The sequence below is a fragment of the Aulonocara stuartgranti genome (assembly GCF_965226115.1).
Source record: "Aulonocara stuartgranti genome assembly, chromosome: 15".
NCBI classification, from domain to species: Eukaryota; Metazoa; Chordata; class Actinopteri; order Cichliformes; family Cichlidae; genus Aulonocara; species Aulonocara stuartgranti.
Window position 1 is genome coordinate 42,662,321 of NC_138951.1, and position 70,225 is coordinate 42,732,545.

At 44.8% G+C, this 70,225-nt stretch overlaps 2 protein-coding genes across 9 annotated transcripts; both read right to left on the bottom strand.

The window, feature by feature from the left end:
• Positions 1-12,347: 12,347 nt before the first annotated feature.
• mlpha (melanophilin a) lies at positions 12,348-27,480 on the bottom strand. 5 transcript variants are annotated; one of them, XM_082506433.1, is made up of 16 exons: positions 27,283-27,480; positions 25,760-25,873; positions 23,279-23,500; positions 23,043-23,155; positions 22,891-22,935; positions 19,498-19,556; positions 19,321-19,410; positions 19,147-19,249; positions 18,434-18,627; positions 18,098-18,181; positions 17,777-18,013; positions 16,559-16,729; positions 15,840-16,001; positions 15,615-15,671; positions 15,192-15,234; positions 12,348-15,042 (listed from the first exon to the last, which is right to left on the bottom strand). In XM_082506433.1, the coding sequence occupies exons 2-16, from the start codon at positions 25,867-25,869 to the stop codon at positions 15,002-15,004; spliced, it is 1,731 nt and encodes a 576-aa protein (XP_082362559.1). In that variant the 5' UTR covers positions 25,870-25,873; positions 27,283-27,480; the 3' UTR covers positions 12,348-15,001. The 5 variants fall into 5 exon arrangements, with proteins under 5 accessions (XP_082362559.1, XP_082362560.1, XP_082362561.1 ...); XM_082506434.1 differs by having other exon boundaries at positions 25,760-25,885; XM_082506435.1 differs by lacking the exon at positions 27,283-27,480 and having other exon boundaries at positions 17,777-18,010; positions 25,760-26,201.
• Positions 27,481-57,019: 29,539 nt separating this feature from the next.
• On the bottom strand, positions 57,020-62,645 carry LOC309689454 (atypical chemokine receptor 3-like). 4 transcript variants are annotated; one of them, XM_082505864.1, is made up of 2 exons: positions 62,305-62,645; positions 57,020-59,563 (listed from the first exon to the last, which is right to left on the bottom strand). In XM_082505864.1, exons 1-2 carry the CDS (start codon positions 62,580-62,582, stop codon positions 58,450-58,452), a joined length of 1,392 nt encoding a protein of 463 aa, XP_082361990.1. In that variant the 5' UTR covers positions 62,583-62,645; the 3' UTR covers positions 57,020-58,449. The 4 variants fall into 4 exon arrangements, with proteins under 4 accessions (XP_082361990.1, XP_082361992.1, XP_082361993.1 ...); XM_082505866.1 differs by having other exon boundaries at positions 62,225-62,310; XM_082505867.1 differs by lacking the exon at positions 62,305-62,645 and adding an exon at positions 62,238-62,294.
• Positions 62,646-70,225: the final 7,580 nt, after the last annotated feature.

Sequence of the window (70,225 nt, forward strand, 5' to 3'; positions counted from 1 at the left end):
ATAGTAATTACATAAATTGCAAAAAAGTGCAATAAACTACAAAAAAATTGAAAATCGTTTTTGCTTTTTTAACATATATTTGTAGCTAGAGAAATTTAAGAGGCGTATCCCTCAAAACTGTAAATACAAAAAAGTTGCACAAAATAGTTTCCCACCACAGGAAATTTATTTTGAGTGTCTTCATAGTTTTATTTTTGAAATGCACCAATTTTTATACACTGCAGGAAAAACGAAAATAAATATTATACTGCAAATTTGCAAAAAAGCAGCATATGCATCAAAATAAACTATTTCCAGCAGTGCAATATGAGTCCTCAGCATCCCAGAAACGACACAGAAAGTCATAAAGTCAAAGATAACTTTTAAAAAGACGAGTATAGGCCCTGAGGCCCTGATAGTAAAAAAAGACTACATTTCCACGAAAATGACGTCACTTCTGGTTTCGGGCAGGTAATGGCAGAAATGCAAAAGTTCGCGCTGATGTCTATTCCAACGTAGGAAGTGTTATGACCAGCTGATTGGATCGGTAAAGCCTGTTTCTGGAATATTATGTTTTTGTTGCTGCAAGCGCTTTTTATGCAGTTTTTGCAAAGCTTTATGTGGAAGGAAACCGTGACCGAGGACAAGCTGATGGCATAAGTTGTAAGTACAACTCCTCCGGTTTCATATGCAAAAAAATTTTTTGCGCTAGCTTACGTGGTTGCAGTGCTACTGGGATTTAAAAATAGTTTGTCAGGGTTCCTGGGTCGTTGACCCAGTGATTTCAGTTTGTTCATGTTCAGTTTAGTTCGCCACATTAATATTCTCACTTCCTGTTTTTCCCCGCGTCAGCTTGTCTTCCATGTCATTAGTCAGATTATGTTCAGCTCTGTACTCACCTGTTTCCAATCATTGTCATCATTCAACCTGTGTATTTAAGTTCCTCGGTTTCACCAGTTCTCTGTCGTGTCATTGATGTTATGTCGTCGTCTCCGTCTGTATGTTCAGCTAGTCAGCCAGCCATCCTTCCAGTCTTTCAGCCAGCCAGTCACTCCATCGTTCCTGCTTTGTTCATTCACCCTCCAATAAATCCTCTTCATTTCTGCACCGTGAGTCCAGCGTTTGGGTCATCTCTTCCACGCCTCCACACACAACCTCTGACAGAATGACACGACCCGTGCCAAGAAGACACGCTTTTGACCCAGCGGACTCGGACCTTTACGAGCGGCAGGACGCAGCGCTCTCCATTTGGGCGGAGAAGCTCAGGTGGAAACAGCGGCTCTTCTCAGAGAGGGAGCACGTCTTTGAGGGGACTCGTCTGGCTCTGGGCGGACCTCGGAGACGCCGCGGTCCTCCACCTGCTGCCTCACCTGCATCGGAGCATTCGCCGCGGAGAGTGGGCGTCGCAGGCCAAGCTTCGGCCGCTCGCTCTCCCGCTGCTCCGCTCCTCGCTCGCCCGCCAGCCGTTTTACTCACCGGACCTTCAACTTCGCCATGGCACAGCGGCTCCGCCTACCACCTCGGCTCAATGGAGGCTCCCGTGCCAGAGGCTCGGCTGTGTACCCCGCCTGCTGCCTCTTCCCGGAGAAAGCGGCGCACACGTCGCCATAAAACGGACCTCTTTCAGCCACTCCCGATGGTGAGCTCCAGTGACTGTTTTTCGCACTCACCATCTGACTACTCACTTGAAACGCACCATAGACTCACCTCTGATTCATGGGGAGTCTCCCTCCTAGACGAGGACGTGGACTGGGAAGAGTTTTTCTGCTCTTCTCCAAAGACTGTAAATAGTGGTGGCAGGAAAACCAGAACAATCGCCAATAAACCTGCCAGTAACACACACACCATCACTATTTCCACACCCAGTGTTCAGCCACTTCCCACCAGCACGGGGGCCCAGTCTACGCCCACACCAGTGCCAGCTCCCAGGAGGAGGGCAGCTGCGACCCGGTCTACCTCCACACCTGCTTCTGTTTCTCAGGTGGGGGTGACTGGTGTCCAGCCACCTTCCGTGCCCGTCCCAGCGCCCAGCTTGAGGGCAACCCGAACCCAGCTTGACCTTCCTGGAGGCCTGGAAGAGCTAACCGGTCCACCGGCTACCTCACCACTTCATCCACCTCCTGACCCAGCCTTTCACGCCCTCGCACTATCCCTAGTTAGATTAGCTGAACTGTCCCCTGCTCAGGCCCCAGCTTTATTAGCCCAGGCTGCAGTTTTGTCCCCTTCGGTAACCCAGTCATCAGCTCAGCCACCAACCTCAGCTCCGTCGTCAGCCTCGCCTACCTCTGTTCCTCCTTTAGCATCTCCACTCCCGCCAGTTCCCTCACCTGCTGTTCAGCTTTCAATTCAGTCAGTTCCCTCACCTGCTGTTCAGCTTTCACTCCAGTCAGTTCCCTCACCTGCTGCTCAGCTTCCAGCCCCGTCAGTCCAGTCACCTGTAGCTCAGTCTGCTCCTGTCCTCCAGTCACCTGTAGCTCAGTCTGCTCCTGTCCTCCAGTCTCCTGTAGCTCAGTCTGTTCCTGTCCCCCAGTCGCCCGTCCTCCAGCCTGTCCAGTCTGTCGTTCACTCTTCTGTAGTCCAGTCTGCCGCCCAGTGCCCTGTAGTCCAGTCGCCTCCTGTTTCCCAGTCGCCTGTCCACCATCCCATTCAGTTCCCGGACCTGCAGCCACAGCACCCAGAGCCAGCTGTGAGCCTTCCTGCTTCTCAGCCAGGGGTTTCTGCTCCCGCTGGCCCGGCCACTCCTCGGCCAGAGGCCTCCGCGCCTACTGGCCCGGCCGCTCTCCAGCCAGAGGCCTCCACGCCTACTGGCCCTGCCTGTCTCCGGCCAGAGGCCTCCGCGCCTACTGGCCCTGCCTGTCTCCGGCCAGAGGCCTCCGCGCCTGCATCGCCTGGTCAGGCCTCTGCATCAGCTGCGCCCACGCCCGGTCAGGCCTCTGCATCAGCTGCGCCCACGCCCGGTCAGGCCTCTGCATCAGCTGCACCCACGCCCGGCCCGGCCTCTGCCTCAGCTGCACCCACGCCCGGCCCGGCCTCTGCCTCAGCTGCACCCACGCCCGGCCCGGCCTCTGCCTCAGCTGCACCCACGCCCGGCCCGGCCTCTGCCTCAGCTGCACCCACGCCCGGCCCGGCCTCTGCCTCAGCTCCGCCTGGTCCGGCTTCAGCCTCCTCAGAGCCTTCGTCGGCTTCAGCCTCCTCAGAGCCTTCGTCGGCTGCAGCCTCCTCAGAGCCTTCGTCTGCTGCAGCCTCAGCCTGTGCTTCGCCTGGTCCCGCCTTGACTGGTCCCGTCTCGACTGGTCCTGTGCCCACCGGGCCTCGGCCAGTACACCTGACACTGGAGAGCCGCCGCCGCTGCCTTCCGCGCGGCCGGCCCCCTGAACTGCACCGTCATCGCCTGAGTGGCCGCCGTCGCCTTCCGCACGGCCGGCCCCCGGACCGCCATCGCCTGAGTGGCCGCCGTCGCCTTCCGCACGGCCGGCCCCCGGACCCTCTTCTTCTGGGTGGCCGCCGTCGCCTTCCGCACGGCCGGCCCCCCGAACTGCGTCCACGTCGCCGCCGTCGCCTTCCGCACGGTCGGCCCCCGGACCAGCGCTGTCATCGTCGCCGTCGCCTTCCGCACGGTCGGCCCCCGGACCAGCGCTGTCATCGTCGCCGTCGCCGTCCGCACGGTCGGCCCCCTGAACTGTCTCTGTGTGGACTCCGTCCCTCCGTCCTGGGCCCCCTCCGCCCGCCCTGTCCTGGTTTTTCGTTCTTTTGGCCGTCGGGTGCCGGCCTTTGCGGGGGGGGGGGTACTGTCAGGGTTCCTGGGTCGTTGACCCAGTGATTTCAGTTTGTTCATGTTCAGTTTAGTTCGCCACATTAATATTCTCACTTCCTGTTTTTCCCCGCGTCAGCTTGTCTTCCATGTCATTAGTCAGATTATGTTCAGCTCTGTACTCACCTGTTTCCAATCATTGTCATCATTCAACCTGTGTATTTAAGTTCCTCGGTTTCACCAGTTCTCTGTCGTGTCATTGATGTTATGTCGTCGTCTCCGTCTGTATGTTCAGCTAGTCAGCCAGCCATCCTTCCAGTCTTTCAGCCAGCCAGTCACTCCATCGTTCCTGCTTTGTTCATTCACCCTCCAATAAATCCTCTTCATTTCTGCACCGTGAGTCCAGCGTTTGGGTCATCTCTTCCACGCCTCCACACACAACCTCTGACATAGTTACGCAAAACAGAGCGTGCCCGCTCCGATCGGCTGTAAAGGGTTAATGGTTAAGCCACTGCAGTTACCACCACTTAGTACAGACACTGATGCAACTTTGTAATACTCAGTAAATTTAGACTGAAAAAATATATAAATCTTATTTCCCATTATATTTGATTATTACTAATTTATTAATCACATTTATCACACATTTATCACATAATTTCGGTTACCATTAGCTAACTGGAGCCTTACGTTGGCCTTTCATGGTTTTTGATAAACAACCCACATACCAGAAAAATAACATTACACCAGTAAAAGTCCACATAACTAAAGGGTCTACACTCTTTCTCACTGGTGTTTTAGCTTTAAATTCTTATTTACCTTCAATAAAAGAACTCCAGACGGTTTCCAGTTTCCAAAGCGAGAGAAAAAATGGCGGACGGTGCAGGCAATTTTTCCTCCTGAACATTTCCAGGGGGTGGAGCTTCAGGAGAAAATATCACTGCTTTGTTTCTTTCCAACATGATTTAGTCTAATACACTCAACATCCTTAAAGAATATGTGAAAATGAAAAGACTAAATTATGTTGAGATGAGAAATTGAAATTACTCAAGCTGGATATATGAAATCCTTATATGCAAATTCAACAACCAGCCTATTGCATTTTTTTCAGTGTAGGAGCATGAGAGAGGTCGTACCTTGTCTTATTGTTTTACGGTAGGATTAACGTAGTTATGTCAGTTTTAGTCTAAGTGCCTTTTGTTTAGATGAACTACTGGACTTCTTCACTGTGTTATCTAGGGCGAACCATCTAGGGTGAGGGGGAGACTACCCTCTTCCTGACCAAGGATGTACCTTTTGTGCTTTCATGTTATATGACCCTTTGATCAGCAGGAACACATACACACACATACACACACACGCACCCACTGAAGTATAAATAAAGACTGGGGCAGTTTCTCAGCGCGAGTCTCTCAGTCTGGAGGCTGCCCTTGCTAGCAAGAAGTTCTGTGTGTTTCTCTTCTCTGAGTCTTTACTGAAGAAGTGTTTAGAGTATATTTCTTAACAGCACCCCACCTCCGAAGTGGCCCGAGCGAGCCCCAGGCTCCAGGCCCCGACAAGCAGCCACCAAGGAGTGAGCCAGTTTGTACCTGGACGCCCATCCCCAGACACAAAGAACCACCAACGCACCGATGTCTGAGGGAGTCTGCCACTGGCAGGGGAAGTGGTGGGGGGAGATAGGCCTCCATACCTTAGAGGGCCCGAGATGTCCCCAGAGAGGTGGCGTCTGATACCCAACCTGACATATAGACACAGACATACAGGAACACACAGATACAAACATCCATTCCCACCCTCATGCTCTCATATGCACTTACTCCACACTCAACCAACGTGGAGACAGACATAAAGAGACGCTGTACACACAATCACACTCCCCAAGCGTACTCTAAGAACCGGGTCTAGGTACCTTTGCCCCTGGAGGGGGAACTGCACCCAGACCCAGGTGGTGTTACCCTTTTCCCTGCGGTGGGGGGAGGAAGACCGCCCCGACTCCGCAGCAGCAGGGAGGCCCCACACTCCAGACCCCAGTCGGACGGCCAACTCCTCCTCCTAGCCCCCCCCCCCCCCCCCCGCTCCAGCAGGCTGCAGAGAACAGGGGTGAGAGAAGACTCCAAACTTCCCTCCACCCGCTCATATGTAGTGTTGATGCATGTATGTTCTAAGGTGCATTTAAAACCCAGGAGGGCATGGAGCTACCTGCCAGAGAGCAGCAGGTAAGCGCATAGCCCCTCCTGCTAGCCCTCAATGTCTACGTGTAAATTAATTAATTAATTAAAATTCTTCATTGTTGTCAGAAAGTCATTGGAAAGAAATACACATCATCGCTTACATTTAAAATACGTCAAATGCCTGTGCAACACTGTGCTTTGTTGAAGACACTGTGGCAATATACTGCAGGCAGTCCCAGTGCTGTCAGCAGCACTCTCCTTATTCCATCAGAGCAGAATACTGAGGCATCTGTGAGTGTCACTCAAGCAGTCTGATCACACAGTGTGTGGCATCTGTCATCAGCAGCCCTGCTCATACACATTGACATACATTGTCTTACTTTTCTCTGTCTATTTAAGACACCAAATGTTTGTTTGTTTGTTTGTTTGTTTGTTTGTTTGTTTGTTTGTTTGTTTGTTTGTTTGTTTGTTTGTTTGTTTGTATGGGGATCTTTTGGGGGGACACTGATTGACAACAGCTGCACTCAGTGCTTAACACCAGCCTTAACCCAAATTAAACCTCAACACTAAAACCAAAAATGCCTTTAAAGGTTTGTGAAACGACCAGACACTATATCAAACTGGTTTCTATAAAGATAAACACACTTAAACACAATTTGAAAGCATTGCATTTGGAGAAGCACAGCATGCTTTGTGTGAAGCTCTCTTTGTTTGTCTCACTCTGACAAGCCTTAGTGCCTTAAAATAAGCAACCACTCTGTACTTGAAAACTTCTCCATCTCCCACCACTTTATTTATTTATGCATATATTCCTTTGTGAAATATGTTAAAACATGACAGTAAAGTTTTTTCTTAGATAGTCTGTTCAGAACCACATCTGTCTTCAGCAAAGCCTTCTAACTGAAAGACATGGATGACAAACCAAATGCCTACAGACAGTGTCACGCATTATATGACAAGTGTTAGTGAGCACAAATGTAAAGGCATCTCTGTATTGTCTATTCAGCCCTCCACCAGACTTTTGTTATATTCCACTGTGACACTAATCGAGTTAAACAAAGAATAGAGTTGTTGGCATTGTGGAAAAGTGTTTCAAAGAAGCATTTTTGGGAAACAAAAGCTGTTTTAATAATCATTGTTTGAATAGAAAAGTGGAAAAAAAACCTCTCAGTTAGTGTTTTGACCATTACCTGTAGCTCACAACACAGTTGTACAATGCATTATGCAATCCTAATATTAGCATCAAGAACAAAGTGTAACTGAGGGCATTTTAAAGTATGTAACTATGCAGGTAACTGAGCATAAATGCAACAAGTCTAGGGTTGTGACTTCTGAGTCTATCTTGAAGTTTGCACAGTGTCTGAGGTGGTTTCCAAGTTAATTGCGATTTGAAGATTGTGAAAGTATTTGTTTCTCTGTCCGGTGTCCGGGGATGGACTGGTTACCTATTCAGAATGTATCGAGGTCTTTTTAAAGATCTGTGGTTTCTGTTCTAAATCAGGACAAAAACCTTTCTTCTTTTCCATTTTCAAAGGTGTTTCCTTTTTGCAGTGCTGTTGGGTCACAAACTTTAAAGCCAGTATGATAGCCTTGTCCCACCAATGCTGTGAAGGTCCAGCTTGTCAGATCCAATTAAAATCAAATCACTCAAAAAGATCCTCTGGAAAAGAGTAGATTTCTTAGAATAGAGATTATTAAACAGTGTCATATGAACAGCAGAAACCAGTACATTTACCAGTATATTTAAAGCAAACGAAAGCGAAGCAACCGTGTAGAGCCTTAAAGCACAAACAGAAAAGACACACAAAAAGACAGACAGGAAAAAGCAGCAGTCCGGGTCAAATCGACCCAACGCTTATATACGATCAGTGACCCCTCCTCCTGCTGTTGGGTACCCTTTAATCCTTTGTTCTTTCTTTTCATCTTCCACTTATGATACATAACTTTCTGGCCCTACCACATAACTTCCCGAGAACCAGTCTTACATCCATCATTGAACTGGGTCCCTTTGTCAGTTTGCAAAACGGCAGTTAACAATTCAACAATTTGACAATTATTTCGGGCGTGCATGCCAAAAGTAAACTGCTATCTATGCTAAGAAAGGGTTTTTCTCAGCTTCTGGCAGCTGAGGTGGGAAAACAGAACCCCAGGTGCATGCCTGGTGGGGCCAGGTTTGTTTAACGTATAGGCAATGGAAGGGCTGGACACAACGTGGGGCGGTACAGATGATTGCAGATGAACACCGAGGAAGGATTTAACCCAATATCTGGACTAGTCACCGTTGGCCATAACACAATTAAAGAATAGAATAGAATTAGAATTCAACTTTATTGTCATTGCACATGCACAGGTACAGGGCAACGAAATGCAGTTTGCATCCATCCAGAAGTGCTTTAGTGATATAGATATATTACAATATATATTAGCAATAATATAGATATGTGAGTATATTACAGAAATGGGTCTATTATGGTATGTTATAATGTACACGGTATGAAGTATGTTGTGAATATTCTATAACTATAAGTATGTACAGGCTGTAGTGAGTACAAGCTATGTACAGGCTATGAACAGGATATAAATATGAAAAACTATACAGAATATGAAATAAATAACTTTACAGAATCTGAGATATACAGCTATACAGAAATGGGAACTATGCAAGTTGTAAACAGTTGTAGGATTAAAAATTATCGTATGTACAGAATGATTATTTACACAGAGCTATACAGTAGTGCAGTTAAGATAAGTGAGATATAATTCCTACAGAGGCTATATAAAGTGCTGGTGGTTGTGAGTGGTGGTTCAGTCCATGTTATTATTGTGTGTTTGAGGGTACAGTTGTCCATTGTGGGTGTGTGTATGTTCAGTCCATGAGTTTAACGTGGGTCAGATGTCAGGAGGCAGAGTTCAGGAGTCTGACAGCTGTGGGGAAGAAGCTGTTCCGGTACCTGGTGGTCTTAGTCCGGAGGCTCCTGTAGCGCCTCCCAGAGGGCAGGAGGGTGAAGAGTCCATGTGATAGGTGACTGGGGTCTTTTCAGATACCGCTTCCTGTAGATGTCTTTCATGGCAGGAAGTGGTGCTCCGGCGATGCGCTGGGCAGTTTTCACAACCCTCTGCAACGCCTTCCGGTCCGAGGCAGAGCAGTTCCCGTACCAGACTGTTATACAGTTGGTCAGGATGCTCTCGATGGTGCAACGATAGAAGTTCACCAGGATGTCTGAGGACAGGTGGTTCTTCCTCAGAGTCCTCAAGAAGAAGAGGCGCTGGTGAGCCTTCTTGACCAGCTTGGAGCAGTTGGTCGTCCAGGTGAGATCCTCGGAGATGTGGACTCCCAGGAACTTGAAGCTGCTCACACGCTCCACAGCCGTCCCCTTAATGTGGATGGGTGGATGTGGGTCAGCATTCCTCCTGTAGTCCACGATGAGGTTACTTAAGGTTACTTACTGATCCTAATTACTACATTTTCAAACAGTATTGATCAACATGTGTTCATACAGCAAGTGGCACAAACTTCCATTAATATACTTGAAGATAATATTTGACCTATGGTCTTGTGAGGAAGTGTAAGTGTGTTTTTAATGTGATTCATGAAAACAAAGCAGCACACATTCAACCATCTTCAAACTGTCACATCTCTGATATCAGGAGTCATCATCAAAGTGTCAATCAATGAACAGATGATGGATCAAAAACTGCAGCTGGATTGTGTTTGTTCTCTCCATCAGATTCCTGTCAACTCACAATCGACACAAACACAGTGAACACAAACCTCCAACTGTCTGACAACAACAGGAATGTGACAAGTGTGGAGGAGATTCAGTCATATCCTGATCAGATTTGAAGTTTTTCTTCAGCTGCTGTGTAGAAATGGTCTGACTGGTCGCTGTTACTGGGAGGTCGAGTGGAGAGAAGACGTTTATATATCAGTGAATTACAGAAGAAAGGAGACAGTGAAGACTGTTTGTGTGGAGACAATGATCAGTCCTGGAATTTGGACTGTTGTCATGATGGTCCTTGTTCAGTCAGGCACAGCTGCTCTGCATTTCCAACAAGCCTGAGCTCATTAAAATGAATCCAAATGTCTGGTTTCTCTTTCTTAATGGGATTTTTCCATCATGGGTGAATAAGTGGACATCCAGTAGTGCTCAGTGTATCAAATATTAAAGGCATTCAGAATATCTCATGTTTCCGTCATTCTATAAAAACAGCTGCTTTTAAAAACTGATCCAATCAAAGAAACATGAACTTCCATATTGATCAGATCAATATGTACAGCTCTGATGTCACTTACATGTCCTTGAACTTTTCATGGATGGTGATTTGTGGCCCTCTGCTGGTGAGAAGATGAACTGCATGATGTCGGTTGAATGAACACAGATGACATGAAGTGTTTTTAAATCTGGTTTCATCAGCTTCAACAAACTCTGACTTTCAAAATAAAATCAGTTGATGTGACTGTTTTTGAAAGCTCTTATTTTGGAGGGAGCTGACATTTAATAATCAAATGTCAGTGTGGACACAGTATCTGAGCAGCGATAGGAATACATTTACAGAGCTGTAACTCAGACTAAACACATGGTCGGAGACTCGCTGTGCTTCGGGTCTTTATATTTACAGTCGAACCCTCACCACCCGCTCTGCTCATCTCAGTGAGCTAAACCAGTGCTACCATTAAGAGAACAAATATTATTGATCATTTTCAGAATAAGAGTGGAGATTACAGTTGTTTCAGGACAAACTGCCATGGTTTGAGTTGAGTTGAGTTGTCTGAGTTGGACAAATCCTACTTCAGAATTGATTTTAGTTGCAAGAAAATGAGTTATCTTTTCACTAACTCATCTACTGACATGTTCAGATTTTTCAGAAAGAATTCAGGAGAAATATCTTTAATTTAAAAAGATTTAATTTGCTTCAGCAGCTGAAATTACAAGTTACAGCAGTGGACCTCTGTGTTAAATCAAACATCTGTCTTCACACAAAGGATGACCCTCATCGGGCCATAAAGCTTATATAGTGTGACAATAACAAATGATTATTATGTCTGTCAAACTCTGGAACCCATCCTTATGTCTCCATTCAACCTCCTCTTCAAACTGTTCCCGGCAGGTTTTTGCAGTGCACAGTTTAGGGTAAATAGTCTTCCGCACGGCACATTACAATGTCACTAAATTACCATTAAAGTGCTTTATTGCAACGGCTGCAGATCAGTGACAAGTAGCATACAGAAACGGAGCTGGGCAAGTGGCTCCTCCTCCTTTGCGCGCTCTCATAAATGGGGCAACAGTTTTTGGCACGAAACTGGATGTCACGATCCTGGGTCTTTCGACCCAGCGTTTTGAGTTATGCTTTATTTTGTGTCAGCTGTTTCCCCATGTGTTTCCACTTCCCCTAATCACCCCTGTGTGTATTTAGTCTGTGTGTTTCTGCTCATTCATTGTCATGTCGTCTGTTGTTTCTCCTCATGTTTCCGTGTCTACGGGTTTTTTTCTGTGTTCAGGTTTTTACGACATTCTAAGTTTTGTTTTTTCGTTGCGTGTTTAGCATTTAGTTTCTCCCCTGTGTGTATCTGATTTTTGTTTTTCCACCTTTTTTATATTAAACAGCCTGCTTTTTGTTAATATTCAAGTTTTCTTCCATGTTCTTTGTGTCTGCATTTTAGGTCCTTTCATCAATGCATACACTCTGCCTCTGCCAGACTGTGAGACTGGAAATAAAAACACACACAGTTTGTTGTGTGAAGAAATCAAACATGAGCTGAACAAACAGTAAAGTTCGTAAATAAAAAAAGTTCACATGCTGGTTAGTTTTTCACCTGTGTTTACGTCCAAAGCTCTACCAGTCTGTACACATCTGTATGTTTCATGTTTGTAGAAGTCCTTCAGTCACAACATGGTTCATCTTCATCTTTACAAGCTAGCTAGCTAACTTTCTGCTAGCCTCTAACTTAGCTCGTAAATGCTCTTTTTCATGACGTGTGTACATTTAACACTTTTATTGGAGCTGAGTGAATTTGGAGTGTTTCATGGGTTTGCCTGATGTCATTAGCCAGTAACTAGACACTCTAAGTACTCGGACACACTGTGAGCTCGTATAAAAGGAGCTACAAAGTGCCCTCTATGGATTAGATAGTCCACTTCTCCTTTATGTAGAATCCACCCTCCTTTGCAGGAATTATCGCCCCCTGCTGGTCAGAGGATGGACTGCTTCAGTAATCTCAAGGCTGAACACACTGATGGTAAAGAATCCTGTAATTTTCTCATGAATATATGAAATAAGTTAAAAATGCAGAATTGATTTGATGTTTTATGGATCATAAAGGCAAATGCAGATCAATGTTATCAATAATCAAAGAAACTAAATATGTTAAACTCTAAATGTGATCAGTTCTGATGATCAGTACCATTCATCCATAAAATCAATACATGGATCAAATAAGAACAGGGTTTGATTTTAAAATTTATTGATCGTATCAGCAGTGATACAAACACAAGTTTAATAAACAGCTGACCAAAGTCTATAGAAGCTCAGTGGTGCCAGAATTAAACATAAAAGTAAAAAGTGAATTGTCTGTCTGAGCCAATCAAATTGCGTCAGAGGAGATTAAGTTTAGAAATGGTTTTAAAGTTAATAGATTTTATTTTGAAATAAAGTTTTTATATCTGTCTTCTGTCAGTCACCAAAAGTTGATTCTGTTCATCTGGACTTTTTCAGTGGGAGAAATGTTTCATCCAAGTGACTTCTTCAGTCTCAGCTGACTGCAGGTTTCAATCTTATAAACAGGACATTTGCATAATGACTGAAACCAGCCCACTGAAGGAACAATGGGCTGGGAAGTCAGTTCCTTGATCATTAATATGCAAATACTCATGAGCATTGATCAAAGCCCACTGATCAATGGCCATTAGTACCATTCACAGAGAATTGGGGAATGGCTGCAATCACAGCATTGTAAGATGGTGACCCTTAGGCCCCTCCTCAATTCAGAGATGGTCTTTCCCTTTTCACGTAAATGGCCTCCTTGACTCCGCCCTCAAACCAGCGTTCCTCCCTGTCCAGGATCTGTACATCCTCATCATTGAAAGAGTGTCCACTGGCCTGTAGGTGTGACTAGACTGCAGAGTCTTGCCCTGACGAGGTGGCTCTTCAGTGTTGTGCCATCCGCTTTGCCAGAGGGTGTCTGGTTTCCACGATGTATAAGTCCTGGCAATCCTCCTGGCACTTAACAGCGTACACTATGTTACTCTGTTTGAGTTGGGGGACCGATCGTTGGGGTGGACCAATTTTTGGTGCAGCATGTTTTGGGGTTTAAAAGCCACAGAGACCCGGTGTTTAGAAAAAAAGTGTCTCAGTTGTTCTGATACTCCTGACACGTACGGGATCACTACAGGTTTTTGCTTAGGCACTGATTGCCCTTCTCTCCTGGATTGGCTGGAGCTTTCTTTCGGTGCCGTCCCAGCTTTGACAAATGTCCAGCTAGGATAACCACATCTACTCAGCGCCTTCTTGATGTGATGTTCTTCTGCTTCCCTGACTGCTGTGTCTGTGGGGATGGTGTTCGCTCTGTGTTGTAGCGTCCTGATGACACCCAGTTTGTGCTCCAGTGGATGATGAGAGTCAAACCTTAGATAATGGATTGGATTTATATAGCGCTTTTCAAGGCACCCAAAGCGCTTTACAATGCCACTATTCATTCACTCTCACATTCACACACTGGTGGAGGCAGCTACAGTTGTAGCTACAGCTGCCCTGGGGCAGACTGACAGAAGCGAGGCTGCCATATCGCGCCATACTGATCCCTACGCGTAGGTTTCCGGTACACTTTAGCTTTTAGATGTCCCCCATTACTGATGGAAATGTCACAGTCTAAGAAGGCTAACCTGCCACTTTTCATATCCTCCCTGGTGAATTTGATGTGTCGGTCCACCGAGTTAATGTGATACATGAATTGTGGTACGTCCTGAAATTTGATTTTCACCCAGGTGTCATCCACATGCCTGAACCAATGACTTGGTGGTGTTTCAGGGTAGGATAGCAAAGCCCTCTTTTCCACTTCTTCCATGTACAAATTGGCCACAGCGGGTGAAACTGGGGAACCCATGGCACACTGACCCTTGTATGTGAAATATGTGGAAAATATGATCCCTGATGCTGAGAGTGGTCCTGTTGCTAAGGTTGGTGTCATCCTGTAATCTCTTACTACCGCCAACGCTTCCGTGACTGGGATGCAAGTGAAAAGAGATGTAACATCGTACGAGACCATGGTTTCATCTGCCTCCATAATGACATCTCTCACCTTCTCAACAAACTCCAAGGTGTTCTGGATGTGGTGTTCAGAGCTGCCTACCAGCGGGTTGAGGATCGAAGTCAGAAACTTTGGGTTGTTATAGGTGACCGAGTTGATCATACAGACAATCGGTCTTAAAGGTGCATCCTGTTCATGTATCTTCGGTAAACCATACAGACTTGGTGTTGATTACCCTGGGTACAGCCTGTGGTATGAGATCAAGTCCATAGCATTGTCTTGTTCTAACTGCTTCAGACAGACAGTCCACTTCATGGGCCTCGTTTCAGGGGCTCATAAGTATTTTTGTCACTGAGTAGTAACAAAATTTTCTCATGACAGTCTTTCTGGTTTAGCAATACTGTGCACCTGCCCTTGTCTGCCGGAAGGATGATGAATTTGTTGTCATCACTAAGTGATGTGAGTGCCTTCCTCTCCTCCATGCTGATGTCGGATGCTGGGGGCTTTGCGTTGCTGAGACAAGCCGAAACTTTGTCAGTGTTAAAACGAAATATTTTGGATTTATACATTTTTAAACATTTTCATGTTACTTCATTCCCATGTAATTCTCTCCAGCTGCCTCTGAGCTTCAAAAAATATTGTAATGACTGTACATTTGAATACTCATTTAGTTTGGTACGTACTTTTTCACGTTTTCTCATATTTTGTCTAAATCTACCAGCTGTAATCATGGGTTATGTTTCTAACACATAAGCAGCAGCAGTTACAGATAAAAGTTGCTCTTTGAGTTGCTCTATGATGAAGGCTTCATGACGAAGAGGAGCAAGCAGCAGCTGCTGAAGGTCTGTTTCTGCTTCAGAACATGTTGCTGGATTTCCACTGAGTGCCGTTAGCTTCTGAAACAAGAAATGCTCATTAACACGGTTCTTCGCTGTTAATGAACACGCATCACAACTTTGTAATGTCATGGCCTGGAACGTGACTGTAACATGTTTCAGCTTCTTCACTTTAAACGTGCAGAAAGCAACGTGAGTGTGTTTCTTACTCTGAAAATCCTGAGTCGACTTTTTTCTCTGAGTTCCTGAAACCTGCAAAGAAACATGGAAGTTTTTAACTTAGTCCTGAGTGATGTTAGAAAGAAACTGTTTCCATGCAGCTAACATGGCATCCAGTCAACCGTCTACCTCTGAAAACCAAAACCTGCAGTTCCTCTGGTGTCCACTAGAGGCTCCAGCAGTGACTCAGTCCTCATATACTCCCATGTTAAAATTAGGGATGGGTACCGATATCCAGTGCCATTATTTCTCTTCAGTAACTCAGTCCAGTCTATGCTCTGAGTTTCCCTTCAAAAAGGTTACACTAGAAAAGTGATGACCGTCTAACAGCTGAAGCCCGATAACTTTTTTATTTGTTCCTGTGAGTGAGCACACGTTAATGTAACCTTGACATCATTTCCTCACACACTGACCTTCTTCTTGGATCCGGCGGCGCTCAGAGCAGCGATTTTACTCTCAATATCAGAGACCTGCAGATGGAACAAACATGAAGGGAAACTGTTGAGTTTGCTTATTAAAAACAGGAAGACTTGAAAAGCTTCCTGTAAGTAAGAAATTTGTGTTTATTCCAGCATCAGCCATTTTGTTCCTAGACACCGCGTAAACATGACCATGTCCATCCAGAGCCATTGACCCACCTCGCTCTCAGCACTCTGGACTCTGGCGGCGGTCAGTGCCACCACGTCCTCAAGCTCAGACAGTTCCGAGTCCGTCGCCCCTCCAAACTGATTCTTGGCACTCTGCTCGAGCCGCCGCAGCTTCGACTCCAGCTCGTAGGACTGACCGGCCGTGATGTACACCTAAACAGGTAACAGGACAGACCCCTGGGTCAGCTGACACGCCTCCAGACCACTGAGAATGATGGTGATGATGATGAAGACAGGCCTGAGCATCAGTGAAACACACTGGTTCTCTGACTGACTCAATCACTGAACAGGTAACAGGAGAAGACCTGGTCTCATCAGAGGATGTAGAGTTCAGTCATGACATTATGACCTGATGATGAAACTAGAACAAATCCCTTATATTGTACACATTCTCCTAACGGGTCATTTTTACTGATAGCTTTAAGGCTATTGAACAATAATGAGCATCGACCTGGTTTTACCAACTGTTCTGGGGCATGTTTCAAATGATCACGTAACCTTTTCCTAAATCTAGAACTGCTGTAACTGGACTCAAACTGGACTGAGACTGGACCCAGTGTGTTTGACCGACACCAGCCCTGTCGCTGATGGACGGACACACAACAGCCGGGAAGGTTAAAGCCAGTCCAGACATTTCCGTCATGCTTCGGACGAGGTAGAGGGTTGGGTTTCAGGGACAATGAGGTGTGCAGTTCATGTTGGAGGCTTACATTTTCCTCAAGTTCCCTGAACGCATCATCGGCCTGCTTTACGTCAGTGCCTACTAAGTGGGACCTGTCGATCGGCTCTGAGAGGCCGTACTCGACCATAGCGTTTTCTGTGGCATTAATGGTTCTCAGGACCTCAGTGGTGAGGTCACAGAGGGCGGCGGCAGTCGATCTCTGAAAGCCATGTAGAGGGACAGATGTTAGCAGCTGGAAAACAACATCCCATCCTGCAGCAGCTACCGGGCTGGATGCCCCACAGCACCACAGCATTTCTTGTGTCTGACTTGTGTCTCTGGGAGGTCATGTTGCGATTAAAAAGGACTCTGCACATAAAAAAAACGTTCTACTTTTAAATGTGGTGCACACCTTTTGTTCCTAAAATGGTGGCATGTGTTTCAGACAGACCTGACTACAGTGTTAAAAACTATGCTGCTGATTCCCCAGCTATGATTCAGAGGCAGACGAAGAGGTTTCCCAACACTCAGTGCTTTTACAGATTTCTCCTTCTGTTTGGTGTCACATGACTGAGCAGAGGTTTAGTTTTTAGGTGAACACCTGTACAGGTGAGGGGTCATGTGGTCCAGGCAGGTAGCTGCTGAGCTTCACAGTAACAGTAACCTAACAGACGGCTGTTAGTCAATGCAGGAGGCAGCAGGTTAGTGAGGACTAGTCCGTGATGCATCAGAAAGAGTTCTCCTCCATCAGGAGGTCACTGGACATCTAGTCTGTAGATGTGGATTTACTAGGACAGGAACCACACCTCATTTCTCATTATTATTTTTTTGTCACAGATGGAATAAGAAAACCAATGAGAAGTTTAGAGAAACGTTCAGTATTTTCAGGAGTGGATGAGGACAAAAACATGAGAATGAACAAGAAACATGGTGTTCAGACCCGTTATAGATGGAGTAAAACAGCGTTTTTGGGGAGAAGCCAAGCCATGCTGTAGAAGCACTGAATGTATCACACGTGGGAACCTGGATGTTTATGAGACATCGGACAAAATAAAGAGTTAAAAAACCTTTTAGACTTTATTTTGTTCTTTGAAAACAATGTTAAAAACGAATTCGCCATTAAATGATTGTGCACTGATCCAAAAGTAAGCTTTTTATAACATCGGATCCACTGGTGGTCTGAGAAACCTCCAGGTTCCCATTCTCTGGATTTATGGGTTGGAATTCAATTAATTCTGTAAACAGTGGACTGAATCAGTCTTCCTACCTTTTGAGCCTCAGTGGGCATCTCATCACTGGATGAGCTCAGTTCTTTGTTCTTCCGGGAGTTCAGAGCGATTGCTGGGCCACCCTTCAGTCCGGCCAAACCTTTACCCACAGAAAAGGACTTCTTCCCAGCTTCGTCGTCCGATGACGGGCCCTTATCGCTCAGGTTCCCCGCCAGCTCACTAAGCTTCCTTCTCAGTTTCTCCTCCTCATTCTGAGCTGATGGATTTGATGCCTGCTGTAAAACAAAGTTACAGAATGTTTGTACCGACTGGTTTCAGGAAATGATCTCACATTATCCCACATCATCATCGCATCTCACCTCGTTTACACCAGGTGTAATCTTTTCCTCCAGGCGGCTCAGCAGACTCTCGATGGCCAACATTCGTTTGCTCAGTTCATTTATCTGCAATGTAAAATCAACATGAACACCAAGGAGATGATTTTGTATGACAAAAAGACTCCGTGTCAGTTAACAATATCTCCTGGTTCTTTATGGCTGAGATTATACGGACTGAAACTTTTTGTACAAAATACCATGAAGAAGAAAAAAAGGCAAAACATAGAATTAAAACAGGTTTTCCAAGAATCAAGAGAAGAAAATCCAATGTTTATGCCACCAAAATTTAACTTAAAGTGACTGGTTGATTGTCCTTACCGGCGGGGCTTGTCCCAGGTTCTCCTGGGAGGAGGTTCTACTGCCCCTTCGGCGGTGGGGTGGTTGTTGGTACATCTGCGGGTACCTCTGGTACTCCTCCTCGTCTGATGTGTCAATGTACTGCTGCCGAGCCACCGACGAGGTAATCTTGGACAGAGAGCGAGTCCGGACCATCCGATTCTCTCCGTTGTCATCTGATAACAAACACAGGTAAACATGGACACACAAAAACACCCAGGTGGATGCAGATCTACAAAGATGGACAGGTAGGTAAAAACATTCAGGTAAATGTACATGTTGGAAATAAAAAGCAGCATGTCGGACATCCAAAGTAGAAATTTTTTCTAAACCTGATAATAAGTAAAATTTGCAATTAGTTATCCAGTCTCACAGGCTTGTTTTGAAGGCATCTGTTTGATGTGATAAATCTGTGAAACAAAAGCTGTGATTCCTCCAATAGACAGCAGGTGGAGCCCCAGTGAAAACAGCTACAGGACAAACAGCATTTCCATTAATTCCCGCATTTCCATAGGGTTACTCCCAGAAGTTTTCTGTGGGAAGGTAAATCATGGTGGACAGATTCTGTGGGCCCCAGTAACCCCCATATAGACCACAGTGGTTTAAACAGTTTATTTTGTTGGACATGTGAAATTGGTTGTGTATTTTGGGACCTGCATCATGTTGCTGGAAGACTGGTATGCTGGTATACTGACCAGGTCTCATGGCATATCGGTCCAGGCTCTTCCTGCGGTTTCCTCTGTGGCTGTAATGGTCGTAGTCCACGTCATTCCTATAGTACCGATCATCCTGCTGCTGCTGTGAATCCAAAGTTACACACATGGTTTTAGATCTCTTTTGTATGTTTGCTTTTCATAACTTTGACTTACCTGTACAGACGGACGCCGTGAGTGAGGCAGATAATCCTCATTGTCAAAGTCCATAGGATGAACAGACAGCAGACGTTTGTTCTTCCTCATCTGAAAACACATCACGTTACGCCTGAATGTGGATTATTTCATAAAACAGATGTAGAATCACATCTTTATCACTTTTATGTTTATTACCACTTTGTAGCGCTGACCCTCGAATTCTCCTTGATCATCCTCATTGCCATTATACGCGTCTGAAAATGCAACATGTTTTGTCATTATTCTGTCCAGTTTTAGTTTTAGATGATGCTCCTTTTGAACCATTTGATTCCACAGCTAATTTTGAACAGTGCTTTATAAAAAAGCAAATCATTATTAATGTGTACACATTTGTATGTATACCACATGGTTAACTATGGAGTTCCACAAGGTTCTTTACTAGGACCAAATCTATTCACAGTATACAGTGGGATGCAAAAGTTTGGGCAACCTTGTTAATAGTCATTATTTTCCTGTATAAATCGTTGGTTGTTACAATAAAAATGTCAGTTAAGCATATCATATAGGAGACACACACAGTGATATTTGAGAAGTGAAATGAAGTTTATTGGATTTACAGAAAGTGTGCAATAATTGTTTAAACAAAACCAGGCAGGTGCATAAGTTTGGGCACCACAAAAAAAGAAATGAAATCAATATTTAGTAGATCCACCTTTTGCAGAAATTACAGCCTCTAAACGCTTCCTGCATGTTCCAATAACATAAGATAAGATAACCTTTATTAGTCCCACGCGTGGGAAATTTGTTTTGTTACAGCAGTGGACAGTGCAAAGTTGCATAGAAAAATTAGAAGAAAAAAACACTGGAATAATATATTCATAAGATACTGTACACAATAGAATAGAAGAAATTAAAATAAAATACTATATACAATCGAATAAAATAGAATACAAATGCTATATACAATATGAGTATAATACAACGATGCCAGAAAGAGTATTGTACTTAGTGTTATTGCTATTGCACATGTGTGGATGTGTTTAATCAGTTGAAGTCTTTGTTGTGGAGTCTGACAGCAGTGGGGAGGAAAGACCTGTGAAATCTCTCCGTTCCACATCGTGGGTGCTGCAGCCAGTGAAGGAGCTGCTCAGTGCTGTCAGAGTCTCATGCATGGGGTGGAAGATGTTGTCCAACAATCAGAGTCTGGATTGTGGTTGAAGGTATTTTGGACCATTCCTCTTTTCTCTAGTTCATTCAGGTTTGATGGCTTCCGAGCATGGACAGCTCTCTATAACTCACACCACAGATTTTCAATAATATTCAGGTCTGGACTGAGATGGCCGTTCCAGAACGTTGTACTTGTTCCTCTGCATGAATGCCTTAGTGGATTTTGAGCAGTGTTTCGTTGTCTCGTTGAAAGATCCAGCCCCGGCGCAGCTTCAGCTTTGTCACTGATTCCTGGACATTGGTCTTCAGAATCTGCTGATAGTGAGTGGAATCCATGTGTCCCTCAACTTTGACAAGATTCCCAGTCCCTGCACTGGCCACACAGCCCCACAGCATGATGGAACCACCACCATATGTTGCTGTAGGCAGCAGGTGTTTTTCTGGGAATGCTGTGCTCTTTTTCCTCCATGCATAACGGCCTTTGTTATGCCCAAATAACTCAGTTTTAGTTTCATCAGTCCACAGCACCTTATTCCAGAATGAAGCTGGCTTGTCCAAATGTGCTTTAGCAAACTTCAAGCGGCTCTGTTTGTGCTTTGGGCGGAGAAAAGGCTTCCTCTGCATCACTCTCACATACAGCATCTCCTTGTGTAAAGTGTGCCGAATGGTTGAACGATGCACAGTGACTCCATCTGCTGCAAGATGATGTTGCAGGTCTTTGGTGCAGGTCTGTGGGTCGACTCTGACTGTTCTCACCGTTGCTTCTGTCTATCCGAGATTTTTTTTGGTCTGCCACTTTGAGCCTTAATTTGAACTGAGCCTGTGGTCTTCCATTGTCTCAATATGTTCCTAACTGTGGAGACAGACAGCTTAAATCTCTGAGGCAGCTTTCTGTATCCTTCCCCTAAACCATGATGGTGAACAATCTTTGTCTTCCGGTCATTTGTGAGTTGTTTTGAGACCCCCATGTTGCTACTCTTCAGAGAAAATTGAAAGATGAGGGAAACTTATAATTGACCCCCTTAAATACTCTTTCTCATTATTGGATTCACCTGTGTATGTAGGTCAGGGGTCACTGAGCTTACCGAGCCAAAATACAGTTACAATAATTAGTTCTACAGGTTTTGGAATCAATAAAATGACAACAGTGCCCAAATTTATGCACCTGCCTGATTTTGTTTAAACGATTATTGCACACTTTCTGTAAATCCAATAAACTTAATCTCACTTCTCAAATATCACTGTGTGTGTCTCCTATATGATATGTTTAACAGACATTTTTTTTATTGTAACAACCAACGATTTATACAGGAAAATAATGACTATTAACAAGTTTGCCTAAAATTTTGCATCCCACTGTACGTGTGAATAGACATGTATTTTCACTGCTATGCAGATCACACACAACATTATCTATAAGCCAGATAACACACACCAATTACTGTAGTTTTGGACCCAGATTACCCCGTGAGGCTCCTGACTACTGTAGCTGTAATACATCAAGCGGTGTGGCTTCGTAGCTTACCAAAGTCATACTAAAATGGCCTGTATTTGTATAGCGCTTTACTAGTCCCTAAGGACCCCAAAGCGCTTTACACAAGCAGTCATCCACCCGGCGAGGCTGCCGGACACTGGCGCCACCGGGCCCTCTGACTACCACCAGTAGGCAACAGGTGTAGTGTCCCCAAGGACACAACGACCGAGACTGTCCGAGCCGGGGCTCCAACTGGCAACCTTCCGATTACAAGGCGAACTCCCAACTCTTGAGCCACGATCGCCACTAAAACACTTTTGACAGATTTTTGAGTGCTGTGTACCACATAAAATGGGTTTGAGGTCAGTAAGCACAACCAGAATTCATATATAAGGTGCACCGGATTATAAGGCACACTGTTGATTGTTGAGAAAATAAACGATTTTAAGTGCCCCTTATAGTGCGGAAAATACGGTTGTTAAACTGCAGGAATGTCTTAAAGACCTGGATGACCTCTAATTTTCTGGTAGTCGTTGTACTTTCTGGTACTCTACTCTCTACTCTAAGCCTTTGAGCGTATGTTCTTTTGATTGGCTAAGTCCCGGTGACGTTTGGTGAGTCTTAGCTTTGGACCAGCAGCTGTTACCTTTACATGATTAATTTGAACCTTTGCCCATAATTAGAATAGAATAGAATAGAATAATCCTTTAATTGTCCCACAAGGGGAAATTTGGTTGTAACAGCAGCCAAAAAGACAAATATACAAACAAACAGTACACAGGACACGGAAAAGAAACATACACAATTTTTCTTACATATTTACATTACATACTAACCCCTAACCCTAATTACCAGGAACATTTGACAGTAACATATAAATAGCATGGTAAATGGGAAGAAAATTTCCAATTAAAATCTATTAATAGTAAAACATTTAAGAAACTCACGACTGTGGACATCCGGCATACTCTGCGTGTCATCATCACGCCCACCTGAAGCACCAACACAAGTTGTCTGTTAGCGTGTAACTTCAATAAAACCCTAAAAAGCTCACAGTTGACTCATTATCTCTGAATTCTTTAACATAAGGCAAACTCACCTTCTCCGTTCAGCCTCTTGTACAATGACCTCATCACTTTGGCACTACCAAAGCGTTTGAAACGGTTTCTCACGTTGTCATGGTACCAGCCCAGAGTCCCGATCTTGAGCACCCTGAACAACACAAGTGCAGAATATAGAGAATATGATAAACATCTACCATAAAAGAAACTACCATGACCACCAAATAACTCTGAGCTTACGCTGACGCAGTGCTCTCCGCTGCCGGAGGCTCACCTGTTCATGCGGCAGTTGTCGCACACCCAGCCGTGCTCCTTCTTGTTGTAGCGGCTGCAGGACTTGCAGGTGTACATGCGACAGTCCAGACACTGGCGTTTGCTGTTCACCAGGAACTTGAAGGGCTGCAGGCAGCGGATACAAAGCGAGTCGGACAAGTTGCTCTGAGAGCCCAGCAGTTCTCGTTTTGAGTCCTCCTTCTCAATCTTATTCTTCAGCTCACTGCAAAAGACATGAAAAGATAGTCCCCGAGTTTATCATGGAGTAGAGACCTTGAGGTTTGGAAACTTCACCAAAAATAGCTCCAGCTCCCTAAACAAATATAACAAATGAACATAGATTTCATAAAATTAGAACACTCTGACCAATCCAAGGAATGCACAAACAACTAAAACCATAACAGAGAACTTCTTGAGGAATTTTGAGGATCTGAAGGAAGACCTGATGATGAAGATCTGGAAGATCAAACACTAGAAACAAAGGCATTGACATTTCGTTTCTCAAGAACAGTGTGGTGATGGATTTGCTTTCCAGGACAAAGAGTAGGTAAATCTGTGTTTGAGATGTTTGGCTATGTTTGGTTTGTGCCTATCTTTATTCAATCAGGCTCGTGATCAGAGTAAAGCACCAAAGGATCAAACCTCAGCAGCATGCTCCACAAAAACGGGAAAGGTCGGCTGATGCCAAATATCCAAAGGTCCAGATCACAAGGTGCAAACAACAACTCAAATTCCACTCCAGGTGATCTTATAGAAACCTTGAACCTCGCTGACAGGTAGAATAAAAAACAAAGGAAGACGAACCAGAACCAAGGAGCTGATTCCCTCTGGAGATGGAGCTACCATGGACTGTTGGATGAAGGTATTAATTATTAAACTGATAAAAAAACAACGTGAGACTTCGGTTCTTTACATTTTCACAGAGAAGAGAGGGAACAGCAGTCATAAAGAAGATAAATGACCAATCTGTGACTCACCCACAGCCCCTCAATAATTGGCTCTGAATGAATCGTGTGTTCTCCCTGCTTCTTGTGATCCATCCCTTTAGTAATGTCCACATGGAGGCCCACCAGCCTCAGACTGAGAACCATGGAGGGGCTGAGCCACAAAAACCTTCAGAGTATGTGACGACCACAACTGCAAGTCAGATCTGTTTATCTGGCAATGGGTCACAGGGACAGGAATGGAGAGAGACCTCCCTCTCTGCAACCACCAACCACTAGCTTATCTGGAGTAACACAGAGGCCTTCCCAGGCCAGCCCAAGGATCTAATCTCTCCTGCTGTCCCGGATTTACATCAGGCCTGCTCCTCCTGGTAGGAGCTGGCAGTGTGCTCCTTTTGAACTCTAGTCCAAATCCCTCCCAAGAGTCTGAACTCCTCACCTGTCCAGTTTATCAGTCCACAGTATAAAAAAAGTCTTCTTACAGATTTCATTTTGGCTTCTTTCATAGTTTTAAATGTTGAATTCTGATCAGTTTTTATTGATTTCTCGGTTTGTTTTGTATGCTTGTTAAAGGATGAAGATGACAACATGTTCCTGATGATTTCTCTCCAGTCATGAGTCCCTGTGAGGCTGCTCCCTCCCCCCGGGGGCTGATGGGAGTTGGAGTGTTTGGAGGAGACACAGAGCGTCTTTGTGAGGCAACTCCGTGTGACCGGGGCGTGATCGAGTGCAACAACAACAACGTCTTTCACGCTGGAATTCCTGCAAACTTCACATGAACGAAAACAGTTCAAACTCCAGGACTCACACAAAGTTTAGCTTCAGAGTCACAGAGAGAAAGTCTGGGAAAGTCTGGGGTTTATCTAAGATACAGGTAGTGGACTCCAGGCCTCGAGGGCCGGTGTCCTGCAGGTTTTAGATGTGTCCTTGATCCAACACAGCTGATTTAAATAGCTAAATGACCTCCTCAACATGTCTTGGGGTTCTCCAGAAGCCTGTTAATGAACTAATCATTTGATTTAGGTGTGTTGACCCAGGGTGAGATCTAAAACCTGCAGGACACTGGCCCTCGAGGCCTGGAGTCCCCTGATCCAAGACTTAAAAATAGCAACTCTGAGAGGAAAGCATGCCAAAAACAGCTCAAAATTCACTGAGGGAATGTCTGAAGATCATTTCAGTTTGTTTGTTTTTACTGTGTTTACTTTTGTTTCACTAACCTGACAACATATTTGATGCTTAATCAGTTTTAAAAAGGACTTAATTCACTCTCTGATTCTTTGTACATTGATTGATTTTTGATTTGCCCGTTTTTTGCCCAATTTTTAATAACACTGAATACAAACAATATTCAAACTTCCATTAAAATGTGTAGAAGCTTCAAAGCATTTTTTTATTTATTTTGTTGTATTTCTGCAGCAAGAATTTTCTGTGTGCTATTATTAATGCTGATATTTCAGCTTCAGTTTGAAAAACACCCTGAAACTTTAGTAATGTTTCTGATATTTGTACATGAAAACTCTGAGTGTGGGAACGAGTACCTGAGTCTCTCTTCTTCTTTCTTGCGGAGGTTGAAATCTCGTTGAATCACTTCCCAAACATGTTTGGCCTCTTCATCCGTTAGACGGGAAAGATCCAGCTTATGCTCCATGACACTAAAGGAATCACTCAATCAATCAAAAAAACAATCAATCAAACAGTCATATGAGGTGGCAGTGGTTCTTCAGGGTTTCGTTGTTGGTCCTCTGCTTTTAGTAACAAGGTTTTCTTTTTTTTAAGTTGTATAACTTGTTAAAATGTAAGGATATTCTAGAAATACTTGAAGTAATGAATAAAATATTTTAGAAAAATATAGTGCATATATAATACTTTGATAATAAAAGCATGAAAAAGACAAAAGTTTTCAGATTAAAAAAACTTTTCACTTAACAAATCTTTAGAACCAGATTTTGTGATAACACATTTTAGACAAACAAAATGAAGGTTTTATAATTCAATATAATGAGAAATTTGAAAAAGATATCTTAATAAATAAATAGTAAATTCCTATTAAAGCAAGAAGCTGGAAATATTTTAAAGCAACATATTTTTTCAGGAAAACCCCCAATATATTTATGAAAAAGCTATAATATATCAGAAGTAAAATATTTTGCCTGGCCAGCCACAGTAAATCTTTAATATTTAAACATAAATTTAGAAATACTTTGAGGCAAAAGAACATCAACATCATCAAACTGATATGAAAAAATATAATTATTAGAAAAACAATGATAATAAATCCACAAACACCTCCGAGTCTGTCGATTCACCCGCAGCTCACAAAGGTATCATGGGCAGATCACATGACATATATTGTTTAATTAAATATATGTATAACTATGTATTGAGCATTTTTTAAAGTAGGCAGATCATTTGGACCTGATCATTTTAGAAGCTATAAAGCTTCTGGCACCCCTGCTGTAAAATAATAAACAAAATAAAGTAAAAATCAAAAATTAGAATAACTACTTTAAAGTTTTCTCTTGAATGTGTATTGTTATTTTTTCCATAAGTATTTGGTTTGTTTTTTAATTAAAATATTTTTTAAAAACCCATAAAAGAAAATGTATTTTTTGTTGACACAACTCACAATTTCAAAAAGATTAAGCTTGATTTTTGCTCCAATTATAAATGATCAGATTTGAGGATGTCCAGCTGCTGAAGTGTCTTTTACTTTGAAACATATGAGATGAACATGGTTCAGTGTCAGCTGCTGGTCTGTCACCACACCCACAGACTAAACTCTCACTAAATTTAAACCTCAATCTGCAAAAATATTTACAATAAAAGACTTTCCAAATAAAAGTCAGCCAGGCTAAAAAAATAATTTACTGTTTATGTGCCTTCAGAATAAAAGTCTGTCCGCAGTATGAAGTTAAATAAAGACAACTCAGTGAGCGCTGTGTGATATGTTGTGTGCGACAGAGGCTTCATTCAAAGCTCAGATTAGATTTAAAAACTAATTTGTTTAAATTTAAAGTTTATAAATGAGATTAAAATTCAGTGAAAAACAGTAAAAACTCACCCGATGTGTGTCTGCAGCTCAATGATGAGATGAGCGAAACTGAACTGAGAACCTCAGCTGATCATATGACGACACCTCTTGACACAGACACAGACACACACACACACACACACACACACACACACACACACACACACACTGTAACACATCTGCAGGCTAAACTTTGAAAAACGAAATCAGACATCCACGGTGCAGACGACAAACATCAGGGACACAAACTGAAATTAAAAGTGTGACAAGTGTGAAGCATTCAGAGTCAAAGCTCAGTTTGTCCAACAGCAGGTCATGAGACCTGAGATCATTTGACATCATCAAACGCTCAGTGAAGACTTTTATATCGAAGATATGACTGAACACACATTAGATATTAAGACTTAATACTAGATATAATAAATACAAAAACAACTTATTCTGAATGAACTTGAGCGTATTTATCTTTAATAATAATAAATGTGACTGTAAGCCACTTACAACCATAAATACACATGATATGGAGAGAATCTGATAATGTTGTTGATAATAATTTAATGTCTTATAACATGATGTCATAAAATCACAAGGTGTTCTCTCTTGGCTCTCGGCGAAGGTGGTCGCACTTTTCTCCTCTCCTCCTCTCCCTTAGTTTCCCTGCTTAGCTCTTATGCCCTCATCTAGTCTCGTGTTTTTTGTGTTACTTTCCCCTGAACACTCGCCCACAGTCTGTTCTCTAAAACCTAAAAGAGAATTATGGATTCAATCAACTGGTCCCTGAATGCTATTGACACCCTTTTCTCAACGAGAAGTCTGGGCTCGGGAGAACCTGAGTTTCCTGGAGGTACTTTCCCTGCCAGATACACGATGGACGGGTGGCAGCAATGGAGAATCGTGTGTCTGGCGGGACTGTCGATGGAAGACGCTGAAGATATCTACCTATTCTGAACCATGGTAACAGGGTTCTGGCTTATCGGAGCTGGCTTGGCCCTGGCTTATCGAAGAATTAAGAAAGCGGAACCAGCTGTTCAAACCCCCACAAGGCTGACACTGGGATTGAAACCAGTGAGAGACCAGTGTCGGACTGTTAAAAACAGCTTGAAATTCTCATGAGTTGTTCGCACTAAAGAAGAAAAAAGCACCATCATAATGCGGCTATCCCTTCAGTGCCAGCTGTGGGCTCAAGTCTGGAGCTGAACAACAACACCCTGATAACGACTGTGCTTAGACTGTTCTTCCCATCCCATGCAAGGCCACCTGGGTTGGCTGGAGGACTGTTTACTTAGGCTGGCAGGGTGAAGGACACTGTCTCAGCTGAACTCTGGACACACATACACTGATAGGCACTCACTCATCCCCCCTCCCTTTCCAAACGCCTTCGATGTTTGTTCCCTCCTGGAGAACACGGCGGGTCTGGGCCCACGCGGGAATGGTTGCGCTGGGCAGGATGGCTGCTGTGTTTGCCTCGGATTACTCCTCATCCCCTACCCAACCCTGTTGCTGGTCACGTGCTCTATAATGTTGTGCTGTGGACATTTATGTGCTTTTTGTGAAGAGGAGTTTTTTTGCGTCCTGTTCTCATGCTGTCCTCCCAGGAGCTCAGCATGGGTAGAGGTCTCTTTTTCAAATCAAATTCAAATCAAATTCAAATTCAAATTTTATTTGTCACGTACACAGTCATACACAGTACGACATGTAGTGAAATGCTTGGACAACTGCTCGTGACCTAAAGAAAACAAAAAAGGAAAAGGCTATGAATAAGATAGGAAATAAATATGAAAAATTAAAAAGGGTAAATTTTACTAGGAAGGAATAAAATATAAATTAAGGTTAAAAATGAAATAACTACAACACAAATTAGAATGAAGGGTAAATTTAACTGGGAAAGAATAAGATAAAATATATAAATTAAAGTTGAAAATAAAATAACTGTACAACAAAATACACAATATCGAACTATATAAGAATGTATGAAGAAATATAAATATAAATAAATATATACACAATAACAGCAGCTGTACAAGTATTAACTGGAAATGAAGAATATAGTGACCAGTGTTGTGCAATCCACATTATGTCTTGTGCAGTGCAAATATGCTTAAAGTGATTTAAGTGATGAAGTGAAAACAATGTCCAGAATGTCCAGTGTGTGTAAGAACCATATGTGTGGGTCAGTACTGTGTGGTGGTGTGATTGAGAGACCGTATCGCCTGCGGGAAGAAGCTCCTCCTCAGTCTCTCTGTGTTGGTCTTCAGGGAGCGGAATCGCTTTCCTGACCTCAGCAGAGAGAACAGTCTGTTGTTGGGATGGCTGAGGTCCTTCACGATCTTCCTGGCCTTGGTCCAGCACCGCCTGCTGTAGATTGAGTGCAGGTCAGGGAGCTGTTGTACTTTCCCATTGTAGTGTACATTTCTGTACTGCAACCGATCTCCAACCTGTATCCCCATGTGATGTCTGTGTTGTGTGTGTAAGGTCGGGGGGGGGGGGGTCCCATTTCACTGCAGGCCAACCTGCATGTGCTGAATAAAGCCTTGATTGATTGATTGATTGAGTGATTGATTGAAACTTTTTTCCCCAGTAAAAAGTTTATTGTCAGACTTTATGCGTCACTGCTTTAGCATCACAGACTGGGAAGTCTTCCGGACTGCCGCGAACAACAACACCAACAATTATGCTGAGTATTCTTAAATGCATCAATGACGTCGTACTGCAGGCTGTTGTACAAACTTACCCTAACCAGAAGCTGTGGGTTAACAGAGAGGTCCGCGCAGATCTACAGATGATGCAATAGCAGTTGCACTTCACACCACCTGCGACAGACTGGCGACCTGTCCAGGGGGTACCCCGCCTCTCGCCCTATGGCAGCTGGGATAGGCTCCAGCGCCCCCCACAACCCTGAAAAGGATAAACGGAAGTGAATGGATGGATGGATGGATGGATGAACCCACAACACGATTCATAAAGATTTAAAATCAGTGACCTAAACACATTTAAACATTAAAAACAGTCTTATTATCGTACTGGAAACACTTAAAACATAGATGTTTTAATTTATTTTAAGATTAAAAGTACTTTAAATATAACTATTTAATTTAAATGATCCTGCTGTAGTATAAATAATCGGCTGAAACACGAAGCTGCAGTTCCTGTGACGTCCAGCAGGGGCAGCAGTGAGTTAGCCGCCCATGTTGCAGTAAACAAGCTTACAGCCTGATACACAAACAGGTTGGTCATTTGACCATTTAACCAAATGGGTAAATTTAGCCCGGTAATAGTAGGTGGGTGCTAGGCAACATCAAAATATGTGACCTCGATAAGAACCTTCAGGTGCTTAACATGTATGGGTGTTGCATGTTTGGTTGCCGAATTCCTGATGTGTAGGGGCAGTTCATGTATGCTGGTGATGTAGTATATGCACGATGTTCTGGAAGAGGCAAGTATAATGAGTAGAATGACAGGACTTCGAAGAAGTCACGCAAGGCTGCTTAGTTGTAATAAACTTATAATAACAGTTCTTTTACATTGATTAACAGAATTACTCATTGACTTTATTAAAACATAGAATTTATTGTCTTGACTTTTATTTGCAGTTCAAATGCAAATATTAATAACAAAGAAAGGAATGAAATAAACGTGCCTGTTCTGCCTTTTATAACTTAAACTGAATATTACGGTTGTAAACTGTCCTAGAGCTCCTTCTAGTGGCTGCTTTGTAATATGGGTTTGACTACTTTGGGAAAGAAAAAATGGTGGAAAGTGATGCCGTAATGTTATCGTTCTAAGCTGATACGGACCTTAAAATATTGTTGCCTTGGACAGGATATGTCTGTAAGTATGAGTGACTGTGACAAAGTGGCTAGGACAGAATTCATTTGCCATTCATCACTTGCATATATTGTTATTTTGTGTTCTGTTATCTTACAGTCTATCATAATGCTTTAATGTAAACACAGCACATGTAACCTTGGCTCTACATACTATCCCAGGTCTGTTTGTGGTAGCATTGGTTATATTCATTTCATCTGTGTAAATGTACTTAAAGCTAAATGTCACTTCATCATTAATTGATTTGGATCTTTCATTTGTTTATGTAGTTTGGTTATACTTACCATTGTGTGTTCCTTTGAGCAGGTCCTATTGTCATGGTGCTGGGTCGTTGACCCAGCGTTTTGTGTTTTATGATTATTTTCCTCTGTTCTAGTTATTCTGATTTTGGTATTCTGTGTCCTCCCCCCTTGTGTCCGGTTCGTGTTCTAGATTTCCTGTTTTATTCTGAAGGTCTCTGTCTGTTGTCATTGTGTTCAGCTTGTGTCCTCCAGTCATCATGTGTATTAGGATCAGCTGTTCTTCCCTCCTGTGTGTGATTACCCGATTACCTTGTGTGTGTATATTTAGTGGGTGTCGGTCTGTGTTCGTTGTCGGCTCGTCTGCCTTCGTCTGCATTTCTGTGTTCCATGGTGTTTCGTTCCTGTCTCTGCGTCTCTCTGCCGCGCACCCCTTTTGTATGCTCTCAGTTTTGTTATTTAGTTCTCCCAGTTTTATTTTTCTTCAGTTTTGTCATGCCTCACTGCTTGCTTGCCACTATCCCACCTTGTAAATAAACATCACACTCTTCATCAGTCAGCTGCCTGCATTTTGGGTCCTTTTCATTCCACAACACGACTGCTGCCCCAGCCATGACAGTACGAGCCGACCAAACATGGACCCAGCAGCATCCGCACCTTCCCAGGAGTTTCGGGAGGAATTAATTGACTCTGTTTCAAATCAAATTCAAATTCAAATTTTATTTGTCACGTACACAGTCATACACAGTACGATATGTAGTGAAATGCTTGGACAACTGCTCGTGACCTAAAGAAAACAAAAAAGGAAAAGGCTATGAATAAGATAGGAAATAAATATGAAAAATTAAAAAGGGTAAATTTAACTAAGAAGGAATAAAATATAAATTAAGGTTAAAAATGAAATAACTGTACAACACAAATTAGAATGAAGGGTAAATTTAACTGGGAAGGAATAAGATAAAATATATAAATTAAAGTTGAAAATAAAATAACTGTACAACAAAATACACAATATAGAACTATATAAGAATGTATGAAGAAATCTAAATATAAATAAATATATACACAATAACAGCAGCTGTACAAGTATTAACCGGATATGAAGAATATAGTGACCAGTGTTGTGCAAAAACAATGTCCAGAAAGTCCAGTGTGTGTGTAAGAACTGTATGTGTGGGTCAGTACTGTGTGGTGGTGTGATTGAGAGACCGTATCGCCTGCGGGAAGAAGCTCCTCCTCAGTCTCTCTGTGTTGGTCTTCAGGGAGCGGAATCGCTTTCCTGACCTCAGCAGAGAGAACAGTCTGTTGTTGGGATGGCTGAGGTCCTTCACGATCTTCCTGGCCTTGGTCCAGCACCGCCTGCTGTAGATTGAGTGCAGGTCAGGGAGCTCGGAGCGGATGGTGCGCTCAGCTGACCGCACAACCCTCTGTAGAGCTCGTCTGTCCTGCATGGTGCTGTTCCCGAACCAGGTTAAGATGTTTCCCGCCAGGATGCTCTCTATGGTGCACGAGTAAAAGTTCCTGAGCACCTTGGAGGGCAGTTGGAAGTCTCTCAAGGGTCTGAGGTGGTAGAGACGCTGTCGGGCCTTTTTCACCACGGTGTTGATGTGACAGGACCATGACAGGTCCTGCGTGATGTGAACTCCGAGGTATTTGAAGCTGTCCACTCTCTCCACTGGGCACTCGTTGATGACGGGGGTCTGGTAGTTCCTCTCCTGCTTAGTGCTGAAGTCCACTATCAGCTCCTTTGTCTTACTGACGTTTAGAAGGAGGTTGTTCCTCTTGCACCAGTTCTCCAGATTCCTAATCTCCTTCAGGTAGGCCGTCTCGTTGTTATCAGAGATCAGGCCCACCACGACGGTGTCGTCAGCAAACTTGATTATGGTGGTGGAGCTGGTAGTGGCCACACAGTCATATGTGTACAAAGAGTACAGCAGGGGGCTCAGAACACACCCCTGGGGGGCTCCAGTGCTGAGAGTGGTGGAGGCTGAGACATGTCCGCCCATCCTTACTGCCTGTGGTCTGCCAGTTAGGAAGTTGGAGATCCACTGACACATAGATGAGCTGAGTCCCAGATGCTCCAGCTTGGTGGTGAGTGTGGAGGGAATTATGGTGTTAAATGCAGAGCTGTAGTCTATGAAGAGCATTTTAACATAATTCCCCCTTCTAGTGTCCAAGTGAGTGAGTGATGTGTGGAGGAGATGAGAGATGGCATCGTCTGTGGAACGATTTGGACGGTAAGCGAACTGTAGTGGGTCCAGTGTGTCTGGTAGTGAAGAAATGATGAAGTCTCTGACCAGGCGTTCAAAGCACTTCATCACTACTGAGGTGAGGGCTACAGGGCGATAGTCATTGAGAGAAGCAGGGTGGGGTTTCTTCGGGACAGGAACAATGATGGACTCTTTGAAGCATGTGGGGATCACTGACTGAGATAAAGAGATGTTGAATATCTCAGTGAACACAGGAGCTAGCTGGTATGTGCAGTCTCTGAGGATACGACCTGGGATGCCGTCTGGTCCTGCTGCTTTCCTGGTGTTCACTCTCTTGAAGGCTCTCCTTACTTCATGCTCGGAGATGACGAGCACGTTTCCGGTGCTGGCAGTATCTTCCTGTCTGCAGCCGTTAGCGCCGCCAACACTAGCATTGTTGGAGACCTTAGCTGCAGCCTCGAAGCGAGCATAGAAAGTGTTCAGCTCGTCTGCCAGAGTCACGGCCGCGTTCGTCATACCGGTTGTTGGTGCTTTATAGTCCGTTATTGTCCTTAGTCCCCGCCACAGGCTCCTAGAGTCACTCTGTTGGAGTTGTGACTCTAGTTTCCTCCCGTAGCGCTGCTTCGCCTCTTTCACCGCCCTCCGCACGTGTTGTAGGCAGCGGTGTGGGATCTCAGAGCGTTGCGGATGGTTTTATCCACCCACGGCTTCTGGTTGGGAAACGTTGTGATAGTCTTTGTCTCCACGGTATCATCCGCTAGTTTCCCGATGAATCCCACAACCGCTTCCGTAAACACGTTGACGTCATCGTCGGAGCTGTTTCTGAACATGCCCCAGTCTGCGTCATCGAGTGCGTCCTGTAACGTGGCCACCGATTGGTTGGTTAACCTGTGGCTCGAACGTGAGGGAGAGGAATTTCACCACGCTGTAGAAGCCAGGCTACAGCAATTACTCTCTGCTCACCCCTGGCTACTGGACTCTCTTCACCCGCTCGCACAGGACTTCATTCTGAACGAACTCCATCTTCACCCTCCAGCTGCTACCGCTTCCCGACCCAGCCCGGCGGTGAATGTTTTGCATTGCCCGCCGGGGAATTTGCGGCCCGGCCTGCCGGGGAATCTGTGGCTGGCCCGCCAGATGTGGAATTACCCGGCCGGTCGGAGCTATCCCCGAGAAGGAAGCGACATTCACGCCGCCGACGTCCATCGCCACAGCCGGGTCCCGAGACTTCTGAGTTGCCGGGTGTGGTGAGTGGAAAAGACACTCTTTCTGTTTCGCCAGACCTTGTGACTGCTTATACCGGGGCTGTGTTTTTTGAGTTAGCTGCCCAGCTAGAAGCTCAGTTAGCTGCCCAGCCAGAAGCCCAGCCGTCACCTCCATCACATTCAGCCTCACTACCCATAGCCCAGTTACAGTCACAGCCAGACTTATTACAAACTATGTTACAGTCCATTGCCCAGTCAATAGCTCAGTTGGTAGAGGAATCATCAGCCTTATCGTCAGCTCAGTCTCCAACTTCACCACCATTATTTTCCCAACCTTTTCTTCAGTCGCCCTCAGCTCAGCTACCTATTCAGCCATCATCTTCACCTACTCCTCCGGTACAGCAAGCTATGTCTATTCAACCCATACAGAACTGTTCTACAACCTCTAATCCTAAGCAGAGAGACAAATCACACATTATTGTTATCAGTCCTCAAAAGCTGGCCATTTCAGAGACTGTGACACACTTCAGGCCCCCCCCAGAGGCTGAGTTTCAGCCCTCAGCCCACTCTGGACCCCTGGAGGCTAAGAACCCAGCTGAGGACTGCACCCGGCTGTCGCTGCCTGAGCAGGGTCAGTGCTCCGCGCAGCTGCAGTCAGCCATGTGTGTGCCAGGGGCCCCTGTGCCTGCTGGTTCAGTGACTGTTTCCGCTGGGGGTTCTAGAGAGCCCGGCCAGCCCGTCCTCGTCTCTGCTGGAGGGTCCGAGGGACCGCTCCAGCCTCCTGTCTCTGCTGGAAGGTCTGAGGGACCGCTCCGGCCTCCTGTCTCTGCTGGAGGGTCCGAAGGACCGCTCCGGCCTCCTGTCTCCGCTGGAGGGTCCGAGGGACCGCTCCGGCCTCCTGTCTCTGCTGGAGGGCCCGAGGGACCGCTCCGGCCTCCTGTCTCCGCTGGAGGGTCCGAAGGACCGCTCCGGCCTCCTGTCTCTGCTGGAGGGCCCGAGGAGCCCATCCAGCAACCTGCTTCTTCACCTGCTTCACCACCTCCGGCTCCTATGCCGCTGCCTGCAGCAGCAGCTTCACCCACATCACCTGCAGCAGCAGCTTCACCCACATCGCCTGCAGCAGCAGCTTCACCCATGCCTGCAGCAGCAGCTTCACCCACGCCTGCAGCAGCAGCTTCACCCACGCCTGCAGCAGCAGCTTCACCTTCATCATCATTGTCGCCTGGTCCAGATTCAGCTTCGTCTTCAGCGTCGCCTGCAGCAGCTTTCGAGCCTTCATCCTCGCCTGCAGCAGCTTCCGAGCCTTCATCCTCGCCTGCAGCAGCTTCCGAGCCGTCATCCTCGCCTGCAGCAGCCTCCTCATCAGCTTCACCTACGCCGTCGCCTGGTCCAGCTTCAGCTTCACCCACGCCATCACCTGGTCCAGCTTCAGCTCCGGCTTCATCCTCGCCTGGTCCAGCCTCCGAGTCAGCCTCGTCCTCGTCTGGTCCTGACTCCGAGTCAGCTTCGTCCTCGTCTGGTCCTGACTCCAAGTCAGCCTCGTCCTCGTCTGGTCCTGCCTCCGAGTCAGCTTCGTCCTCGTCTGGTCCTGACTCCGAGTCAGCCTCGTCCTCATCTGGTCCTGCCTCCGAGTCAGCTTCGCCGTCGCCTGGTCCAGCTTCGGCCACGTCTGGTCCAGCTTCAGCCATGTCTGGGCCAGCCTCCGCTTCCACTTCAGCCTCTGCCTTGCCTGGTGCAGCGGGGGCCACGCAGCCTTTGGGTCCCAACCTGCCGCCTCGACGTCGGCGGTCATCTGCCAGGCTGCTTGTTGGGCGTCATCGCCACTATGGACGACCTCCCGAACGCCGCCGCTACCTTCCACACGGTCGGCTGCCTGAACTGTTTCCCCTTCGCCGCTGTTGCCGTCCGCATGGGTGGCCGCCTGAAATGTTTCCCCCGTCGCCGCCGCTACCTTCCACACGGTCGGCTGCCTGAACTGTTTCCCCGTCGCCGCTGTTGCCGTCCGCATGGGTGGTTGCCTGAAATGTTTCCACGTCGACGCCACTGCCTTCCACATGGTCGGCCCCCGGAGATGAACTGTTCTAGACTCCTGAGTTGTCAGCCTCTGGGCCGGCCTCCTGAACTATGTTTTGGGACCCTGTTCAGGGATTTCAGTGTGTGTGTGTTGTGTTTTGGACAATTCATTTGGATCACTGGAGCTTGTTTTTTGTTTGGTTTTGGTCCCTCCGTCCTGGACCCCCCGCCGCCCGCCCTGGGTTGGTCGTCTCTTTTTGTTTTGGGCTGTCTGGAGCCAGCCTTTGGAGGGGGGGTACTGTCATGGTGCTGGGTCATTGACCCAGCGTTTTGTGTTTTATGATTATTTTCCTCTGTTCTAGTTATTCTGATTTTGGTATTCTGTGTCCTCCCCCCTTGTGTCCGGTTCGTGTTCTAGATTTCCTGTTTTATTCTGAAGGTCTCTGTCTGTTGTCATTGTGTTCAGCTTGTGTCCTCCAGTCATCATGTGTATTAGGATCAGCTGTTCATGAAGTGATTAATGCTCTTCCTCGCATGAGGATGTGTAGGGCCAGTAGAATCGGAGGACCTGTCCTTAACAGGGTCCAAAGCTAAATTAAAATCCCCTCCATTTTCTCCCTCCAATGTAGAGAGTAATAGAAACAGGTCCTCAAAGAATTTGGGGTTGTCCTCATTAGGACCGTACACGCAGACTAAATTGAAGTTAGACTTTAAGAAAGTGCCTTGTACTATTATATCTACCTGTTACATCTCTGATAATATTAGTCATCTCAAAAGGGATGTTCTTATTTATAAGAATCAAAGTCCCTCGTGAATGTGAGCTATAAGGTCCTGCCACCTTCTAGTCATTACCTGTATGTTAGTCGAAAGGGGAAAGATTATATTTGTCTGCATCCTCCTCAGTCTAGTCAATACCTGTTTCACCTTACTCACGTTATTTAAACCCCTACCGTTCCAGGATGTTATCTTAATATTCATAGATTGGGACATAATTATAGATAGTAAGTCGACTGCAGTAGATTAAAGCTAAAAATATGAAAATAGCCATTCTTGGGAGGGTGAATTAGTAATAATAATAAATTAAAAAAAGAGGAGAGAAAAAATATAAATATCAAAAAGAAAAAAAGAAAGAAAGAAAAACAAATGAAAAGAAATTAAAAAAAAAAACATTATCCTTACCCCTGTATAACCCACAACTAGAACATTAACCCTTAAACAGTTAAACCTTTAACCTCTAGCAACATTTAAAGAAAGTTCCCCTCTCCTTCTCTTAACACTCCAACCTATGTCAATAGCAGCTACTCACTAACTTATTAGAAAAACACTGGAATAGGATAAGAATATGGTCGCTCCTTAAACTCTTCTGTAAACATCAGACATCAGCAAAACTGAGGTGTTGTAAAGTGTGGAGAGTTTCCTGTTGTTTTGTTTTCACCCTGCTGTGAGTCTGTTAAGTCTTTATTTAGATGCATATGGCTGCAATCACAGCATTGTAAGGTGGTGAAAGATGTACCCTTAGGCCCCCTCCGCGATTCCCTTTTCACGTAAATGGCCTCTTTGACTCCGCCCTCAAACCAGCGTTCCTGGTTGTTTGGTTTCCCCGGTGTATATATCCAGGTGTGGCAGGTGCATCCGCCTCCTCTGCACGGCACCGCAGGCCACGCCCCGCCACACCTGGTAATCCTCCTGGCACATAACAGCGTACACTATGTCACTCTATTTGTGTCGGGGGACCCAATCGTTGGGGTGGACCAATTGTTGGCACAGCGTGTTTTTGGGTTTAAAAGCCACAGAGACGCAGTGTTTAGAAAAAATGTGTCTCAACTGTTCTGATTCTCCTGACACGTACTGGATCACTACAGGTTTTCTGAAAACTGTTACTCATGGCCATTGATCAGTGGTCTTTGATCAATGGTCATGAGAATTTGCATAATTATGATTAAGGAACTGACCTCACAGCCCTTTGTTCCATCAGTGGGCTGGTTTCAGTCATTATGCAAATGTACTATTTATACGATTGGGGAAACCTGTAGTCAGCTGAGACTGAAGAATTCACTTGGATGATGACGAAACATTTCTCCCACAAAACGCTACGTCCAGATGAACAGAATCAACTTTTGGAGATTTACTTACCTGGATGATTGAGCATGCATCAAGATCTCCCTTTTTGTGTGTTCAGTGATGTCGTTTCTTCTTAAATGTTATTTATTTTTGTATCTTAGTCATGTCTCATGGACATTTGGACTTCTGCCCATAGGTTCGCAGATAGAAGTGGTCCAGGTACCCATCTGAAATCTAAAGGGATCCAAACCTGAGCACCAAAACTGTTCACATCTCCCTCTTCACATACTGACTTCATGGCATCCCTAAACAGCTGAACACGTATCTGTCCAGACTGGCACCTGGAAAGTATTTTATTTGATCCAGGTTTGCACAGTTGAAACATCTGTTTCATATCTCAGCTGCTGTGCCGGATTTTTGTATTTTTACTTTATTTATATAGTGTAAAATCATAACAACAGTCAGCCCACGGTGCTTTATATTGTAAGGTAAAGACCCTACAACAATACAGAGAAACTCCAACTATCAGACAAGACAACGATGGGACGCAAAAACTCAATTTTGACAGGAAGAAACCTCCTTCAGAGCATGGTGTGGTAAACAGGTAAACTCTGAAGTGTTTCAGTGCAACTCACACCGGGTCGTTTTTTAATCTATCTGAAGTTGGTTAGTTCACTCCAATCACAGCTGCAGAGCTTTCTTCTTCTTCTCCTTCTGTGGATTCCTAGTTTCTGCTGTGACATATATAAAAGACAAAGGTGCAGAGTGACAGCTAGCTGAGGGTTATAAACCAGCCCGTGACCCTGTTTCTGATGATTCCTGATGGGGCCAGTCTATTTCCTGCTGACAGTTTGTTGCTCTGGCCTCAGTCAGCTGTTTCTGTCCTCTGTCAGTGTCTAATTAAAGACTCACCGTGATCAGCACACCTATCACAGCCATATTCACGTCATATGAACGTTGGCATCCTCGAAAGCCAACGTTCACATTTTGGACAGAGAGGACAGTGAAAGAAGACATTTACGTCCACTGTGAGCGACCATCTTTGAACAGAGGCGGTGGTTTACGACACCAACTCTCTGCCATCTATAATCCAGTTTTGAGTTCCCTTCCCAGACGCCTTAACGCCCACTCACATCCTGGGCCATCTGACCTCAGGAAATCACATGATAGGGTGGGGCCAGGTTTCACAATGAGCTCACCTGAAACCCTGGCTGATTGGGACCCACACCCGCTTTCACACCTTGGCTCATGTGATCAGGTAGAGGATCATCAGGGGGTCCTTTGTCCCTCGTTGGGGGGAAACTCCCACTGGGTTTAAATCTGGGACTCTCCACCAGTTGACCCTTAGAACTGAAGAAGCTTCTCGGATGAGAGGTGAAAGGTCTTCAAGCAACTCAAAGAAGTCCAGACGCTTTTCTTTCCAAGCTCCTTAGACTACGATGACCTGGATGACTGAGAACCTTCACAGACATATAAAAGTGAGAAAACACAAACACACAGAGAAGGACTGACCTTTGACCCCAAACCTGTGTGTGTCTGTGTGTGTTTGTGTAAAAATCCTTAGATTTTTTTTATGTAAAGTTTACATCTACTAAGACGCCAAGCTGTTTAAACAAACTTGTCAACATTTCTCACCCCACAGAGCAGACGGTTTCAGTGTAGAGGGTATCGGGCTGATCGCTGCTGGACTCTGTCCACTTTGGTCAAACTCGTTGTTTTTAAATGTCCTGTACAAATAAACCTGACCTGAGAGTTTCAGCATGTTTGAGCCTCCGTACAACCATCACACCAAACACGTGTGACATCTGCGTGTCAGTGCAGCGTGTGGGGCAGGTGTGGGCTCAGCACAGGTGTGCTTTAAACCCTCCCCCAGCTGTGGTGACCTCACAGCTGTGTCAGCTGCTGGGTGCAGGGAAACATCGCCCTCTGCTGGACGTCCTGCTCACCATCTGAAACAGGAAGTCCAGCAAATGTCTTTGATTTTTAAGACTTTGATGTTTCCACGGGGACCGGGAGAACTATTGATCAGATTATTGATTTCTCCAGAATAAAGCTTCACTTCCTGTTTAATAAGTCTGAACAGCACAGAGTGGCTAAAGAGGAACTTTGCAGGTGTGGACTCTCAAACGTCATCAGTGGTCTGATCATTGATCCGTGTATTGATCAGAGGCTGGTTTCTTCCTGTCGTCAGAGAAACATCAGCCTGCAGCTGGATGGAGACGTGTGTTTAATGTGCAGCTTGACCTGTTTGGAGCTCACACATCGCCCACCCTTCATCATCATCATCCTCAGACTACCCTCAGACATGTGATGACCTCACAGAGGGTGAGGTCATCATTCTCAGTCAGCTAAGTGTCCAAGCCGAGCTCCTGTGGGTTAGACACTTGAGCTGCTCGCTGATCAGGTGGTCAGGTGAGCACGCTGACATCATGTCCACTGTGTTATCCTGCTCAGACACCAAGGGAGCCTTTGGGAGCAGAGGTCACATGATGGACTGGTTGCCAGGATACCAAATCAATATGGGTCCTCAGGAAGTACAAACTGAAATCCAACCTGGTGCTGACCTCCTACCACTCGTCCAATGAGAGCCTGCTAACAAACTGCATCACAGTATGGTACGGCAGCTGCACTAAGGCAGACAGAGGGTGACTTCAGAGTGTCATCAAGGCAGCACAGAATATCATCAGCTGCCCTCTCCCCTCCCTGATGGACATTTATTCCTCCCACTGCCTCAGCAGAGCAACAAACATCATCAAGGACAGCTCCCACCCTGGTTTCAACATGTTCAGCTTGCTTCCCTCAGGGAAGCGTTACAGGTGCATTAGCACAAAGACCCCCAGACTCAAGAACAGTTTCGTCCACCCATAACCACCCTGAGCTCACACATGCACTGACATCATAGTTCTACCCCCCATTCCAAGAATTCCCTCTATAACCCACCACTGTGCAATAACCCAAACTGTACATACTATTTATTTACGTATTTGTTTTCTTTTTTATGCAATTGTACATTTGCACATTTTGTATATTTTTTCTGTAAATACTGGCCATATGTATATAGTGCTGCAGAAGCTGTGCACATCAGGGTCTCTCCAAAGATCCTCAGGATTTTCTATACAGGCGCTGTGGAGAGCATCCTCACACAGAACATGACATCGTGGTTTGGGAACAGCTGTGTGAAGGACCAAAAAGCTCTCCAGAGAGTGATCCGTACAGCAGAACGCTGCTGCAGGATTGCTCTCCCCCCGCTTCAGGACACCTATACCAGGAGATGCCGGACTAGAGCAGCGCAGATACTGAAGGACCCGTCCCATCCTGGCAACAAACTGTTCCAACTTCTGCAATCTGGTAGAAGGTTCCGCATCTTCCGGGCAAGGACAGAGAGACTCAAGAGGAGCTTCTATCCCCAAGCCATCCGTGCCCTAAACACACACACCCGCCCGCTCACATCATCTATAACTGACTGAGACAGGACTCTCTTCCAGACACTAAACCAAGGCACAATGTACATTTCAATACCTTTAATTTTAAATATGTTTATATTGTCTATCCTGTAAAATAGTCAGATATCTATTCATATTAATGTACAGAATTCACCTGCTTGCTGCTACTACTGCACATTCACCCAGTGTATATACTATATGTCTGTATATATATATATAATGTTCTTCCTCTACACCCCCCCCCCCCCCCCCCCCCAATTTTTGCACATGTCGAGGAGCATGTCAGGCTACATTTCACTGTGTGTTATACTTGTATAACTATGCATGTGACAAATAAAGAACCTTGAACCTTGAACCCTTGAACATCACCCCCCCCCCTCAGAGGTCAAAGGTCACACAGCTGTGGAGGCCATGCTCTCAGCCTCTTCTCAACCACAGCAGTCCCAATCGTAAGCTCGCCCACAGCCAGAAGAAACATCTGTAAATATCTGTATTGCTGTGAGCCAATCAGCTCAACTCAGACCTGCCGTCCACAACACAGATTCAAAGCGTCACTGAGCGCACTCAGACAGACTGCACCTGCTGCACCAGGAGTTCCTGTCCTGTCCTTTGGTCACCGCGTGCCAGAGGACCCCACTCATCCTGACAAAGAGCCTGAAACCTCTGGAGACATCTGAAACATCTGGTTCACTGAGTGTAACGCTGAGCATGGCCAGCAGAGGGAGCTGTTTACTCAGACTGCCTGTGTTTAACACATACACACACAGGGAGGATCCACAGAAGCTCTGTTCAGGCTGACCTTTGACCTCCATGCTGCCAGCAGCTGAAGGGATTTTATGATGAAGAAACTCACTAAAGTGATGTTTCTGTGTTTACAAAATTAAAGACCGAGCTTATCTGATGGGGCCTGCATTCCTCCACAATAAAAGCCTGTGTTTACATACCTGAGGAAGCAGCTGCAGCTCAGACTCATCAGGGAATACCTCCTCCTCCTACTCCTCCTCCTGCTCCTCCTCCTCCTCTGTTAAACTCCAGCATGAGAATAAATATTCTTGTTTTCATCACAAACATGTTTTAAGTCTTTCAAATTTTTATTGTTATATATCTTATATAAAATAAAATATTTTTATTCTGAAATTTGTCTTAGAAATTTTGTTTCTTCTTGAAATATTTTTGATTTCTTGTATTTTCTGTTATTTAAAAAATGACCTGCAGAGTTTATAATTCATATTTTTATTCGTGTGTCTGCTGTGGTTTATCTCTGTTACGAAAATAAGAAAATTATGTTTTAAATCTGTGATCAAAAATAATGTGTGTGTGTGTGTGTGTGTGTGTGTGTGTGTGTGGAATGTGCTGATCTGCTGAAGGTAAACACACAAGACCAAAGGTCAACGGTAGTCACTTCTTCTGTCTTTTTCTTCTGTGGTGGCAAAATGCAGCAGGTCAAAGGTTAGAGCGTCACACACACACACAGTCATATTTGAGCTTCTTTCTTGAAGCTGCTGCTTTTAATACTCATGTTGTTATGATCACCGGTAATCAGTGATCAATAAAGCAAACCCCACTGAGCATGCTCAGTTGGAGCCTCTGTGCCTGCTCTGATTGGTTCCTTTAACATGAGGAGTTCCTGATGACCGTCCCTGCTCACAGAAGTCCATTCAAAAAAAAGATTGATTTAAGACCAGAAGACAACAAACACAGTCCAGCTACTATTAACACAAACACACACACACTGTGAGGTTGCTTACTGACGTCACAGATTCCACAGGCTGACCTAAAAATCCTCAGACTGAGAGACAAATGATCTGCATCAGAGTGAGTGCAGACAGGAGGAGGTCTGGGGTACTCCGAGGGGCTGTGAGGGGGTCTGAGGAGGTATGAAGAGGCCTGGGGGGGCTCTGAGGGGGTCTAGGAGGTCCTAAAGGATCCTCCAGCCCTGAGCTGCCTCTGTAAGTCTGATGGTGACTCAGTGTGTGAGCATGAAGCAGAGTGAGGGTTTGAGGAGTCTGGTTTTTCAGATGTTCCAGGGGTCTTTGAAGGGTCTTGAAACTCCTTGGCTCATCCTGGATCAGACTATAGAGGTCCTTAAAGGCATGACGAGGTCTGAAAGCTCACCTGTTGAGCATGCTCAGAGCCGTCGCCATGATGACTCGGGTCCCTCTCAGGCTTGTTGAAACTCCTCCTGCTTCTCCTCCCCTTCTTTCAGTGGTTGCCATGGCGTCCGGCACGGTATCCGCAGAGAGGCCCGGCAGCGTTTTAAGCTTTCTGTGATTATTTAAAGAGTTCGCCTCCTCTCACCCGCTGAGCACACTCAGTCTCTGTGACCTCAGCACTCCCTTTGTTTGGAGGTGAGACCTGCTCTCATTACTTCACTCAAATCCTCAGATAATCTGCAGATCAGCCGCTCACAGAAGTCCATTCACAAAACACTCGATTTAAGCCAGAGCCCGCTGCGCATGAACAGCTCCTCCTCACCTCACGAGGATGTTTCCTGAGAGGTAAAAATGATCCGGATTTCAAAAAATGGTTTCCTGACGCACGCTGAGAGGTCCTGGAAGGACGTTTTAAAGTGTTTTAGGTCCACAGTTGGGTCAGAAGCTCCTCCCACTTTTTCTCAAACAGGTGTGGATGTACCTGCCCTCAGAATCAGGCTTTGACCTCACGCAGGTTGTGAGCCTCTGATTGGCCCACGCGTCTTCATGGTTACAGTTACATAATTTCCTGTTGCTTTAGTGTCTTTCAGGGTTTTTTTTTAACTTTCTTCTGGTCTTTGATGTTTTTAAAAGAAAATCCTTTTTAAAGAAGAGATTCTGGCAAACTGTCAGGCGTCTCAGGAGGGGAAAGCGGTGCTCTACCTGCACTGTGTATAGTGCTGGCGAGGACCTCCGTAATCCCACTGACACGTCTTCCGAGGAGGAAGCAGAGTCTGGGGATGAGGGGGATGACCCGCCAATTTCTGAGGGCGAGGTCACTGAGGCAGTTAGACAACTCCTTGGTGACAGAGCCCCTGGTGTGGATGAGGTCCACCCCGAGTTCCTGAAGGCTCTGGACGTTGTAGGGCTGTCCTGGTTGACACGCCTCTACAATGTTGAGATCAGGGGCAGTACCTGTGGACTGGCAGACCGGGGTGGTGGTCCCCATCTTTAAGAAGGGGGACCGGAGGGTGTGTTCCAACTACAGGGGGATCACACTCCTCAGCCTCCCTGGGAAAGTCTATGACAGGGTGCTGGAAAGGAGAGTTCATAATAATAATAATAATAATAACTTTATTTATAAAGCACTTTCAAACAAAGTGCTGTAGAACTAAAGAGATAAATAAAATAAAAGCGATACATAGCAATACAGGTAAAAGACACAATACAAGTTAAAAACAATAAAAATGTAAAAACTAAAAGCCATAGAATTAAGACATGTAGGATAGGGTGAACAAATGTGTCTTCAACTTAGTTTTAAAAACCTCCACAGAGCATGCCGAATATCTTGAGGGAGGTTGTTCCACAGAAACGGGGCACGAAAAGTAAAAGCTCTCCAACTGTCTTTTTTCTGGCTCTAGGAACCTTTAGAAGGCCAGAGATGGAACATAAAGATGTGAAAGGTCGGAGAGGTATGAAGGTGCCAGTCCGTTTAATTAGAATTAGAATTAGAATTAGAATTCAACTTTATTGTCATTGCACATGCACAGGTACAGGGCAACGAAATGCAGTTTGCATCCATCCAGAAGTGCTTTAGTGATATAGATATATTAGCAATAGTATAGATATGTGAGTATATTACAGAAATGGGTCTATTATGATATGTTATAATGTACACGGTATGAAGTATGTTGTGAATATTCTATAACTATAGGTATGTACAGGCTGTAGTGAGTACAAGCTATGAACAGGCTATGAACAGGATATAAATATGAAAAACTATACAGAATATGAAATAAATAACTTTACAGAATCTGAGATATACAGCTATACAGAAATGGGAACTGTGCAAGTTGTAAACAGTTGTAGGATTAAAAATTATCGTATGTACAGAATGATTATTTACACAGAGCTATACAGTAGTGCAGTTAAGATAAGTGAGATATAATTCCTACAGAGGCTATATAAAGTGCTGGTGGTTGTGAGTGGTGGTTCAGGCCATGTTATTATTGTGTGTTTGAGGGTACAGTTGTCCATTGTGGGTGTGTGTATGTTCAGTCCATGAGTTTAATGTGGGTCAGATGTCAGGAGGCAGAGTTCAGGAGTCTGACAGCTGTGGGGAAGAAGCTGTTCCGGTACCTGGTGGTCTTAGTCCGGAGGCTCCTGTGGCGCCTCCCAGAGGGCAGGAGGGTGAAGAGTCCATGTGATGGGTGACTGGGGTCTCTGATGATTTTCCCGGCCCTTTTCAGACACCGCTTCCTGTAGATGTCTTTTATGGCAGGAAGTGGTGCTCCGGCGATGCGCTGGGCAGTTTTCACAACCCTCTGCAACGCCTTCCGGTCCGAGGTAGAGCAGTTCCCGTACCAGACTGTTATACAGTTGGTCAGGATGCTCTCGATGGTGCAACGATAGAAGTTCACCAGGATGTCTGAGGACAGGTGGTTCTTCCTCAGAGTCCTCAAGAAGAAGAGGAGCTGGTGAGCCTTCTTGACCAGCTTGGAGCAGTTGGTCGTCCAGGTGAGATCCTCGGAGATGTGGACTCCCAGGAACTTGAAGCTGCTCACACGCTCCACAGCCTTCCCCTTAATGTGGATGGGTGGATGTAGGTCAGCATTCCTCCTGTAGTCCACGATGAGCTCCTTGGTCTTCTCGGTGTTAAGCAGCAGGTTGTTTCTGTCGCACCACTCAGCCTTGAGTGGTGCGACAGAAACTTAAAGCCTTGTAGGTGAGCAGCAGGACCTTAAAATCTGCTCGACCCTGACAAGGTAGCCAATGCAGAGATCTCAGAACAGGGTAATGTGCTCAAATTTCCCAGTTCTTGCTAAAATGCGAGCAGCTGCATTTTGCACCATCTGTAGACCTCTGAAACTTTTCTTTGGTAGCCCATACTATTGTTTGAGTACTTACGATTGTTTTTTTTGTACTTTTTATATTTTACATTTATATTTATTATTGAAACTTGCACCAAGGGAGTGGCACTCCAATTTCGTTGTACTCTGTACAATGACAATAAAGGCTATTCTATTCAGAAAGAAAAGCATTGCAATAATCAATACAGGAAGACACAAAAGCATGGACAAGAACCTCTGCAGTGTCGCTTGACAAAACTTGTCTGATTCTGGCGATGTTCCTCAAATGATAAAAGGCGGTCTTTGTTATCTCTTTTACATGAGATTCAAAGGAGAGCACCATGTCTAACCACACACCCAAGTTTTTTACCTTGTTCCTGCAATTTATGACACTGTCAGCAATTCTCAAGATGAAATTTTGGGACAAGTGCTGAAATTTGTGTGGCTCAATGACCATCAACTCTGTCTTATCATTATTTAGGAGCAAGAAATTATCCGATAACCAGCCCCTAATTGCAGATAGACAAGATTATAGTTTAGAGACTTCAGCACAATTTCCAATGGTTAAAGGAACATAAAGCTGCAGGTCATCAGCGTAACAATGAAAGGTTACATTAAAAGAACGTAAAAGAACACCGAGAGGCAGCAGGTACATAGAAAACTGCAATGGTCCAAGTACGGAGCCCTGAGGGACCCCATGCCTCACTGCACAGGTCTCAGAGAGATCATTTTTCAAACTAACAGTCTGAGACCTCCCAGACAGGTGAGATCTCAGCCACGATAAAACATTTCCTGTAACTCCAATAAAATGTTCAAGCCTATCCAATAAAATCCAGTGATCCACAGTGTCAAACGCAGCACTTAGATCCAGCAGTAATAAAACTGAAGTGCGATCATTGTCTGCATTAACCAGCAGATCATTTACCACTTTGACTAAAGCTGTTTCTGTGGAGTGATTTGGTCTAAAAGCAGACTGACATGGTTCAAACAGATTGCTTGTTGGCAAATGCTCAGTGAGCTGCTTAAAAACCACTTTTTCAAAGATTTTAGATAAAAAAAGACAGATGTGAGATGGGTCTATAGATTGCAACCATATCAACATCCAGTCCAGGCTTTTTCAAGATCAGCACTACCACAGCTGATTTAAAACATTCAGGAAAGACTCCGGTCGTCACTGAAGTATTTAAAAGAAACAGAATGTAAGGTCCTAATACTGACCACAGTTCCTTTATAGCCCAGGCTGGTAGAGGATCCAAAGAACAGGTTGTACATCGAGCTGCTTTTACAACCTTAGTTAATCCAGACAGAGAAATAACCTTGAAGTCAGAGAACAGTTCATCAGCACCAACAGGCAAAGCAGCCGAGTAGTCAAATGAACAGCTTGAGGAGGGAGTAATATGATTCCTAAGTATTGCAGCCCTGTCTCTGAAAAACGTAAGAAAGTCATGAGCTATCAAATTAGAACAGCAGAGAGTTGACTTACTCTCTCTAAGCTGCGACACTGTGTTGAAAAGGAGTTTTGAGTTTTGCTTATGACTCATGATGAGATTTCAGAAATAATTTGCTTTCGCTGCTGACATCACTGATGGAAGTGAAGACAATGAGTCCTTCCAAGCCTGGAGAAATACTTCTAGTCTGGAAGATCTCCAGTGACCCTTTGCTTTTCTACAATTTCTTCTCAAGTTCAAGAGCTCCTCATTTAACCAAGACATAGGGTTCCTTTTTTGACATTTCAACTTCCTACGGGAGCAACAGAGTCCAGTAGTTCAAGAAGTGTATTATTAAGGTTCACAGTCAAGGTGTCTACACATAACTCCTGGGTAAAAATAGGGTCCAACACATCAGGTAGATGTAATTTAACTCCAAGCAATGCTTCGAGGCTAATATAACTATGATCCCCTCTCAGAAGCTGGAGATTTAGGGATTAAAATATAAAATAAAATTGCTGGGTGGTTTAGAATAGGTAAAACACAACTTTCAGCCATTGATACATTCAGCCCGTAGCCCAAGACAAGGTCTAGGGTGTGTCCCTTACGTGTTGGCCCAGACACAAATTGTGTGAAGTTTAAGGAATCAGTTACATTTAAGAAATCTTTGACTCTGGGTTTATCCTCACAACAGAGATGAATCTTAAAGTCCCCCACTATAAGAATCATTTCATAGTGAGTGATAATGTCAAGAAGTCTGAAAATTACGAAATAAACAAGTCATTATATTTAAATGGATGATAGATGACTATAATTAGAACCATGGGACAGCCTAAAGTCAGGAGTTGGGACTCAAATCAGGTAAAAGCACCAGGACTTTGTATGGGTTTGCATTTAAAACTGTCACGAGCCTGGGTCTTTATGACCCAGTGTTTTGAGTTTAGTTTATTTGGATGTTTATATGATTAAGCTCATGAGGTTTTCTAGTTCTTTGTTATTAGATTCCCCTTATGTCTTCCAACCCCTGTTAAGTCTCCCTTGCCCTTCATGTGTTTCATGTCTGTTATGTTGTCAAGTTCATGTAGTCATGTCTGCGTTTCATTATGTTTCCCATTTTATTTTCTAAGAGGTTCTGTGTTTTGATTTACTCTGTCCCTGTGGCGTTGTTATGTCCACGTCTATTGTGCCTTTCTGTCCCATGTTTCAGGTCCCTATGTTCTGTCTTCTCAGTTGCTGTTAAGTTTGCAGTCAGTGTGTTTCCTGTTTTACTTTGAAGGTCCCTGTCTCATGTGAGTGATTCTAGTTTTGCTTCCCTTGTCTCGTCCAGCCTGATTACTCCCAGCTGTGCTCTCCTTCTGTGTCTCATTCCCTCGTTATCCCTCTGTGTATTTAAGCCCTGTGTTTCTCTTTGTCACTGTTGTAGTTTCCCTCATGGCTGTGGTTCCTTGTGTGTCAGTTTATCCATGTCCCAGTTTAGTTTAGTTTTCCATGCCATTCTGCAATAAAGCAGCTTTTTCAGTTTAATTTTGTTGTCGTGGGTTTTGTGTTTGGGTCCTTCTCCTGCCTGTACACAGCTGAAACATGACAAATACAGTCTTTGATGATAGAGACTACCCCGCCTCCCCTCCCAGACAACCTGGGGGAGCTGAAGAAGCTGGCATCGGTGGGGCAAAGTTCCAGCAAGGGTGCCACTTCACCAGCGCAGCCATGTCTCAGTTAGGAGCATGACATCCAGCTTATGAGTGCCAAAAAAGTCCCAAAGAACATGAGCTTTATTTGATACAGATCTTGCGTTTAAGAGAGCTAATTTAACTCTCTGTCCATCCGTAGTAGCAGGCAGTAATTGTAGGTTGTTCATATTTGCTCCATCTCCCCTCGTATCCCGCTGGCATGGCGACCAATAAAGCAGCCTCGGGTGAGGGTGCTCCGATGACGTCGGGTAAACAGGAAGAAGGCAGCGCTGTTTGAGGCCAAAATAAAGTCCTAAACAGCCAGGGTCACCGATGGTAAGGACCCGCTGCATCCAAGTTCTGACCCGAACACGCTTCGCAGAGCGCATGCCGCGCATTCATCCACTTCTCCAGCGCTTCCATTTCGAAGGATTCCAGGGGGGATCACGGCGATGCAGTTCCTCCGGTACAGACACCAGAGGGGCGGGAGTCCTCCACATCGCTCGCTAACGTTGGGGAGCTTCAGTAGTGAGTCACGGATATTAAGCAGCGTCTGTCACTCATATACCAACAGGGAGTGAGTTTTTAAAACTTGCAGGGACACCACTAAGAACATAAAACATAAACATTGCCGAACCGAGAGTCGGCGTCCCATGACATCCGGCGCCATCTTCTTCCAAACAGTCGAACCTCAGATTCAGGAGGTCCTGGTCGCGGAACACTGGACCAGCTCTTTATCCTCTCGAGGATACTTGAGGGTGCATGGTAGTTTGCCCAACCAGTCTACATGTGTTTTGTGGACTCGGAGAAGGCATTCGACCGTGTCCCTCGGGGTGTCCTGTGGGAGGTGTTGCGGGAGTATGGGGTGTCTGGCCCATTGCTACGGGCCATTCGATCCCTATACAACCGTTGTAAGAGCTTGGTTCGCATTGCCGGCAAAAAGTCGGACTCGTTCCCGGTGGGTGATGGGCTCCGCCAGGGCTGCCCTTTGTCTCCGGTTCTGTTCATAATTTTTATGGACAGGATTTCTAGGCGCAGCCAAGTGGCGGAGAGCTTTCACTTTGGTGGCCTCAGAATCTCATCTCTGCTTTTTGCGGATGATGTGGTTCTGTTGGCTTCATCGGGTGAGGGCCTCCAGCTCGCACTGGAACGGTTCGCAGCCGAGTGTGAAGCAGTGGGAATGAGGATCAGCACCTCCAAATCTGAGGCCATGGTTCTCAGCCGGAAAAGGGTGGAGTGCCCACTCCGGGTCGGGGATGAGTTCCTGCCCCAAGTGGAGGAGTTCAAGTATCTCGGGGTCTTGTTCGCGAGTGATGGGAGAAGGGAGCCGGAGATCGACAGATGGATTGGTGCTGCAGCTGCAGTAATGCAGACGCTGCACCGGTCCGTTGTGGTGAAGAGGGAGCTGAGTGTAAAAGCGAAGCTCTCAATTTACCGGTCGATCTACGCCCTGATAAATATCGCAATTCTTTGATCTTTGGGCTGAAGTAATGCCACTGTTTTGCACATGTCTCACTCTGTATATTTTATTTTATTTATTTTATATATTTTATTTATTGTTTACTCTATTTAATTTGTAAAATATGTGTACACACACACACACACACACACACACACACACACGTAGAAAAATATTTAGTATACACATCCAGAAATGCATATACTATTATATATTGTACATATATTTATTAGTTTCAGATGTAGCCATTCTTGTATTTTGCTTGTTTACATTATTGTATTTTGCACAGCTCTGTTGCTTGTGAAGCTCGCACACAAGAATTTCACTCACATGTGCTGTACCAATGTACCTGCACATGTGATGTGACAATAAAAGTGATTTGATTTGATTTGATTTGAAGGAAGAACAACACTCGGTGTATAAATGCTCAATCAACAATCTCTTTATTCCATACAAACACAATGAGCATTAAAACGTCTAGACGGAAGATGTGGACAGGCAGGTGTCTGACCGTTTCTCACATTCTTATAGCTTTGGCCCCCCTCCACACTAAGCATTCACATTCTTTCTCTCTTACGGCGCCTAAGTGACGGCCTTGGCTTCCTGTTTTATCTCCTCCTTATGAGATGGGGCAGAAAACCTCTACAGTATGTTCTTTTCTCAATCAGAAAAGAAAGGCCATGATTCTACACAAACAGCATTTCTTATAACTCAGCAGTATACTGCATCATGAACAATGTAATTCATTCACAATAAATCAGCAGTCTAATGTAATACAAATCAGTTTAACAAATGTAATAGTTATCACCTTCTGAGTCAGGAGAATAATGCAACCTAAAACTACATAATGATTTCACAATCTTTAATTAGAGGTATAACGTGGCATAAGATAGTATAATGATCTCACAGTCCCTACCCTCACCTACGGTCATGAGCTGTGGGTAGTGACCGAAAGAACGAGATCGCAGATACAAGCGGCAGAAATGAGCCGCAAAGTGTGGCTGGCCTCTTCCTTAGAGATAGGGTGATAAATTCAGCCATCCAGGTGGGGCTCAGAGTAGAGCTGCTGCTCCTCCACATCGAAAGGAGCCAGCTGAGGTGGTTCGGGCATCTGACAAGGATGCCTCCTGGGCGCCTCCTGGGTGAGGTGCTCCGGGCATGTCCCACCGGGAGGAGGTGGCTGGGGAGAGGGAGGTCTGGGCTTCTCTGCTTAGGCTGCTGCCCCCGCGTCTTGGCTCCGGATAAAGCAGGAGAAGATGGATGGATGGATCCTTGTTAAAAGTACCTGACACATGACACCTGAAACACGCCTGACTGCAGCTGCTGATGGATAATCCACGGCCAACCTGCTGCCTGAGCTCTGCTCATCTGTTCCTCTCCTTTCTTTCTTTTGATCCTGATGCTGGAGGAAGACATGACTGACACCAGCAGCAGCCGCAGCACTCTCAGGCTCACCTGGATGGAAAAAAGGTGAGTCTGAGAGCGTTGCACACAAAACCTAACCAGACCTTTCACTCCAGGCTTTCCACACCTTCTGTTCAATACCCACTTCCTGCTGTCAGGAAGAGGTCACAAGGTCAACACATGCTGACAAATCAAATCAGATCAAACATACTGACTGTAACGTTGGACCCAAGAAACATACGCTGGAGCGAATACGATGAAAGCAGAACTTTTATTTAATACTGTGGTTTTTACTGGGACACAGACACTCCCGCTCTCTCTCTGCTGTCACGTCCGCTTCCTCCTCCGGCTGTCACTGCCAACATATAAAGAGACACAATCACTGTCAGATCCCAGCACACCTGTTCACCCCGCCCCTGCGCCGCCCTGGGAGCTCACTGCATCACCCCTCCTCTGCAGCTGGCCAGAGACCACACCCACGCCACACAGACTTTATGTACTCTAAAACTATTTTAATAAAGACTTTTTATGCACATCAAAATAGCTGCAGGTGTCACAAAGCCTCACGGATACCTTGTATTTTCATGTTACTGTCAAATTTGTAACATGAAATTTGTAACATGAAATTTGACAGCCTGTCTTTGGCGTTCAGCGGCCTGCAGGGTTCATTGGACCTGATGAACCTGAGTTCATTAATCTGCAACTTTAATTTTAAATTGAATAATAACTGAACAGTTATATTTCACTGGTGTAGTAATGAAACATTATAATTATATATTTATTATTAACCTCCTAGGACCTGACGTCCACATATGTGGACACCACATTTTGCGTTGTCTAGACCACAATACTAAATTCTGCTCTACAAGGGCCTGTGTTACGCCCCAAGTCTGGGCGTGTTGAGATGCACAAAAGATTCTGAGGAGAGAGAACCAAGTACCCGCCCTAGTTCCCAAAACAAACCACGTACCCGGTTATGACCAGAGATAGGCGCATTACTGTAATCCGATTACTTTTTTCAAGTAACGAGTAAAGTAAGGGATTACTATTGCAAAAATGGTAATTAGATTACCATTACTTTCCCGTATGAAACGCTGCGTTACTGCGTTACTAAAACCGTGATTTTTTTGCGAGAATGTCTCATGACAGTGACGTAAGCGAGCACGACGTTCGTGACAACAGCTGTGTGCAGATCAACAATGGATCATATATCGATTGTGGGAGAGAGTATGAGCGTGCAGCGTTTAAAGCGTGGAAGTACTGACCTTACTTTGAGTTTAGTGTCCGCTGTGCATGGGAAGAAAACTTCTTTTTACAGCGAAAAAACCCCCTAAACTTCCAAGCAAGCACCGAGTAGCTACGACGTAATGGGAAACTCACAGAGAAACTCGTGGATTCTTCCACTGACTGCTGCGGCACACCTGCACCAGGGTAAACCTCCGCCTACCCCACTCCTGCTTTACAGGTGAAAATAGAGCAACAGGACCGCTGAGTCTTTGACTTCATTTATTTTCTGCTGTGTTTTACTTGCATCTATTTGAAAGACTGAGTGTAAACACACAAAAAATATATTTTATGTGCTGGAATGTGCAGAAAATAGGTTTAAATATTAAACAAATTTCTTCCAGTCACAGAATATTGCATATAATTAAATTTTTGCTTGATGCATAAAGTTAAAAGGTTAAAACTGATAAAAACAAGTTTTAAAAAGAGACTTTTCCATTTGATTACATTTTGTACGATGGATTATGTAGAAAAAGTAGAATTGGGCTGAAAGATCTATCGCTTTATCACCTATTCAGGTTGTAAATCGTGTTTTTAAAAAGTAACTAAGTAACTAATTACTTTTGAAAATAAGTAATCAGTAAAATAACGGGATTATTTTTTGGGGGAAGTAATCAGTAATTAGTTACTGATTACTTTTTCAAGTAACTTGACCAACACTGGTTATGAGTTAAAAAAAAGGGTGATTTTATTGAGTGACAAGAAGCACAACCCCAGGGTGAACCCAAGCCAAAATAATAAACAAAACCAGCCAAGTCCTGTCAGTGAAAACTAACTAAATCCTAAGAAAAAACAAAACAAACAAATGACAATAGCCCCCTTGCTTCCTAGCCCAGAAACAGGAGAAAAAGTGGCTCACCCCTTCAGCTTAAACACACCCCTTTGGCGGCTCTCAAAGAGCACGCATACACATATAAAGGATTACACAACGAATTTGGAAGCCAGGACCAGGTATGAGTCTGCTGTCAAATCGGTTCACTGTCGCACTCACTCGCTTCTCTCTCCCGGAAGCTGTCAGAGCGGCTTTAAACCCTGGTCACATGGTCATGCTTATCCAATCTGCAGCCCGGTGCTCTTCCTGAGTGGAATAACCTGCAGAGACTCTTAAACATAGTAAAAAACACAAAACAGCAGCTACACAAACATCTTATGGCCTCGGGCCGTAACAGCCTGATTTCCACTTACGAGGACATTACACTGCCACTGTTCTAACGAAATTTAAAGAGAATGTCCTAATATGTGTGGATATCAAGATCATTCTTTGTTTTTACATTCACCAGGTCCCAATTAGCCCAAATAGCAAAGAGAAATTAAAAATGTATGTCATGAAAGAGTCATCCTCACTCCTCTTAGAAATGAGCTCATTTACAATATAAAAGGTTTGTCATTAAAAACAGCTTTCAGTGCACATGTCTGTGTGCATGTTTCCATGTGAGTGCAGCGTGTTTTCCACATGCCTTGACACGCTTCTTGTGTATTTGTAATATTTCTGGTAGCAGCTGTTTATCATTCCAGGCTGGAGTGTGTGTGTGTGTGTGGTGGAGGTTTCCAGTAACTACTGGTGACTCAGGACTGGAACAGTCGGTTTTCATGGTAAACGGGCTGGTTCTCAGAACTCTTTTCCACTCTATCTGAGCACTCAAAGCATTTTATACAACTAACACATTCACCCACTCACACAAGCACATTTTTCTAAACTGTTTAGTGCTTACTGTCATTGGAGAGTGTCTTGCCCAAGGATATTTGGCATGCAAACTGGTGGAGCCTGGGATCGAACTGCCAACCTTCCAGTTAGTGGCTGTAGCTCAGGTGGTGCTCTACCACCTGAGCTACAGCCACTCCGCTTTTTGTGGAGCGTTTAGTTGGAGCATCACAAGAACTTTGTTTTGGCTACAATAGGAGTTTCACATTCACCGCCAAAGCAGCAGCCCCCACACCATGCAGGTTGAATCATTCCAGCCCCTCTGTGATGCTGCTTTCCCTTCGCCAGCTACGGGAGTAAAAGTTGTTCAGTCTCCCGCCTGTCTCCATGTCCATCCCGCAGCAGACAAGTGCTGCATTTTCCTCACCGCAACCGGTGGCTGCTTCCAGCCATAGCAGCGCCAGGCTCCACGACCACGGCTTCCAGGAGGAGGCGACGTCCACGTCGCCACCACAGCTTACAGCAGCATGAGCTATGAAGAGACTGTTCATGTTCATGAAGTGAATAAGACTGAGAATTTACCCGCCAAGTCTCCCTCGGACTGTCACAGTATGCAGCACTGTATGAATTTGTGAAGAGGACCCAAAATGCAGACATCAAGGAAAGTGTAACAAAACTTGAATGTTAACAAAAAGTGAGCTGTTTAATAGGCGGATAAAAAACATTACAAAACAAAAGGCACACGGACACTGGAGGAAAGCTAACAGAACTAAACTGGGAAAACTGAATGCTGACCACAAAATACAAAGAGCAAAACCTTAAACGTAGAAAATCCTGGCAACATGGAGACATGAAAACATGATGACCACAACAACAAACACACAAACATGAACCACACACACACTCATCTTCATCTCCATCTTTATTACAGAGTGAACCTGAAGCAGAAACAAGCAGGAACGAGCAGGAGATCATACAGGAAACAGGAGCTTTTTTACACAGTTTGGTTCTAGTGCAGGAGCTGTAATACAGAAATGAAGCACATTGTCACAGTCTGGTAACCTGACAGCAGACAGATTAAATATGCTGATAATGAACAAAAAAAAAAACAACCTTTGTTTCTTTCTGAGTTTCAAAATAAAGTTTCCTGGAAAGAGCATGTGGATATTTGGCAAAAACATTACAGAAAACAAGAATTTCTGCCAGAGACAGAAAGTTCTTCCTAATATTTTGTTGTTAATGTGATGTTTGTGCGTCATTCGCCAGTTTGAACCCAGAATTTCCTGTTAATAGTTTCCAGCTTGTTGGACAGAAACGCGTCCACAGATTTCAGGGTCGTCTCTGAAGGTGAAAAATGTTTTTCTCCATCATGTTTCCACCTCCAATTCATATAAAGTGGAAAAAAACAACTTTTTTGTTACTGCCTTCAGGTGATCCTGTGAGTTTCAGGTTCTTCAGGTCATCTCTCAGGCGAGTTTCAGCCCTCAGCTCTGACTGTCAGGACAAACAACTACATGACTGAAGGTTTGTGGATGCTCACTCTACATAATCCAGTGTTCCTCTGACCTGTGAACTTCGGTTAGGTGGTGAAGGATCTGAGCCAGGCTCAGCGAGTAGCTGTTCCTGACACTGACCTGCTGATGTTTGAGCCTTCATTCATTTTCTATGTAAGAGAGTTATAATACATCTAGGAGGACATGGCTTTCACATTCAGTGCATTATGTTGGAGTATTTAATACACAGAGTGTGTCAGAAACAGGTGAAACCTCAGTGAGTTAAAGCAGCTGATCGGAGCAGCGCTGACACGTTTAGTCATGCTGTCCACAAACCTTTGTGCTGTCTTTGTTTTGATTACTTAGAAACAGCAGAGCATGAAGAAAAGTCTTTTTTTATAGATACAAAGGATTACCTGATGGCCAGAACGTCTTTCTGTCACCAGTCGATCCAATAACATACGACGTGTCAGATAGGTGTTAGGATGCATTCCCGAGTCCTAAAAAGCTTCTAATGACGCAAAAAGCATTCCCAAGAGACATTGGCCATTAGGTCAATAACCCATCCAGGAATCACAGCTGGTGCGGTTCACCTGGCTCAAGCTGGAAAAGACTGCAGCTAGCACTAGCAGATGGAGGAACCGACTGCAGGTCCTGAACGAGTTGAGCCAGCCCAGTCCATTAAAACTGCTAAAGCACGTACACCCTAACCTGGTGCAGGTCTGAAGGCATACTCGTCGTTGCTGTAGTAGTTCCTCTGGATGAAGTTAGGTGTGCCACCAACAGGGGTAGGTGGAAGTTATTTACAAGTCTTTGAATGAGTCCTGGAGGGCTCTGAAGTTCACATCGGGCTGTCCGTGGTCATTGCTGAATACTCGGTTTCTGAGACATGCGAGGCATCGATGAGCCTGGTGAGCCCGGTCTTGGTGGAGTACTTGAAGATGAAGGCCTTCATGAGGTCATAGCGGTAGTTCCTGTTCAGGGAGTTGTACAGGATGGGGTTGACACAGCAATGGACCAGCGAGAAGCACTGTGTTAGGTGCAGCGACACGTCCAGGAAGTTCTCCAGCCGGCAGCTGAAGGGCAGGAGATTCAGCAGGGACAGGGTGTCCAGCAGGAGGACAGTGTGGAATGGCAGCCAGCACACCAGGAAGACTACAATGTACGTGAGGATGATCCGCCGGCTGACGCGCCGCTCCTGGTCTGAGGTGGGAGGGATGGCCGTTGCAAGGAGTAGGTAGAAGATGGTGATGACAGGGAAGGGGATGGCGAAGCCGAGCGCAAAGAAGCTCAGCTGGATGCCCACCATCCACTCCTTCGGGTTGCTGGGCGGGTACACTGGACGGCAGATGGCGCCATCATAGTGCGCTGACTTCACCGCCTGCAGGAAGTAGGTGTCTGGGATGGAGGCCACCAGCGCCATCATCCAAACCAGAACACAGATCAGCCGGCGCACCACCTTCTTCCTGCGGCTGTCGGGGGTGTCGCCAAACAGCGTGACGGACAAGTAGCGGTCGACACTCATGCAGGCAAGGAAGAAGATGCTGCTGAAGAGGTTAACGCTGAAGACCAGGTGAGTAAGTTTACAGACGGATTCTCCAAACGGCCACTGACCGCCCTTCAGCAATGAGGTCACCCAGATCGGCAGCGTGGCCACGACGCACAGGTCAGCTATGGCCAGGTTCAGGATGTACAGGTGTGTCTCATAGCGGTTCCTGTCGGATCGCAGGTTGACCCAGACCACCAGGGCATTGGCGGCGAGGCCCACCAGGAAGATGAAGATGTAGAGGACGGAGAGGGTGTGAAGGAAGGCGGTTTGGTTGACGGTGCCCGAACACCTCAGCGCCTCCACGTGGGACAGGTTATGGTCAGCGGAGGTCAGGTTCAGCTCCTCCCACAGCTCAATGAGCTCAGAGAGGTCGTTAGCACTCAGACTCATGGCGACGAGGTTACACCTGGAAAACAGGGAAAGTCAGAAATATTAAATAAAAAACAAAGATGTATTTTTGATAAAAATACATTTAAATTAATGCACTGAATAAATTTCACATAATAAAAATAATAATAAATAATATGAAAATGTCATAATGAATAAATAAACCCCCAAACAACATAATTCATAAAATGTAAAAACTGTGTATTTGACTATGTGAAAGTAAAGTTTTCTGAAAGTATTCAAATTTCAAATTAAAATCTTGATGTCCATTCAGCCCACGGACCTCAGGCTTGTTTATAAGAGCAGTGTTTCCCACCAAACTCCATTCAAACATTCTTTAATTTAAGAATTTTCTTTGCGCTCCCAAATAAAGATTAAAGCGGACAAAGCTGAACGGGAGGTCGTATCAGGCGTATTGATTACAAGCAGGTTCAGGACTCCTGCTCACAAACTGTGGCTCTCCGTCAACTCGACCACACAACGAGAACACCAGCAGCTGGACAGACAGACGGAAGTCAGAGCAGGTCAAACATCCAGACTTCATTAACAAATTGAAGTGACTGAACCAACAATAACGTCAGTGTGTGATCAATAACATGTGAATGAGCTGAGAGGTCTGAAGGTTTTACTGCTGCATTCTTTTTCCTGCTCCCGCTTGAGCAGAAAAAAGATAACCACGTCTTCCTGTTTTAACCCTCGGGAAATTCATCAGGTGCAAAATCACTAACTGAAGATCGATAAGTTTGATTTGGCAGTGAACACAGATTTAACACAGGAAATAATAAAAGACTAATATTGGAAACAAGACACATGCTGATTATTTGCATCAATAATCTGTTCTTCTGCTGCGAGTGAAACTCTCACCAAACTCCATTAAAAAATTCTCAGATTTAAGGGTTCTTTGACTTTTGGATGTTTGGGAGGGAATAAAACCTATAAGATATCAGCTTATTCCTGACAAAATGTTAGTGAAAATCAAAAACCTGTCATATTTTATTAGTTAAAAAGTCATTATGAATAAATGGTCTTAAACGTCTCATTCTTCTGCCTCTAAAACTCCTACATCATAACATCGAAAGCTTTACTTTCTCATTTTAGTTCATTTTAATCAGATCAACATTACTATGAATAATTCTTCCTGTGGATTCAGAGCATATTTTAAGATTAAAACTGATCTTTATGAGTCCACGTTTGTTTTGAGAACATTAAAACCAGAGAAGAAGAAGAAAACTGAGCCCTCAGACAGCAGACGGAGGATGAAAAGGAGGAGGAGTGTTTTATTGCTGCTGCACATAAAAACTCTGTAGGGTGCTTTAGACTGAAAGGTCATGACCTTCAAAATCAAATTTTACCGCAGCGCTGTGACAAAGAGTCAATTAGCTCGCCAATAAAACTCTAACCGGTGTCTTTTAGACAGAAAGTCTCAGATTTTACCAAAAAAAAAAGCATCTAAGAGCTGAGCTCAGCACCAGTCCCCACACACACACACACACACACACACACACACACACACACACACACACACACAGCTGATAATTATAATGAAGACAGCGGGCCTCGGTAGGCTTTAATGCATTACAGTAAATATGAGCTCTTTATCATGTGACTTACACACAGGTGTGCATACAGTAAGCACCAGCTTTGATGCTTTAAAAGAGTGGAAGCCAACAAGGCTCAGCGCAGCTGTTTGAAACATCTGGATGAACCTCCAGCCACAGACACACTGTTACATCTGTAATAAGTGACAGCGTGTCTGTGTAATAAAGCAACGTGGGTCACACCTGTGTTTACCTGCCGGGCTCGTGCTGAGTCCTCATACATACAGTCAGCACGGAGCTCCATTCAAAGGAAATCCAGGTCCCTGAACGCAGGGTGAGCCACCAGTCAGAGGGCCATAAATTGGCCTCAGCGCCCTCAGAGCCAGAGTCCGTTCAAAAATCCCCTACGGTTCGTTTGGAGTTTGAGGCATTTCAGCATGAAGTGTGAGGCCTGAGCGCTCGCACCGCCCCCTTTGTAACTCGGCTCAGGCGCCGTGGACACAGCTTTGCACGGACCCACTCTTTAACCCTTTAATCCCCGGATCTTCCTACTGCAGGCGCAGATCTCACTAAGATCCACGACAGTTCACGTGCCTGCGCGCTGAAATCATCTCACCTGCAGGCACGTGCACGCTACAAAAACAGCTCATGTTGGCGCGTGCACACGTTAGCTACCTGTGTGCACGCGCGCTGAGCTGACTGAGTACTGCGGGTTAAAAATGCGTTAAAACGTCCGCTAAGTAAAGTTTGCTGGTAAACACAAACTGCCTAATGCAAACACGAGTGTTCGCAAACGGACAAGCTGCGTGCCGAAGGCACGGCGCGACTCCAGCGGCTCGTGGGAACTTTCAGCCGTCCGCATGCATGAGACCGTGCACTTAAATAGGACATTTTTTAAACCGAGTCTGGCTAAGCCGCTGCAGAAATAAGCTTTTCCGATCAGCTTTAGTGGAGCACAAACTGGAGCAATAACGAACTCCATTTGAAAAAACGCCTGATTTAAGAATTGTTTGCTCGATGGTGAAAAGTAAAGTAGTGATATTTAAGAAGACTGATGACAGGCTTCCTGTCGGCGCAGAGTCAGCTCTGTTTCATTGCCCGTTCATCTCTGAGTCACACCTGATGCTATAAACAGCTCTTACCTGTATCCCTAACCTGTAAAAACATCTCTTTTCCCAGCGGACCCTGGAGCAGACATCAGCCTGAACGCTGCACAACTTACAGCACAAGAAGGGCGGCTCGGTCCGGATCAGTCCGGATCCACGGCGGGTCAGAGGGCACAGAGTCCGGCAGAGGGTCGCAGGCGGTCTCCCCGGGTCCCCCCACACTGCGGTTTAAATGAGAGAAGAAGAAACGCCCACAGAGGCAGCCCCACTCTGCGTGATTTATTACAGCTTCAGCTGCGGAACAATGAAACTGCGGAGGCGTGAGAGAAAGCGCCAAAAACAAAGAGGAACGGAGGAAAGGAAGAAGGAACGCCACTAAACTTAAATAGTACATTTTTTAAACCGAGTCTGGCTAAACGTGACAGCCGCTGCAGAAATAAGCATCAGGAAGAAATAAAACATCCACTATTAAAACTGGTCAAATAAAATATAACAAAATAAATAAATTCATTACAAATAAATGCATAACAATCTTGTTTTTATTAAAAGTGAGGTTAAATTTCATAAAACATGTTTAAAATTGAATACTATCCAAGAACTACATGGTAATATTAAAAAATAAAATAGATATGATTGTATTCTTTCAGTATCATCAATAATTTACCACATATTTATTCGTCTTTTATTTTCACATGTTAAATGAACCTCATTAATAAAGCTCTGATGGCGTCTGTAGCTTGGACCATCAGTCACAGAGGCCTGTGGGCTTCGAACCTCTCAGCAGTCCCCCCTCTGCTGTGTTGGCTCAAACCTGAAGGCCTTCCCTGATAAACACGTCTGCACGCAGCAGGTGTTTCTCTAAAACCTGTTCACTCCTGTCAGCACTAGCCTTTCCAGATGTGCCAGCTGTCAGCACCATCAGCAGCATCTAACACTGATCCCTGCACACAGAGATTCCTCCAGATTTTCTGTCTGTGGATGAAATGACATTCTACAGATGATGAAACTGAAACTGTTCTATCTAAGATGCTCTTCTTATACCCAATCACAGTATGGACCTGCTACCAAATAACCTTTTCAGCTGCTAAATGTTTCTACAGCTGTTTCTCCTTCGTCCCACCTACTTTTACAAGTTTATGTTGCCTGGTTACAACTTTCTGAGACATTTTTCAGCCACCAAGCTCAGTTTTCTTTGTTCTAATGTGAATAAAATGTTCTCTGTTATTCATGTTTGAAACGTTTCACAACTTTTTCAGGACTGAGTTGAAAATCATCAAATTAAACCAGGTTCTGTGTGAACCACAGTGTGGAGTGATGTGGGTCAGAATTTCAAAGTAAAGTCCAGACTGTATTTTAAAGATGGCTGTCACTCATAGACTCTGAGCTGTACTCAGACACATCCAAATAAAGTCCAAGAACTTCACCAAAACGGAGCTTCAGACATTCAGGCTGTTATTGTGAAGGAGCTAACACTGTTGCAGCTTTAAAAGTGAAGGATTTTAAAATAAAACCACAGGCCCTGGTGTGCTGTGGTGTTAAAGGCATCTGAGGCAGGTTTGAGTGTAAACTCTACAAACAGGAAGCCAAACAATGAACACAGCTGAGTATTTGAATTCACAAACTTTATTCATAAAAATAGTGGGCTTCCTCCTCCTCGTCTTCCTCCGCTCCCTCAGAGGAACAAACACCGAGGATTCCCACAGACGAGGAGGAGGAAGGGGGGGCTCCCGGGCCTGCTGGTCACTGTGGCAACAGGCCGAGGTCTTCAGGTATCCAGATTCCAGGGCTCAGTTTGACCACAGGAGCTTAGCGAGCCCTGTCTGACCTTTGACCTGCAGCACACTGCTCATGTCAGCAGCAGCAGTTTGACCAAACACAGCCAATTAACTGTAGCTATAGACAGCAGCAGGAAGGTCATGCCCCCAATAATCAATGATCAATAATCATCAGTCATCATGAAAATAAATACAAATATTTACAGAAAGAAGAAGTAAAACATTTAAAAACATAAAACAGATAACAATAAAGAAATAATAGAAAAATAATTATTTATAAATGTATAATGAATCAAATAACGTAAAGTAAAACAAATAAATAAAAAATAACTGACAAAAAGTCAATAAAACCACGAGAAAAACACAAAATAAATATAAATATTCAGGAACTTTAAAAATAAATAAAACAAACACAGAAAACAGAATAAATAAAATGACAATTAAAATAAGATGATAATAAAAATACTTTACTACTATGATTAATAAGAACAACAATAACAATAATAATTTTAGTCATGATGATGATGATGATGCTGTGCGAGGTCGCCTCAGGCTGTCTCGGATGTTTTTTGTTTATTATTGTGATTTTATCGTCCAGCTGCACGCCGTCCTTTGCAGGAAATTGACGTCTCCCAACAGGAAGTGCTCATTCAGCTGCACCTGGGGCACTTCCTGCCTTGTCCTGAGAAAATGAAGCTTCACACACACACACACACACACACACACACACACACACACACACACACACACACACACACACACACACCTGGTCCTCTGAGTGTGTGTGAGACAGGAAGTGGAACAGAAGTGCACACAGAGCTGCCACAGACTCACCTGACCTCACCTGTTTGCCTCTGACCCACCAAGATGCTAACAAATACTTATTATACCACTACTAGTACTCAGTACCAGTACTTCACACAGTGCTAACAGCACCACAGGTACTACTGCTGCTGCTGATCACCACTTGCACTCATGTATATATCATGTATATATCTATCTATCTACTTAGCACTTTTAATTCTTATTCTCATTTTTATTTTCATGTCTATTTAAGCTTAATTTATAACAGTATTTATAACAGTATGTTTGCACTGCTTTATTACCTATTCAGGATGTAAATTACGTTTTTAAAAAGTAACTACCGTATTTCCCGGACTACAAAGCGCACCTAAATATTAGCCACACAAGCTAAAATCAGGGGAAAATCCTGTTTTGTACATACATTAGCCGCACCTGACCAAAAGCCGCAGGTGTTTCAATGTTGACTTATCATATGTAAGAGAATATGCACAAAGCAAATTGTCAGGAAAGAGATGGCTGTTTGGAGACATCACTTTTATTAATATTTTGAAAAACAAGTTATGGGTACATATTTGCACATGTAGTACATAACAATAACCTACAGCACACCAGAACAATAGATTCGGCCTACCTTTTAGGCTCAGGTGCAGTGACACAGCTTTAACAAGAAGAAAAGTCAGTCATTCACCACCATCTTTCTCTTCTTCCTACGCACTAAAACCACCAAAGTCCTCTTCTCCAGTGTCGGATACAAACAGGCTCATGATGGCTTCGTCATCCACTCTTCTTCTCTCCTTCGTTGTCACTTTCAAAACCAAAGAAATCCTCATTGTCAGTGTCAGAGTCGAACACCCTCAGAAGGGCCGTGGCGGTGTCCTCCTCTCCATCATGCAGCAGTCCAGCCCTTCAAAATCCGTTGGTGATCGTGGATGTTTTCACACTTTTCCACGCTGTCAGAATCTACCGGTGGAGTTGGGCATAACTTGCTTTTTGGGCATAACTTGCAAGTTTATCGCCGCTCATCATCCACGACTCCCGCTGAACGCGTAGCGCTACTTTGAAGTTTGTTTTTCGCGCTACTTCGTACGGCACTACGTTGCCTGGCGGACGGACATGTGACTAACATACCACTCTTGAACCCCGATCCTTCCGCCAGGCAACGTAGTGCCGTACAACAGCGGAACAAACAAAACAAATCGTCTTACGATATGACAAAAATCACGGACAATCCATAGAAAAGCCGCACCTGACTAAAAGCCGCAGGGTTCAAAGCTTGTGCAAAAAGTAGCGGCTTATAGCCCGACATTTACGGTAAGTACTTTTGAAAGCAAGTAATCAGAAAAGTAATGGGATTACTTTTGGGGCAGTAATCAGTGATTAGTTACTGATGACTTTTTTCAAGTAACTTGACCAACACTGCCCGTGAAAGTAGAAAAGCTCTATATAAGAATCGGTCCATTTACCATTTCATTGAGAGGAACTACAGTTAAAACTCACCAGTCACAGAGTGTCCCTGACTGCACACTGAGAGGTGAGACAGGCAGACCGCCATTACTGTGTCAGAGAGGCATCTCAGTGGATCGGACTCACGGAGCTCTGTGGGTGGTGTGGATGCCACCCAAGTGGGATACATTCATCCTCTCAGGGCTCCTCACTGTGTCAGCTCAGGATCTGTGGGACGGAGAACAGTCGTGTTTCAGGTCCAGACACATCCTGAAGGAGAGTGATTTAATCAGAGAGTCAGATGAGGAGAACAGAGGAGGAGATCAGAGCCCTGCTCCAGTAAACAGCTTCCACAAACTCAGAGTCAACAGTCAACAATCAACATAAACAAACTCTGGTTGATGTTGATTGTTGACTTTCTCCTGTGGAGACCTCTGTGTGGTAGGACTGTTTCATTTTCTCATACATGTTTCAGTGATTCCACTGACTCCCTCCTCTCATGCTGACAGGGTGTCTCGGTCCTGTTAGACACTTTGTTTTCTTCACTCTGCTGATTTTTCTCCACCAGACTGTGAGTCATTTTTCATGCTGGCCTCTATGCTGAGGAATGCTCATGTGAGTTTATCTCAGACATCACAGTCAGAGTTCATGTCACAGCAGTTCCATAGTTCAGCGAAGCACACGGAGACACGAGGCAGCCACCCCCCGTTTAAGACAACAAGATTACAAGCAGCTGTGGATCAGAGGACTTGGAGGACTCGAAAGACTGCGGTCGACCTCAGCAGTCTTCAGGAAACCAGGTCTCGGTGTCACTGCGGTAAGTCTCTGATGATTCTCTATCGGTCCGTTAGCATCAGACTGTGAACCAGGACAGAAATATTAACCATGAAAGCCTGAAATTTTCAATTATTAAATGTATCCTTTGGGACAGATGCATGAAAAATGTTGGAGTACTGAAAGCGTCCAGCACTCTTGCAAAGTCCCAGGTGTGAGCAAACGCACTAATAAAAAACTTCATACTGTAGAAGATACCTAGTGAAATCATTTTGAAATATTTATATTTCTCAGTGGTGCAAAAATAAAGAATACTTTGTTTACTCGGATACTTTGTTACTTTGTTGGATGGAGCAAATATGACCATCTGTACCACAGAGATCATCAGCACATAGTCTGATCCCAGATTCCAGATGACACTCTGACTCTGAAAATAATCTTGGTAAATAAGTGCATGTGTGTACATATTTGTGCATATCCTTCATGTTTTATTTGGGAATATTAATGAATTGTAGCTCATTGAATTATCACGAATGTGGATTTTTTATGAATATGCCTCTGATATGTTTTAATGTCTCTCACATTACAGCTCCGCATTCACTTTGATGCTGAGAGCAGAGAAAATGTCAGATCTTTATCTTTGTTCCTTATCAGATATATTTATGCTCCAACATACGCCCCTCTGACTCCGCCCCTCGTCTGTCGCTTCCTGGTTCACACAGCTGATGATCACATGAGAGTGCTTCACTCTGCAGCAGACCATCTTCATCTATGACGCTCTTATCTTCAGTCTGTCAACGGTGTGGGACAAAGATGCCACCATCGTGGTTTGATCTGTTCCTCTGATTGGATCACAGAAGTTCATTCCTGTTATGTTTCAGGCTCAGACTGTGATCCTCCAATCACAGCACTCTGATATGACGATGTGATCTTCACTGTGACGTGCTTCTGTCACCGCTCTTCTTTTTTCCTAGCTCCTTACTGCCGTTCCTGCCCCCCTTTCTGTCATGTCAGGACTCAGGATCACTGCTGGGAGTCTCTGATCATTCAGCTCTCATTTTGAACAGCAGCAAACCAAGCTCAGTGCTCACTGAGACCACAGACTGCTGACACTTTACCATAAACAACACTCCAGCTGTCAAACATGAGAGGCTAAAGTGAACTTTATCAGAAAACCACTCAGATCTGAAGTTTCACTTCCAGAAATGAAGCAGCAGTAAAACAGTAATGCTGAGGACAATCAGCATGGACATGTTTGATCAAAGAGTCCCTGAAACATCATAGACAGATGTTCACGTTAAACGTTATAAATGAAGGGTTGGAGTGGCGACCTTTGGCTTTGTGGATATGTTACCTTCCTGATGAAGCCCTTTCTGTTATTGTTGATGTGAACAGTCACATTATCCCAGCACACAGTCAATATTCATCATAATGAATCCAGATCAGGCTTTCCAAACATCACAGGACAGATCCAGAACAGGCGCAGCAAAAATAGGTACACCGTTTGCTTAACTTGAACACATTTCATTGATCTTAAACTGAAAGCAGGTTAAACCACTCTTCTCCTGACATATCTGAGGGTTTCTTCTGCGATAACCTAATTATTATGGAGACCGGGATCTCTCTTTCCAGACTATGGTTCCAGTTAACATACTACCAAAGCTTCTCAGGTAATTCAAATTTGAGAGGTTTGCAGATTCCTGCTGTTTCTGGATTGTTTTTCCGCCTCGTGTCAGATTATTTAAATCTTTGAATTTTCATTTGCTGGGAACGTCTAGCAGAAGCCCCAGTCCGCGAGGTCTTCAACGCACACCTCCGGCAGAGCTTCAATAGCATTCCGAGGGAGACTGGGGACATTGAGTCTGAATGGACCATGTTGTGGTTGCTCCATTTTCCTTTTGTTTTGCTTTGTTCATTTGTCTCTTTTAATTCTATTTTTTTGTACATTTTCAAAATGTTCAAAATAAAGATTCAATCAATCAATCAAACCATGTTCAGCGTCTCCATTGCCGAAGCTGCTGCATTGAGCTGCAGCTGGAAGGTGGTTGGTGCCTGTCGTGGTGGTAACACCCGAACCAAATGGTGGACACCAGAGGTGAAGGGAGCCACCAGGCTGAAGAAGGAGTCCTATTGGGCTTAGCTAGCCTGTGGGACTTTGGAGGCAGCTGACAGGTACCGACAGGCCTAGCAGAATGCGGCTCGGGCAGTGGCTGAAGCAAAAACTCAGGTGTGGGAGGAGTTCAGAGAGGCCATGGAAAAAGACTTTCAGACTGCCTCGAAGAGATTCTGGCAAACCGTCAGGAGTCTCAGGAGGGGAAAGCGGTGCTCTACCTGCACTGTGTATAGTTGGCTGAGAGCTGCTGACTTTGACTGAGAAAATTGCGGTGGAAGGAATACTTCGAGGACCTCTTTAATCCCACTGACAATCCCACCTCATCCGAGGAGGAAGCAGAGTCTGGGGATGATGGGGATGACCCGCCAATTCCCGGCCCCGGATAAAGCTGTCATGGTCCTGGGTCGTGTGACCCAGTGTGTTATGCTTAGCCTATTTTGATGTTTATTATTTTAGGTTCTCTAAGGTAGTCCAGCCATTTGTATATATCACCCCTGCATTACGTCTCCCTTGCCCTTCGTGTGTTTATGTCTGTGTGTCTTGTACTGTCAAGTTCATGCTGTCAGTTATGTCACCTCCCCCTGTACTATGTCTCCCCGGGTCATGTCTCATGTTTCCTGTTTTACTTTGAAGGCCTGCATTCACTGTCAGTGTATTCAGTTTTACTCCTCCTGTCCTGTCGTTAAGTTCATGTGTGTCAGCTGCGTTCCCATGTGTGGTCACTTCCCCTGATCATCCCTCATGTGTATTTAGTCTCTGTGTTTCATACAGTCTGCATCGCGTCGTCTGTGTTCCCACCCTCCGTGTTTCCATGCCTGGTCTGTTGTCTTCCAAGCCATAGCCTCACCATCGTTTGTTCCCAGTTCAGGTTTCTGTTTAGCCACGTTATCCCTGCTGTATTTGTACACCTTGTTTTCAGCCATATTAAAGGCTCGCCTTCTCTTAAAGCTCACTCCCGTCTGCTCACTCGTGTACGCACCTGGGTCCATTACACGCATTCTCCACTCGGTCCGTCACAGCGGACCGTGACAAAAGCGGAAGAAGATGGATGGATGGATGGAATTTTCATTTGCTGATGTGGGAGCAGGAGGAGGTCGGGGGTCCATGTTATTAGCTAAAGTCATTTTA

What these genes read in the sequence shown, in the direction of transcription:
- LOC309689454 (XM_082505864.1), bottom strand. Translation starts at nt 62,582, where the DNA reads ATGTACTATTTAAGTTTAGTGGCGTTCCTTCTTCCTTTCCTCCGTTCC. An exon ending in CGAGCCGCCCTTCTTGTGCT is followed by an intron (nt 59,564 to 62,304) that starts GTAAGTTGTGCA and finishes CCTGTTTTCCAG; the next exon opens with GTGTAACCTCGTCGCCATGA.
- mlpha (XM_082506433.1), bottom strand. Translation starts at nt 25,869, where the DNA reads ATGGAGCATAAGCTGGATCTTTCCCGTCTAACGGATGAAGAGGCCAAA. An exon ending in CCGATATGCCATGAGACCTG is followed by an intron (nt 18,628 to 19,146) that starts GTCAGTATACCA and finishes GTTTGTTATCAG; the next exon opens with ATGACAACGGAGAGAATCGG. An exon ending in TGCCCACTGAGGCTCAAAAG is followed by an intron (nt 16,730 to 17,776) that starts GTAGGAAGACTG and finishes CATGGCTTTCAG; the next exon opens with AGATCGACTGCCGCCGCCCT.